We start from the raw sequence: 72,089 nt of genomic DNA, 5'->3' as shown, positions 1-72,089 counted from the left end.
AGCATGGGAAGGGTTAAGGAGTCTTTAGGCGAGTGCTTGAAGCTTTTGATCCTATCAAGATACTTCGTAGAGAGGGTTTGCGGTTGTCAGGGGTGGAATATTTCCATCTTTCCCCGAGCAGATGAGGGAAGCAGCCTGTGCAGTTGTACGACCTGAGCTGAGTCGACAGCCAGTGGTTTACAGAGCCAGCCTCTGACTAGGCTTGTGTGAGTCAGAAACCTGTCCTGTTTCTGCCACATCGTCTTCTTCCTGCTGCCTCTTCGCAGACTAAGGGGCTGGTGGAGTTTGCGGCTGGGACAGTAAGGAAGCGACCCGAATGCCTGCTGGGGGCTCGGGGTTGGGGGTGGGCAGCACGGAGGTGGGGGGCATTGACCCTGATTGGCTTTGAGCACGTTTCTCGTTCCTTCATGCTTCTGCTTCTATGTACTCGGAAGTCTCGGCCGTGAGCCCTGCCCTGGCGACGTTGTGCCCAGGCACGGCATCCCCTGAGTACGACAGCTTACCTCGAAGCAAGGGCAGCCCATATGTGTCCTTTTTCTCCCGGTGCCTGTGCTCCTGTCTCAGGGCAGCCCGACAGCACCACCTGATCCCCCGGCACCACCTCCAGGAGTCTGTTTTCGTCATCTTGCGCTTCCATTGGTGCATGGCCAACACAGTGGCCCGCCCGAGGACGCACCGGCTTGTCACGGTGGAGTGGGCGGGCTCACAAGTGTGGCCCCCGCTGCCTGGTCCAGGGGTCTTTCCTCCACCACCTTGGTGCTCAGAGGGGCATCTTCAAGGGGCCTCTCCCGTATCGGCTGTATAAGTACACCTTGCTTTTTTTTCCTCTAGTTGATCTGATCCCTTTTTGGCATTCTGTTGAGTGCGATTAAATATGACTTAAGTAGAATCATTGCCCAGGGAGTAGGAGACGGCTTGTTCCCTCACGGTTGATGCATCAAGTCCGTAACTGGTGTCCGCTTTGGCTGCATAGACTCTTGAGACGTTAAACATGAACAAAGACCATTGTTTCCTGTGACATGAAGACGCAGCCAGTACTGTGTTCCTATTTGTGGTCAAATGGGGTAAGTCCCGGGCTGAGAGCCAGAAAACCTAGGTTCAAGTTCTAGCTGCTTGACTTTAGGTGGGTCCCGTAACTTGGTTATCCTCAGTTTCCCCCTGTGCACACTGGACGTGCCTAGTGGAGACTCCTGGCAGGCGGCTGTGAGAATTCAGATAAGGTCATTCTTTGAAAGAGCTCTTCACTCTACAAAAGCTCAGACAGATGTCAGGCACGGAAGTTTAAAAAATATTCCACATGGTTTCTCCTCCAGGATCTGCAGCCTGGAAGCTCAGTCCCTTTCATGCTGGCAGTGAGAACTTGTCGCTTGTACACTACACCAGGCCCCCAAATGTGACCTGAAAGTTTGCACACTCTCACCACACCCCCACCTCCATGAGAATCACCAACAAAAGCAAAAAGGCTGATAGAATTGTGTTTCATTTCAAATGGTATAAAGGAAGGAAAAAAATGACTGCCTGCCTTAACACACTATTTTAAGCACGCTTTTCCTTCCTTCCTTCCTTCCTTCCTTCCTTCCTTCCTTCCTTCCTTCCTTCTTCCTTCCATCTTTCATTCTTCCTTCCTTCCTTCCTTCCTTCCTTCCTTCCTTCCTTCCTTCCTTCCTTCCTTCCTTCCTTCCTTCCTTCTTCCTTCCTTCCTTCTTCCTTCTGTCTTCCTTCCTTCCTTCCTTCCTTCCTTCCTTCCTTCCTTCCTTCCTTCCCTTCCTTCCTTCCTTCCTTCCTCCTTCCTTCCTTCCTTCCTTCTTCCTTCCTTCCTTCCTTCCTTCCTTCCTTCCTTCCTTCCTTCCTCCTTCCTTCCTTCCTTCCTTCCTTCCTTCCTTCCTTCCCTTCCTTCCTTCCTTCCTTCCTTCCTTCCCTTTCCTTCCTTTCCTTCCTTCCTTCCTTCCTCCTTCCTTCCTTCCTTCCTTCCTTCCTTCCTTTCCTTCCTCCTTCCTTCCTTCCTTCCTTCCTTCCTTCCTTCCTTCCTTCCTTCCTTCCCTTCCTTCCTTCCTTCCTTCCTTCCTTCCTTCCTTCCTTCCTTCCTCCTTCCTTCCTTCCTTCTTCCTTCCTTCCTTCCTTCCCTTCCTTCCTTCCTTCCTTCCCTTCTTCCTTCCTTCCCTTCCTTCCTTCCTTCCTTCCTTCCTTCCTTCCTTCCTTCTTCCTTCCTTCCTTCCTTCCTTCCTTCCTTCCTTCCTTCCTTCCTTCCTTCCTTCCTTCCTTCCTTCCTCCTTCCTTCCTCCTTCCTCCTTCCTTCCTTCCTTCCTTCCTTCCTTCCTTCCTTCCTTCCCTTCCTTCCTTCCTCCTTCCTTCCTTCCTTCCTTCCTTCCTTCCTTCCCTTCTTCCTTCCTCCTTCCTTCCTCCTTCCTCTTCCTTCCTTCCTTCCTTCCTTCCTTCCTTCCTTCCTTCCTTCCTTCCTTCCTCTTCCTTCCTTCCTTCCTTCCTTCCTTCCTTCCTTCCTTCCTTCCTTCCTTCCTTCCTTCCTTCTTCCTTCTTCCTTTCCTTCCTTCCTTCCTTCCTTCCTTCCTTCCTTCCTTCCTTCTTCTTCCTTCCTTCCTTCCTTCCTTCCTTCCTTCCTTCCTTCCTTCCTTCCTTCCTTCCTTCCTTCCTTCCTTCCTTCCTTCCTTCCTTCCTTCCTTCCTTCCTTCTCCTTCCTTCTTCCTTCCTTCCTTCCTTCCTTCCTTCCTTCCTTCTTCCTTCCTTCCTCCTTCCTTCTTCCTTCCTTCCTTCCTTCCTTCCTTCCTTCCTTCCTTCCTTCCTCCTTCCATCTTTCATTCTTCCTTCCTTCCTTCCTTCCTTCCTTCCTTCCTTCCTTCCTTCTTCTTTCCATCTTTCATTCCTCCTTCCTTCCTTCCTTCCTTCCTTCCTTTTTCCCTTCCTTCCTCCTTCCTTCCTTCCTTCCTCCTTCCTTCCTTCCTTCCTTCCATCTTCCTTCCTTCCTTCCTTCCTTCCTTCCTTCCTTCCTTCCTCCTTCCATCTTTCATTCCTCCTTCCTTCCTTCCTTCCTTCCTTCCTTCCTTCTTCCCTTCCTTCCTCCTTCCTTCCTCCTTCCTTCCTTCCTTCCTTCTTCCTTCCTTCCTTCCTTCCATCTTCCTTCCTTCCTTCCTTCCTTCCTTCCTTCCTTCCTCCTTCCATCTTTCATTCTTCCTTCCTTCCTTCCTTCCTTCCTTCCTTCCTTCCTTCTTCCTTCCATCTTTCATTCCTTCTTCCTTCCTTCCTTCCTTCCATCTTTCATTCCCCCTTCCTTCCTTCCTTCCTCCTTCCATCTTTCATTCCTCCTTCCTTCCTTCCTTCCTTCCTTCCTTCCTTCCTTCCTTCTTCCACCATCCATCCATCCATCCATCCATCCATGCTATTCCTTCCTCCCATCCATCCATCCATCCATCCATCGACTTTCATGGACCACCTGTTAGGCCAAAGTAAGCACACGGGGATATACAATTTATGAGGAGACAGTTTCTGTCTTAGTTGCTTGCTATAGTGAGGGACAAATGAGTAATCAAAAATCTAAAATGCTATACGACCAAGTTCTGTAAGTGATCAAGTCTTCTCTCTGTCTCCCTCCCTCCCATCTCCCTTCTTTCCATCCCTTTATTCTTTGCATAGAACAGTGTACTCCAGGGGAGTCTAGAGTCTCTTTTTTTCATTTTCTAAACAACAACAACAATACCTATATGTGAAGGAGCTTTGAAGCCTGTACGGTTTCTTTTTCTCCACAGAGAGAAGACAGACTTCTTCATTATGTGCAGAATAACACTTTAATGGACTTTTTCTTTATGAAACTCATAAATCCCAGATCATCTTCTGGAATAAAGAATCTGAATGTTTCCCATAATTAAAATGTCTTCACTGAGGGCAGAATTGCAAATCTCAGGTGATTTCCTTCTAGAAACAACTTTTTTCCGCCCTTCTGTGGAAGCCTCAGAAAAGACCCATCTGGACTCCAAGTTGGGAAGACATGGCCCTTTGGAAGCTGGGTTGGCCTTTTCACATGACCATGGGATAGGGCCTATGGAGAATGGCGTCCAATGGAAACCCGAGGAAGCCTTGGTGCATTGGCTCCAAGAGCAGCCGAAGCTTCTGTTATCCCCACGCTTTCACCAAAACCTTGTTAATTATTATAATCTGTATTTAGCATTAAGGGATGGTCCAGGGTTCAAGCTTGAGCAGAGCAGTTCTGGAAACAACAGAAACCCCGGAAAAGCTAGAGTCCGGTCCATGCGGGTGACTGGACGTGGGCCGGAGGAGCAGACAAGAACCAGACGGTGTCATTTGGGGCATCATAGAATACAGGCCTTGGACCACTGTCTTCAAGGTGTTATTGAGCATGTGACTCATGTAGGCTAGAGGGGTCTGGGGCACTTGGGTGTCAGGCAAATTTACCTAGCAATTCCTTATGCTTTTATATGCATGGCATCCCACCCTGGAGTCACTGGCTCAAATTCTTGGCTAAAGGACACACAGAACATTCTTCTTATTACTCTGATTTCCCTCTCCCCAGCCAGGTTGAACCTCCCTGCAGGCACCTGTCGCCTAACACGGTTTCCATAAATACCTCTTGAAGAGCAGCCCAGGGCCTCGAGTCCTGTAACCCCTTTTCCACAAAGCCTTTTGGAGGCACAACAGAACTGTGGCTTAGAAACTTAGGATCATAAAGCCAGAGAATGCTAGATTCAACCCGTCAGGAATAGCTTGCTTGTCGCCAGGTCTAACCCCCTGAGGATCCACTTGTTCCTTGTTTTTCTTTTCTTTTTTTCTATTTTTTTTTAACGTTTTATTTATTTATTTATTTATTTATTTATTTATTTATTTAATTTTATTTATTTATTTATTTATTTATTTATTTATTTATTATTGAGAGACAGAGAGACACAGAACGTGAGCAGGGGAGGGGCAGAGGGAGAGGGAGACACAGAATCCAAAACAGGCTCCAGGCTCCGAGCTGTCAGCACAGAGCCCGACGTGGGGCTCGAACTCACAAACTGCGAGATCATGACCTGAGCCGAAGTCGGTCGCTTAACCGAGAACGACTTTCTGTCTCCTTGTGAACACTGATGTTGCCATCCGGCACCACCCAGCAGAAGGGGTGGGGCTTGGTGCAAAGCCCTATGTCCTCTTGATCCTAAGGCCTCCAACTGGTCCACATCTAGAGATTCCAAAGAGGCAGCGGTGTGGGGGTCCCTGTTGTGATGTCCTGTATGGAGACTAGGACAGGCTGGCCTCATACCTCCAGAAAGGGAGAACTTTTCCTCTTTTCTTTTCTTTTCTTTTCTTTTCTTTTCTTTTCTTTTCTCTTTTTTCTTTTTTCTTTTCTTTTCGTTTCTTTTCTTTTTTAAAAATCCCAGTTCCTTATTCCTGGAGCCTAAATAGTTCATCATTTTCTTGCTGTCTTCTTGCCCTCCTGCAGTGGGTTGAACGATGTTCTTCCCCAACCTCCCCCCCCGCCAAAGACATGACTACAAAGTGGATACCAGGAATTCGGGAAGGTGAATTTATTTGGTAAAAGAGTCTTTTTCAGAATAATTAAGGATCTCAAGATAAGATCATTCTGGATTATCCAAATTGCCACTGACTCCAATGACAAACGAGTATCCTTAAAAGAGACAGGAGAACAGCAGAGGGGAACACGCAGAGGAGAGGGGGCCACGTGAAGACAGAGGCAGAGGTCGGAACAAGGCAGCCACGAGGCGAGGAAGGCTTGGGGCCACCGGAAGCCGGAAGAGGCAAGGAAGGGTCCCTCCCCAGAGCCTTCGGAGGGAGCGCGGCCATGCTGGCCCCTCGATTTGGGACCTGAAGCCTCCAGAACAGCGGGAGAAGACTGAAGCAACTTCTCTGTTGCTTCAAGCCACCAAGTTTGTGGTAATTTGCTACAGCGGTCCTAAGAGACCCAGACACCGACGCACAGACACGCGCACACACGGTTCTGCCCCCCAAAAGAATGGCAGAAAGAAAACTAAGTAGGGAGAAATACCCATATCCTGGTGCTTCAGCTTGTGAAAACCTCGCGTGCGCAGAAAAGCCCCGTCTTCCCTACCTGAGGGAGGGATCCCTGGGAGGGATTGATTCTCTCCAAGTCTCTTTCTTTGCTCCCTCTCCCGGGTCAGAGAAAGGCCGCTGGATTCACTCAGCTGCTTTAAACAGTTGCCCGCTTGTTTTGCTTCCAAACTCACGTGCTCTCTCAATCACAGGGGAGCCTGGCCGAACAAAGCCGGACATGTCCTAGCTCTTGGGTCTGTGCCTGGAATCGACAACCCTCACCAGGCAGGCTGAACAAATCTCCCAGGATGTCCCCGAAGAATTCCCTCGGCTGCCTGGATGTGGCCCTCCCCCTTCCTTCCCTCCCCCGAAGACAGCACGGCGTGTCCGGAGGCTCCATGGTGAGCGAAGAATGTTCTACAAGTGGAATCACACAGGCTGCCTCCATAGCCCCGGTGGCTTCAGGAGGTCAAGGCCAAGGTGCACCCCCGCCCCAGCTCTGGATAACCCAACTTTAAGAAAGGGTAGTCAGGGGTGTGGGGCAGCTTTGTTTACTGCCCCAAAGCGAAGCTTTCCCGAAGCCCAGGTGAGTGGCAATCCAAGATGTCTGAGAGCTCCCTTGTCTCAGTAAGGCCCAAAGGTTCTGCTAACTGGGGGTATGGCCCAGGGTAGCGGGTGTAGCCAGGTCACCGAGCGGGCCAGTCCGGGGGGCCACGCAGGCAGGAAAAATCCATGCTTCCTCACCACCCATTGCCCTTCCCGCCCGGACTTTCCCACATGCCTGTCTGATCCCGATGCTTCTCCGGTCGCTTTTGGGCCATCGTGGGCGGCCTCCCTCCCTTAATCTCGTTGAGTCTAAGATCAAAGCTTCAGTGCCTCCAGTTTCCAGCTTCTCACCCGGCAGCCCGCAGTGAGGAGAATGGCAGTGAGGTCTGCTTCTCTGCTACGTCTGTGTTCGTCTTCCCTTTTACACTCTTGTCTGCTCCCTGGGCTGCCTCGGCCTCCCCTCCGGGCTGAGGGGGAGGGAGGAGAGACAGGGATTGGGAGCCTCGTCGCTGCCGGCCTCTGGCAGGGCCGGGTGCCCCAACGTGAGCTCGGATCTTTGTGAGTTCTTTGACAGTGTCCCTCTGGGGGACCCCCTTTGGGGCCGTCCGTTCAAGGCACGGCTCCCTGGTGCACAGGTGCAGGTGACGACCCTTCTGAAGCTCTACCCTTGGCAGACTCTTCTCTTGTGCTCTCTTACTGTTCCAGGCACCCCATTGGGAGTGCTCCCTTCAAGGCAGCTCAAGCCCCATGACCTTGTGCAGGGCCCGCTCTGGTCTGTGGGAAACGCTCTCTCCCTCTTCCGAGCTCTGGGAAAGCAGGCCGCTCCCCACCCCCACGCCCCCCCCCCCAACCTGCTTCTCCCTCGCTCTCCCATCAAGGTGCCTCTGGTTGGACCGGTTTCCAGAACGCTGCAGGCAGGGGCCCGGCGCCAGTCTCTGTCTGCGTCCTCCAGACTCCGGGGTTACATCACGTTCCTCAAGGGGTTCCCTTACAGACACCTTGTCTGGCTTCAGGAGGGGAAAGAGAATAGGGAACCCCTCCCCTTCCTGCCTTCCCAGCCCCTCCAGACAGGCAGAAACCCTCTCCTCCACTCTTCTCCCTCATCATTGTCCCCCCTCCCCCTGCAGGTGGTGATAGGCTTGAGGTCACAAACTTGGCTTCCCTCAGAAAGTCCCCCAGACATGGCGCAGCCCCTTTCGTTGAGCGTTGAAGGCACTGGCCGGCTTCCAGTCCCCTCCTTGGGCCATCAGCAGGGGATTCGCTGAGTATGCCACCGGGGCGTTCCCCTTGCTTCAGGCTTATCCTCCCGCCTGCCATCTGTTGTTCCAGGGCCCCCTTGAAGCCCTTCCTGTTCGGGGCCCACGCCTCCTCCTTCAGGACGCGGCAAGCTTCCCCGTGGGATAATTCCACCCCTAAGACTTGGACACTTGTGAATGGCGTCACCAGGTTGTGTCTGGCTGTCCAAGGGGTCCCCCTTTGCCCTGGCTCCTGAAGGCTTCTGGGAGAGAGGGCTGAGATGGGCTCAGATCCGTGAAAAGGGGGACAAGGGCGGGGGGCCCGTGGTTACCTCCATTTCAGGGAGGTCTCTCTCCACCAGTGCCCCCTGGGCCTCTCAAGCACATAACAGTGCCTCAGGGCTGCTCTGTGGAGTGCCTCTGTGGCCACACCCCGGGCTAGTCTATACCAGAGAAGGCATATCCCGCTTAATAGCTGTGTTTTGACCCCAGTGCTGATCAAACAATGGCCTGGCGCTCTGATGCTAAGTCTGGTCACGGTGGCGCCACGTTCAAATAATTCTGCTTCGCCAGAGAGAAGCAGCCTTCTCTCCGCCCCCTTCGGAGACAGGGGGAGGTACCCTGGGGAGGGGGTGGGAGACGGAAGCACACAGAGGAGGGAGCCCATCTCTGGTGACGATGGAGCCGGTGTTCCCCTGGGACCCTCGGGTGGTTTGCCTGGAGCGTCGTGTGCACAGGGGCTGTTGGGGAGAAGGGGCAGTGGGGGCGGGGGCGATGCTGGAGAACCGAGCAAGGCACCGATGATGTGAGACCTTGCTGGCCACACCAGGGGTCCTAAAGTTTATCCTGAAGGCAGCGGGGTCTATTACAAAGTTCTAACCAGGGGGTTGGCATCATCAGCTTTGTGTTTTGGAAAGAGCACTCTGGATTGCAGCACAAAGCATAGAGCGGATGAGGTGAGACTATATGGAGGCGGGGAGACCAGGGAGAGGCTGTTGCAGAAGCTCAGAGGCCGATGCTGAGCCTGGACTAAGGCCATGGCAGTGGCATAAAGACAGTGGGGTGAACGAGAGAGAGAGAGAAGGGGGGAGCCGGGTGGAATCAGCAGAGTGGGGACTCTGCAGGGGAGAAAGGGGGTTTAGGCACCCAGGGCAGGAGACACAGGAGGGGCACACGTCGTGTGTGGGGATAGGTGGCCCGGCTCGTCCCCGCCCTGCCAGGGATGGTCCTGGGCCCCCACATCCTTCAGTAGATGTGTCTCGTGTAACTTGCTACCTAAAGCCCTGGTCCTGGTTGCCCTAAAGAACACTGTGCTTGTGGAATAATTCCCAAGACTGGCTCTTCCCTTCTTTCTCCGCCAGGGCCCCCTCGATGCGCTGGCCTCCAGGCCTGACCACCGTAGTGTTCCAAGGGGGACTTCAGATCTTGGCACGCTCCGTGGGTACACCAGTTCCTGTGAACCGAGATGTCCGTGTAGTTTGGAACGAAAGGTAACTTTTTAGGTCTGTGCAGTGGGTTTTTGCCCCTTGGTTTAGTTCTCATTTGGTCTGGCATCTGGTGATATTAAGTCCGGTCAAAGACCTGATTGTATCAGAGTAACAACAGCTTTTTTAACCCCTTCTATCTTTCCTTCCTTCTTTCCTTCCTTCCTTCCTTCTTCTCTCTCTTTCTCTCCCTTTCTCCCTCTGTTTCTCTTTCTTTCTCCCTCTCCCTCTCTCTTTCTTTCCTTCTTCCTTCCTTCCTTCCTCCTTCTTTCTTTCTTTCCTTCTCTTTCCTTTTTCTTTCTTTCTTTCCATTGCTTATGTAGCACACTCAAAGCTTAATGACTTAATAGACTGAAGAAAACATCACCTCTGGCAGAGATTGGCTACATTTCAATCTGGTTTTCTCTTCCCTGCACCCTGGGAGGATGCATTTCCCAGCTGCCCTTGTAGTTAGGCTGGGGCCATATGACTGGGTTTGGGCCAGGGGAATGTGGCTGGAAGAGAGATGTGAGGGGTTGCCAGGCCTGGCGCGAAACCCCGTGTGCAGTGGCCCACGCTCTCCTGTGACAACCTTGGAAGGACTCGTGTTTCAGATGGTGCCAACACGAGATGGAGAGAAATGGGATTCCTGAGTCACCTGTTGGAATCAAGTCACTGTTCTGCTTCAGATGTGACATGAACAAAGAATGAGCCAATGCCGTATCGAGCCACTGAGGTTTGGCGGTTGTTTTTGTGGGGTTATCCTGACTATCCTCGTTGGAATATACGTATTCTATTATATGTAATATACATAATACATGTGCGTATATTGTTTTGTTTCTTCAGCTAGTTCTCTTTATTTTCAATTTAATATTTATTTTTGAGAGAGACAGAGAGAGAGAGTGTGTGTGTGAATGGGGGAGGGGCACAAAGGGAGGGAGACACAGCATCTAAAGCAGGCTCCAGGCTCTGAGCTGTCAGCACACAGCCCAACGTGGGGCTCGAACCCACGAACCATGAGACTGCGACCTGAGCCCGAGTCAGATGCTTAACCAACTGAGCCATCCAGGCGCCCCACTTCAGCTAGTTCTTGAAGTGTGCACCCACGGACAGGTACATGCTTTGGGGAAAGTACTAGACCACACACAAGAAAAATAAAGTAGAAAGAAATCTTCATGCTTCTGGGCAGGATTGATTTTTAAAATTGGAAATATGATGATAACACTTCATGGCACGATGCCCGCGAGCCCCTCCGTCCAGACCAGCGCTTCTCTTGCAGGCTGAGCGGCTTTTTGTTATACCTCACATGTTCATCGCTGTCACCACGGGGACAGCGGGACACATCCCCCCTTCCCGGCTGAGGGGCCAGGGTGTGGGTGGTGAGGGCGCGGAAAGGATCGCTTGAGATGAAAGTGAGCCCTGGAGAAACCAAACCCATCGTGTGGGTACACAAACACTGGGGTTTCACCATTTGATTATTTTTCTCTTTTCGGGCCCCGGGAAGGGGGGGAATGAATTTCCTGCTCACTCGCAGAGGTGGTCTTCATGATGTGGTCTCAGCAGAGTGGCAGAGGGAGAACCGAGTTTCTACGAAGGGTTCCTGCAGCTACAGGAAGGAAAAACGTCAGGGGGTGTAAGATTCTTTAGAAATGACTCAGACACAAAAATAAATTAAAGTTCATTTTTCATGTCCACACGTGTACACATCAACGTGCACACACATCCACATATACACACATGCACACACATGCCCACATGTCCACACACATGCACATGCATCCAGACACACACACGCACACACACGTTCACAGGTACACAATACACATACATGTCCACACGCACACACACACCCACATGTCCACACACATGAGCACACGCACACATAATCCATATGCATGTCCACATACATGCACGCACTTCCAGATACACACACACCCACGTTCACATGTACACAATACACACACCCACATGTCCATGTGTACACACGTGCACACACACACACATGTCCACACGCACACACGTCCACACGTGTACACGTCTATGTGCACATACATCCACATATACACACATGCCCACATGCCCTCACACATGAGCACATGCACACATAATCCAAATGCATGTCCACATACATGCACACACATGTTCACATGTACACAATACACATACGTCCACACACACCCACATGTCCATATGTACACACATGCACACACATGCACGTGTACATGTATACACATGTCTTCATGTGCACATGTCCGCATATACATGTGCACGTGCCCACACACATGTGCACACACATGTGAACACGCACGCACACACATCCACATGTAAATGCATGCACATGTCTACGTGTACACATTGCCAAACACACACATCCACGTGTCCACACATGTCCACGTGTATACACATGTCTATGCGTATGCATGCACACACACAAGTACACACACCCCCAATTATAAGAGGAAGATAGTATCTGAAACTTCTCTAAAATGTTTTACTTTCTCCCCAGGATCTGGAAACCCTGGGTGTTTTGAAAGACCCTCTTTTTCTCATTTTCCGATACCAATTTCATGGTTAAAAACACCCAGCCGCAGCCAAACTACGACCACACCACACCAAACACACCCAGCTACTCGTTTTTAGCTGACCCTTGTATCCACACCTAAGCTGTGGTGCTCCTCATTCATTAAGTACAAAGTCGTTCCCTCTTTTTTTGCCGTTAAAGAAAACCTCTTTGGGCTAAAATCGCAAACTTGAGATTTAATTCTTTGCTAATTATTGCTGAAAAGGCCTCCTGACTCCTCCGGATTTCTGCTGTCTGTGCTAGCCGCAACGTAGTTGGGGCTGGAGCTAACGCATGGTTTAGAGGCCGCCTAGCCACCGTCTGTGTTTGTTCTGTTCTGTTTTGTTTGGGAGAGGACTTAGCCGCGCTGGATTCCAGTCCATCAACCAGGCGGGTGACCTGGAAGCCTTGATTTTGCTGGCCTGTACCGAACCTCCAAGTGATCATCCACTTCCAACATCCAAAGATTCCAGGACCCTGACTGGCCCTCGGCTGACGGGGCTGCCCTAATTTGTGGGCAATCACGGTCCTCCTGCTTTCTTCCGTTGTCCTGTTTGGCCCATGAAGTTTTTGCCGCTTGACCCACTTGGGATCACGGAGAGGTGCAGGGAGAGGGGGCACCTAAGGCCACTGGTTGCACTAAGATACGCTTTGGCAAAAGGTTTGGGGAAGGAAGTTGCGTGCTGGCTGCATTTAGATGACTTAACGGCTTCAAACCCTCGTTTTATTTATTACATTTGCGGATTTAAGTTCCAAAGTTTCATTCAGTCTAATGTCTGGGGAAAATATTTTAAAATCAGTCCTATCACGTAATGTAGTTTGCATTTATTTTCTCTCTGTAGGGCATCATGCTTTCATGGTAGAGGTGGTGACCTTCCACAGCGGGGACGTTACCAGCCAAGGTATCAACACAACTGGAGTGGAATCTCTCTCCAGCTTCAGGTTTGATATAATGAACTACACAGAAGTGAGACATACTTGGTGTGTTTCTGCCTCTAAAATATTTGAATCAGCAAGTGTCCTTGTAAATAAGAAGTTGACTTTTTGAGAGGATTTTGTTACGAACGTGCGTATTGCAAACGCATTTCCTTTATTACGCCTTAACAGAAGACCCAACTAATATTAATGATTTTCCTACTTCATATCCCACGAGTTGTATGGCAACCACGAAACAGGGTCAGGATAAAATGAGAAGTCAAAAAAAAAAAAGAAATTGAATTCTGGAGCTGGGCCGTGCGTGTTCTGGAGGTATTTACACTCTGCGAGGAGTGACGCTCTTCTCTGCGCTGTGTGCATCTATAAATCATATTTCAAATTCCGCACCAAATGAACTTATCAACAGCCTTTGCTCATGGCGTTCATTGCCTCTGACAGATCTATCCCCCAGCTGGTGTTGATTTCTCCCTGCACTGCGGGGAGATCATTAATCTTGTATGTTCTTTCACTCTGTGTGTTTTTTTTCTCTACTGAGATTTTAAAACAGATTGTGCCTGTTTCCACTGACCTTTGAGAGATTTGTCATGTGTCCTTTTTTTAAACAGGCTGTGTAAAAGCCAATTCCTTGAGTGTAGCAGGGGTCACGGGCAGTAATTCTGCCACCAGGGCGGTAGCCTTGATTTTGTCATCCTTCCCTACGGAAGAATCAGGGCGAGGCCACCGCCACAGAAGCATTTATTATTAAGCGTCTGAAGAGATGTTCTGGAACCATCCTGATTAGCGATTCTTCTCCAGGCCTGGTGAAGTCACTTCATCCTGCCTCCTGAGCTGCATTGATAAGGCACGGCAGATGCCGGCAGCCCCAGACTGACTGCCAATGCCAAGGGAGAAGGGGATTCCTGAGGAGCCCCACTGCCCCTGTAGACGTCTGTCCTTGAACCTCGTACTGGGCAGTTCTGTCCGCTGCCCAGAGAGGAAGGATTGTATCTGCGCAAGCCGCGAAGAGAAGGGCAGTAGAATTATCTAGTGAAGACAGGTGTTTAGAGAGATATCAGTGCTTGTGGATGAAAGAGTGGGTAGAGACAACCCACTGCGGGCTCAGGAAGCGCTTCCTTCTCCGTGGCTGGTTGTTTCCTTCTGAATTCTTTAGGACATTATTTAAAGTGCCCGTTTTAGATAAAGTTGCCATTTTCTCCAGTGAAAGGACTTTTGCTTTGGTATCATTCCTTACAAGTGGTAAGGACTCAACATTGATGGAATGTTTACGCTGCTTCTCACCCCACATGGAAACCCTTTGTAGGATTAAAAGCAAGTGAGGACAAGCCTTCAGAGAAAGAGAGGCCACATGCCTGTCAGACTCAGTCCCCTACCAAATCTCTCTTGCCCGTTCCATGTACCCAGGGCCTGTGAGTGGGAGGCGACCGCCGGGCGACCGCTCTGTAAGCGACATTGAACTCTCCCTCTGCCCACATCTGGTGCAGCCACCCAATGAAGACGCTGCTTTTCCACCTTTGCAAATTCAAGTTGAACCCTCCTCCCATCCTCAATCATGATACCTTACTTGGACTCTTTCAATCACAGACATGGCTCTTTGCTTTCTGGTTTCCATCCTTTCTTCTTCTTCTTTTTAATGTTCATTGATTTTTGAGACAGAGAGAGACAGAGCATGAACGGGGGAGGGTCAGAGAGAGAGGGAGACACGGAATCCGAAGCAGGCTCCAGGCTCCGAGCTGTCGGTACAGAGCCGGACATGGGGCTCGAACTCACAGACCGTGAGATCACGACCTGAGCTGAAGTCAGACGCTCTACCGACTGAGCCACCCAGGCGCCCCTTCTTTTTGTAGATTTGATGTGAAGTGCTGTGCGGTCTCTGGCTACAAACTTGGGTTCTCTCGTAGCAAAGTTGGCTCTATCCTGGCTGCACCTTCAGGTCGCCTGAGCGCACATCATCATTCCGGCGATATTTGGTCCCAAGACCTTGCCACCCCACTGCCGTCCCCTCCAGCACGGATTCTACCTGGTTCAGCCCAACCCTTTGAGAAGAGACAAGAGGCCCAACTAAGAAGGCGATTAAAAATAAAATGTTCATGATTAAAAAAGAGTTTGCTAATATGTCGGAAAGAATCCAGTAATATCTACACGATGCTGGTCCGCTGTTGACTTCTCTACCCTTTAAAAACTATTGTTGCTGCTGACAAAGGCAATAATAAAACTAGGTGGCTGCTGGGTTTGACTGTCTTTGTGTTTTAACTGTAGTGGGGGTTTCTGCCCGAGAAAGGCTAAGAGACAGAAGTTTGGTTTTCATCACGCCCTCTGAGCTGCCGACGGAGCATTTGGCCATGTGCAGAGGTGGTGAATTCTCCTCCCGCGTTTACTGACTGTTCCGCTGGAGGGGGTAGGGAGGGCAGCTACGGAGACAAACCAGATACCCAAAGAGCTTGGGCTCAGAGAGCGTGTATTTCGGTGGGAGAAGAAAAGGATAAAGAAATACGCAGGCACGGAAATAAGAAAGTCTCGGATGGCCTACCACACACGGGGGGATCTCTCGGAGCCCTTGACGGGGATACGCTCGGACCCCTTCACCTCTAACTCGCCCCCCTTCTAGAAGCCGTCCTGTAACCAGCCCTCTCCCTGTGAGCTCCTCTCCCCACCGCGCCCGACGGCAACAGTCAGGCCCCACTCCATCTGGCAGCTCCAGATGGCTGAGGCTCCCTGGGCCTCAGTTTCCTCACGTATAGAATGGGTGTTTTAGCCTCAGTCTTCAGGGGCTTTTCTATCTTAACAGTTTTGAGACCAAGCGGGGGGTGGTGGTGGTGAAATTGAGGTGGGGCAGGGGCAAAGGCGAAAGTTTTGTCTTCCCTCGATGCCTAGAAAGATGTGTGTGTTCTTTTGGGGAGACGTTTTAAGTTCCTGGAAGTCAGAGACCGCGTATCCTCTCCCTTACCCTTTTTTTTTAACAGTACTAATATGGGGCTGAGAGCCCAGAAAACACCTAATTAGGAGCTGCTTAACTAGCTAACTAACTAACGAGCTAACGAATGTCTGTATGTTCTTTCCCTCATCGTTGCCACCCTCACAGCCACCAGACAGAGCCGACTGGATGCCAGGACTTGTGCCATACGGTTGCATGCATCACCTCACTGAATCCTTGCTGTAACCTTGTAGAAATTAATAAATGGCAGAACTGGAGTCAAATCCAAGTGTAGACATCCGAGGTACTCTTTGGGTACAGTGTATATATATGTGTGTGTGTGTGTGTGTGTGTGTGTGTGTGTGTTTATTTATTTATTTTGAGAGAGACAATGAGACAGGGAGAGGGAGAGGGAGAGAAAATCCCAAGCAGGCTCCGAATCATGAGATTACGACCTGAGCCAAAATCAAGAGCCAGCCCCTTAACCGACTGAGCCATCCCAGGCGCCCCTGGGTACAGTACCTTGTATTTGATTTGGGGCAAATCTTTAGCAGCAGCTTCTATGTTCAAACAGCGGTCAAAATGAAAATCGTGGAAGCGGCAGGAATACAAATGGTGTTTGCGATCCCCAGCTGCTGCCCTTGTAAGGAGAGGCCTTCGCTCCTGAAGATGGTGATGGACACTCAGGGTCACGCTTCGGCTTTACCTTTGAACTTCTCTGCCCGTCGCTGGACCGCGGCCCTGGCCTCCCCACGGAAGGGCAGATCTCAGGTCTGGGGGCAGACTCTTCCTTGGATGGTCCGCCCCCCGTCACAGCGGCTGCTCCTGTGTCTTTAGAATCCGAACGAGGCCCCGTCCGTCTCAGGGGTGTCTCGAGGTCAGGACTAGTGACACGCCGGGCCAGATCATTCCGTGCTCTGTGGGGCTTTCCCGCGGACTGTAGGATTCCCAGCCTCCCTGGCCTCTCCCCCACCTGCTACCAGCAGCACCTTCAAAGTGGTAGCAGTAGAGAGTGTTTCCAGGCGTCGTAAAATGTCCCGAGGGAGGCGGACTCTCCTCTGACTGAGAACCGCTGCCTGGGTCACAAGTCTCCCCTTCGCATCTCGTCCTACCCGTTTCCATTTTCTCTCTCTTCGCAGCACCACGAGGTAACCAGGGTATGTCTGTTGAATGTGCATCTGTTTGCTGTGTGTGTGTCTCTCTCTCTCTGGCTTGAATGGACAGCCCAGAAGGGCGTGGGCTCTGTCTTGTTCCCTGCCATGACTGTGACACCTATGACACTGTCTGATAACACTGTGACTGCTCAGTAAATATGAGCGAATGAGTGGGTGGGAGGAGGCAGGGCTGGAGAAGGCAGGAGAATAGTGCAAGACCCTGGACAGGAAAGGACAAGGTGTAAAGAGAGCAGGAGGGAGGGACCCAAGAGGCCAGAGGCCGGAGACCCTGCATGAGCAAGGATGCTGGGTGAGGAGGCAGCCGGAGCCCCCGGGCCCTGTGGGGACATGCTCTTTGGCACCCTGGCAGAGCTCTGCGGGGCGGCAGGCAGCAGACCCCTCTCTTTGCCAAAGCCCCGGCAGTATGTCTCTCCCTATGCCGTGTCACGAGGTTTTGCTTTCCGAGAACGAAGGCAAGTTCTGTGTCCTGCCCCGTGGCCGGCACCTGCTGAGGACAGACCCCCCCCAAGAGCGCTTAACCCAAACCGGGTGACCCAGATGAACACGTGGACCCACAAGGAATCTGCATCGCATCAATGCCAGTGACCCTAAGCCCCGCTCGCTTCTCCGCGCGGATTTTCTTTCAGGTTTCCTTGCTCCCCAAGGAGGCGTCGGGGCCCCCAAGAGGCTGGTAGCAGAGGTGAGACTAATTACATGGGTGTAATGAACAGTGCAAAGCCCTGAGGAACAGAAACCACGGGCTCATTCACAGTTATTTTTGAGGACAGAATTATTTTGCTTTTGCTCAACTGGTTCATTTATTTAAATTCAACGAGATGATGATGGGTGTAAAAGTATTTGTTGAAGTGTGGAGTTCCATAAAACCCCGGGGGTGGTGGTGGGGGAGAGGGGGTAAGGTGTCGATACTATTGCTCTAAGAGGTAACCGTCTGCTGTCTTTTAACAAAGTTCTGAACAGGAGCGCAGTCAGTGTTTGCTGGCCGCTGAAGTGAAAGGGCTTTGTGCCCCATGGGGAAGAGATTCTGCACTGGTTACTAATGATTCCTTTCAAGGAAGCGGGGGCCGTCAGCCCGTCCTTCTCCTGTCCCCCAGAGGGGGTGCCCCTGAGCTAGCTCGGGTGCCTTCCCCAGTTCCCCAGGGGGCCAAAGAAGCTTCTGTCTGTGTGGCTTGTCCAAAATAGCCGGCTCAAAGCGGGGATCAACAACAGACTACGGATGCAGGGCATTGGGAAGAGAAGACAGGGGACCACTGAAGCTGTTTCAGGCCTCACAGAGTGCTCACATACACCAGTGGCCTTTGATGACATTTTCCTGTTCCGTCTGAGAAACGGAAGGTCTTTTGAACAAATGCGGATCAAACTTGGCCGTTTAATGTTCAGAAAGGAAAGGAAAACAATGAGATAAAATAGCCTACCGTTACGCAGAGTGCCATCTTCTCTTGGGAAGAATGATTTTTGTAATGGGTGCCCCTTGTAGATGACAAAGCATGACAAAGAAAATGAAAGTTCATTTATCCTTTCTCGTCTTCTCCAGGGGGCTGGGCCACTCCGTTGGGTCTTAACCTCCTTGGCTCTGAGCCATGATTCTGTCTAGGTGATAAGGCCCTTCCTTTTCCACAGAAGCCACGCATCTCAAAAAATGTGTGCCCTGAAAATTCCATCAACTAAGAATTAGGTAGTCGGGGCGCCTGGGTGGCTCAGTCGGTTAAGCGTCCGACTTCAGCCAGGTCACGATCTCGCGGTCCGTGAGTTCGAGCCCCGCGTCGGCCTCTGGGCTGATGGCTCAGAGCCTGGAGCCTGCTTCCGATTCTGTGTCTCCCTCTCTCTCTGCCCCTCCCTCGTTCATGCTCTGTCTCTCTCTGTCTCAAAAATAAATAAACGTTAAAAAAAAAATTAAAAAAAAAAAAGATTAAAAAAAAAAAAAAGAATCAGGTAGTGATTTAAGTCTAGGGTTTATAGCTTTTTATGGAGAGCCTGAAGCCCCAGCTCTGCTACTTACCCACGTACCGGAACTTTCTGAACCTCTATTATTTTAAAACCAGTGTGAATGTCTGTATCATTGTTTGATGGTGGGGGGCTAAATAGTATAATGTGTGAATAATATGGGTCACAGTACACAGGAAGTGCTCCGTAAGTGGTCGTAAAATTATCATCGTGTTTCCACGTTGGATGTGTGTTTTTTCCCATCGAGCACCTGCAGTCAAGTAAGGCCAGCGGGGCAACAATAAATGGTCTGGGAGATAATTGCAGAAACGAAACCACTGAGCTGTTAACTCAGTCTACTCCAGGAAAAGGGCACGTCAGTTCAGAAGATGTTCATCAGATGCCCACCTTCCGCCTTGCGGTAAAAAATATGCTTTGAGTCTCTCCTATGCTCGTTCGACATGATGGGGAACACTTTTCTAAGTGGCGATTTTGTGGGTCCTGAGTCTTCCCGAAACCTTGTTAATGCTGAGTCAGATACAACTAGATATCTACTCTGAATTGTAGGCTACTTTGACAATGGGGTCGCGGCTGTAGGTTGGGGATAATAAGATTATAATTTATTATTCCTCCCTGCTCCCTTGGTCCAAAGATCCAGCCATTTTTCCGAGTCCCCTTTCTCTCAATGACTGCCGTGCCAGGACCTACACTGTGTCAAAGCGACTGACTCCTTCGTGACTCGGGGTCTTGTTAACGGAGGGGGTAGTCATGCAAACATTCCAAATAAAATATCTTTAGACTGTGACGAGTAACTGAATTCTTATTTCTGTATGAGTAGCTCGCTAAATCAACCTCTCAGAGAAGTCCTGGGAAAAAAAATTTTTTTTGGGTTCCAGAATTGAACTCTGCCCTCTTGTTAGGCTGGACTACTGGTTCTGTGCAAGTAAGGAAAGAAAATTCTCAACATAGAAGTACTTTTGTAGCCTGGAGACGGTTTGATAATAAAAAATATTAAGAAGTTTCTCCTGGCTGGGGGCTAATTTACTCACTTGACGATGACTGGTGTGTGGGGCTAATTTACTCACTTGACGATGACTGGGGTGTGGCCCTGTTGCCCTGTGAGATGCCTTACTCGTCTCAGCTCACAGAAATATGTCTTGCACTCAGCTGCCCTCTATTGGCTGGAACACAGATTATTCTCTCCACCAGCGGCTCCCTTGAAGCCTGAAGAATAATGACTTGTGTTCATGAATATTCATCTGGTGCATTTTGTACCTCTGGACCAAAATAAAGATCTGTTTGGATTTCAAATTAACACGTATTTTTAAAGTAGGCTCCACACCCAGCACGGGGCCCAACCTCACAACCCTAAGATCAAGACCTAGGCTGAGATCAAGCGTCAGGCACTTAACCGACTGAGCCACCCAGGCACCCCACACCCTCTACTCTTTACCTTACCTCCTTACCTTGCCTAACTTTATTCCTCAGCACCTTTATCCCCTCTTACCTATATCTGTTTCTTTATTTGCCTTTTGTCTGTCTCCCTGATTAGAAGGTAAGCTTCATGAGATAAGGGACTTTGATTTGTGGCTGTACCCTTGGGCTTAGGAGAATGCCTGGCACGTAGTAGGTGGTTTATAAATATTAGTTGAATACCTGAATGGAAACCAATTGTTGTGTCTTCGAACTGGACTGTGGTGAATGGTCAATGGCACCTGGTCCGGCCGTCTGGAGGTCTTCGATCCAGAAGAATGGTACCAAAAGGACTTTGGTTGGAAGAAGCCCTGTCACCACAACTAGTGTGTTATAATCTGGAGGAGGTCGGCTCTAGGGAGTCATTCCTTCTTATCTCTAGTGTTTGAAGATCTGTTGGGTGGAAAAAGATTGGCCAGTTCAATTTATTTCCAAAGAACGTATCAATTGGTAGAAGGCCCAGGGAAAGAATTTGGCTCAACGAAAATCTCAGAATCTGAAATAGTTTTGGACTATTTTAAGCATCATCCGAGGCGTTTAATCGTAGCCTCGAGAAACTTCTGTCAGGAGATGTTATCAATTGCAATGATTCTCAGGCCTGGGATGTTGTTAAAAACTCATTTTCCTGAGACTTTTCCCAGACAGAGTGAATCCGAGTCTCCAGAAGGACGTCCCAGGAATCTCTGTTCTATAATACGCTCCCTGGTGAGTTGGACGTGACCGTTTGCATCATAGGACTGGGGCAACTGAGACATCAGAGGGGTAGTTGGACTGAATTATCGTAAACTTCTAACCATGAGATTTCACGGCTCCAGAAGATCACAGAAGTTACTTTCTTCTTATTCATGGTGATAATGGTAAGTGAAGTCTCTGCTATGACCATCATCAGAAAAGAAAACCAAATCAAGAATGTCAGTATGGGGGCGTCTGGGTGGCTCAGTCAGTTGAGTGTCCGACTTCAGCTCAGGTCATGATCTCGTGGTTCGTGAGTTCGAGTCCCGTGTTGGGCTCTGTGCTGACCGCTCAGAGCCTGGAGCCTGCTTCAGAGTCTGTGTCTCCCTCCCTCTCTGTCTGCCCCTCCCCTGCTCATTCTTTCTCTCTCTCTCGCTCTCTCAAGTATAAATAAACATTAAAAAATTTTTTAAAAAAGAATGTCATTAGGGAAGCCTAGCAGATATTTCGATCAAATATAGAGTAAAACTCCATACATTCTATCATCCTGCTGAGGGGAGAAATGACTAATCCTCAGATCCCGTGCCCACTGATCCACCCTATAAATTCTCTATCGTGGAATAAATGTTTCTATATATTTCATGCCCAAACCTCAGGGCTCCGAGTCGAAACAGGTAATTGGTCAGCTTCTTTAGGGAGCGTTATCAAATGAAGAAATGTACTTTGAACCCTACTGAGGATTGCTCACTGCACTCTATCCCACCACCCCCTAATGTTCGTGTCGTTTGCTGAAACTTTGTGTCCCTGTTTTGGTCTTGCAGGAGGTTTGGTGATTAATATGGGGACTAGAGAAAGAAGTTAACGGTTAATTGCTCATCTTTCTTGGCTTTTATTTATTTATTTATTTATTTATTTATTTATGTATTTATTTAATCTCTGCACCCAACGTGGGGCTCAGACTCATGACCCCAATGTCGAGAGTCACATGTTCTACCAACTGAGCCAGCCAGGCGCTCCTCTTAGCTTTTTTTTTTTTTTTTTAGTTTTTTTAACATTTATTCATTTTTGAGAGACAGAACGTGAGCAGGGGAGCAGCAGAGAGAGAGGGAGACCCAGAATCCGAAGCAGGCTCCAGGCCCCGAGCTGTCGGCACAGAGCCCGACACGGGGCCCGAACTCACGGACTGAGAGATCATGACCTGAGCCCAAGTCAGACATTTAACCAACTGAGCCACCCAGGCGCCCCTCCTCTTAGCTTTTAATGCAAACGATTTTTAGTTAGAAATTGGGACACTATTGGACAAATCCAAGCCTGCACTGGTCCATCCCCAATGAGCGCCCGATAATTACTAGTTATTGTGACGGTCACTTACTGAGTGCCAGGTCGAGGGTGTAAACATAAAGATCCGTCTGTGGGTGGGCCCTGCTCTCAAGGCGTGTGGAGTCCGGCTGTGATGACTCGATCACAGACATGTGACAAGTGTTATACTAGGGTCCTTTGCACTCGTGCAAAGGGGTGTGTCTGGTATCCCCGTTCAGTCTGAGCAGACACGTGTGAATAAAGCCTATTACCTCCCCTGCTCAGGTCATTGATTTGCCTTGGCTCATAGGCCTGGTTGCTTTTGTGGGTTTTTTTTTTTTTTTTTTTGCATGTTTTTGTTTTGTTTTGTTTTTTAACCAGAAGAAGGAGGAAGGGTATGCTTGGGCCCCAGGACACTGAAGAGAAAAACAAGAGCATGGAGAGGAAATGAATGGCAATCTTCCCCCACCTGATCCGGGAGGCCGGCTCTATGGAGAGTTGGGGGGCACAACAGAAGGTGAAAGGGAGCTCTACAGACTTGGGGTGCACACAGAGTGTCTCATGGCTCAGGTTCTCATAGAATGGAAGGAGAGATTTTTCTCTGCTCCTCCCCCGGCCAGAGAAGCCCAGTGAAGCAGAGGGACCCAGAATGAATGAATTTTCACAGGGGCATCCGCTGGGCAGAAGAGGGGTGCCTTCCTCAAGAAGACTTGGGGTATCATAGCTCCAGGTGAAGACCGAGACCAAAGTTCAACCACAGAGGCCTTGCTGAGGACCTTTGTGGTAGCCTTTGGGGGCCCACAAGAATCACTGGGGGATAATCTGAGGCTGAACTTAGGACTTGGGTCACCTCATTAGCAAGCTAGTAAAGCTCAAGTACTTTTTGGTGATTAGTTTGTATCACAGGCCGGGGAGGCCATGACCATTTCTGTTCTAGGAACAGAGAAAAGTGCCAGGGATCTGTGAGAGAGGCAAGGTGGATGGGGGCAGGGAAATCTGCTCTAAGGAGGATGCTCTGAACTGGGCTTTGCAGGATGAGTAGGGGTTGGTTGGGCTGACTCAGGTCAGTGCACATCTGAGACTGAGAGCATTCTCTTTTGCGCTTTTCCCTAGCACCTTCTCATCTTTTTCTCAGCCTCCAGTGTCACCCAATGCTGTGTCGCGCCTTCCAGATCCACGGTGAGGCACGGTGCAGCTTTGGGGTCTCTCCCCAACCCCAAGGGCAGACCCCAGAAGACCAGTGTAGGTTCTTGAAACCGTGATTCTCCACTTGGCCCTAGATGACGTTTGGGATTGGCCTCAAATGCCAGAACAGGGAGCAGGAATCCTTCTCTGTCCTTGTCTACATTCATATTACATATTTACATAGGCACATATGAGGGACAGTGATTCTTACTAAACGCAACACGAGTTCTACTTGGAGACCCCTGCTCCCTTGACCTGTGTGCCGGCACTGTGGCCAGACAGCTGGGTGTGGGCAAAAGGGTGGCAGAAGACAGGTGGAATCCCAACCAGCAGCAGGGCAGGGCCGATGAATGAGAGGCACAGTAATGAACTGAGCGGCAGCCTATAGGGCAGGGAAACGCTTTAAGGACCACCCCTCCCCCCCCTCCCCCCGGGCCAGGCTTGAGATGGCTCTCCTAGGGAGCCTGGCCAGCGGGGGCGACAGCAGCAGATCACATGGATCTGTCCGTCACCAACAGGAAGGTGACGGAGTTGATTTTTGACCAAGAGTGTCAGGAATCATCTAATAGACTGTCCAGTATGAATCATCAAGGTTGGGAATGTGAGCCCCCCTGTCCCTGTCCCGACCAACACACACACACACACACACACACACACACACTTCGGTTCACCTCCGCCCATGCAGGTGGGCACCGAGCTGTTCCCTAGCAGGACTTTGGGCACAGCCACACTTTCTGGGGACTGAATCTTTGGTAGCTGCAAAATGCAGCCTTCCTTACCCCTGGGGGCTTGGCAAGCATATGCAGAGATTAGAAGATGTGCTCTTTCCTGTCAATCCGAAAAGACTCCGTTTTGCGAAAGCCAAACAACTGTCTTTAGGCGGTCGCTCTGCTGGCCAGGCAGGCGATGGCTTTGCCGCACAATTAAAAAGAACCAGGGGCGCCTGCGGGGCTCAGGCGGTTAAGCGTCTGACTTCGGCTCAGGTCGTGATCTCGCGGTTCATGGGTTGGAGCCCCCGCGTGGGGCTCTGCGCTGACAGCTCAGAGCCTGGAGCCCGCTTCGGATTCTGTGTCTCCCTCTCTCTCTGCCCCTCCTCTGCTCATGCTCTGTCTCTCTCTCTCTCTCTCTCTCTCTCTCTGTCTCAAAAATGAATACACATTAAAAAAAGTAAGAAATAAAGAAAAAAGATAAAACCATTTCCTGTTCAGTTAGCGTTCTTCCTGCTGTTGTCGCACCTGCTCGGGGGACCCTGGGGGCTTTCCATCCTTGGACTCAGGATCCCGCAGAGGGGAGCTAGGGATCGTGTTCGTGTGCCCCACCTTGGGTTCATATACACTTATTTGATGTGTGGAGGAACGCGAGAGGGCCATGTCGACGTGCAAGGTGAACATCAGCTCCTTGAGCTTGCCAAGAATCGGACACTCCGTGAAGATTAATTATGGGCTCTGTCTTTTATGTGTTCTGTCATCTGGCAAACATCTCTCTTGCTCTGAGAAGTTCACGCAAATAATTAAAGCCAACCCGTCCTCTGTTTGGGGGCCCACCCGCCACCTGGACGCCCTTCACTGAGCGAGCCCAGGAAACCGACAAAAGGAGGAAAGGAGGGAGGGACAGGGGACTGGGACTCGGCGTGGGAAAAGCGTGTCCCAGCTGGGGCACGTGTGACTCGCCTGCACACACAGTCTCCTGCTTCTGCCAAAACACCAGCAGAGCCCTGAATGCGTTTTTATCCCTTGGCAGGGTGAATTCAGTGGGAGAAATCCTTCCCACAAACGCTGCTGCCATGAATTCAAATTGATTTCTTTCTGCTGTGCTACTATTTCGTTAACTCAACACAGACTCCAGTCCACCCAGAAGTGAAAGACGAATGTTTGCTGGGCGTGGGTAGTGGGATTTGAACCACTCAAATCCAACCGATATCCATGATATATTTGGGGCTGGCTGATAGGATGGGATAGCATGTGTTTTTGTTTTTTAGTAGGACAGGCATTTTGTCCACATGGGTAATTGTTTTTTTTTATTATTATTTTTTTAATGTTTATTTATTTTGAGACAGAGAGAGAGAGAGAGAAACAGAGCACGAGAGGGGGAGGAGCAGAGAGAGAGGGAGACACAGAATCCGAAGCAGGCTCCGGGCTCTCAGCCATCAGCACAGAGCCCGACGCGGGGCTCGAACCCACAGACCGTGAGATCATGACCCGAGCCAAAGTCGGACGCCTAACCGACTGAGTCACCCAGGCGTCCCATGACATGGGTTACTTTTTAAATGCCTGAAAAAAACTGGAAACACGGTCATTAGATTCCTAGGCTAGCCCACCAAATCTTGTTTAAATGACACAGTGCCACACGGCAGGGCTGGTTCGTTGTCTGCTGGAAACGTATCCCATATTCCTTGTTTTATACCGGTGGCAGCCTCTAATCTGAGAAGGACAGCACGGCCTATTTGTCCCTCCTGGTCTGACACACATTCTGATGACAACGAGTTGAACCGATGACCTAGAGTCCACACGTGTTTCATTCATTCTTCTCGGAACACACAGCTCCGAAGGTACTCAGATGAATAAGCCAGAAATCCTGCCCTGAAGGAGCCCACAGTTGGGCGAAAAAGGTAGATGAGTAAACCCAGCCATTCCAACACAGAGTGCACCTGTTGTGTTCAGGGTCTGCTCGAGCTGCTATGGGAACCCGGTGGGGATCGTGCCTGCGGAGATGCTCCTGGTCAGAGAGACGAAATCAAAGCAGGAAGCAGGGCAAGGACAGCCACATAGCGGCTCTTTAACGGGGGAACCTAATAAAATGATAACTTAAACAGCCTTGAGTTTACAAAACACTTTACGTACATGCCGATCGATTGGATCCTCACAAAAAATACGAAGGCAGAATTTGTATTTATCACCACCCAGTCGGTTTAGCGAACGTTGATTGAATGCCTACCACATGCCAGGCACCTTGTGAGGCTTGGGGGAAAGCAGTGAGCAAAATCAGGTCCCTGTCCATGCGAGTCTACCCTCGGGTAGGAGGCCAGGTTACCCTCCGTGGTGACTTACTCATGATCACAGAGCTGGTTGGTGAGGAAACAGCTAATCCTAAGTCTTCTGTACTGTTGGATTTTCCATCTTGTTACTCAACTGCCAAACCGAGGACACAATCTTCTGATACCTTCCCAAGTATCCCCCAAATAACTCTGTTCTATCTACAGCTTCAACGCTGAGGAACAGATGTTGTCACCAGACACATCGTAATGGGGGCTTTTCAGCAATGCTTAACCCAGGGAAGATTTCAGATTCTACACCACCGGTTTACAGGAATGGAAGACGTGGGAGAAATTAAGCCATCGTGGAGAAAAGGGATTATTTCTTCTTATACCCTACAATTATCAAAGCCCTGAAAGTGACTGATTTAACCAGACTACAGCGTGCCTTATTATAGCCCATTCGACCTACAAATGTTGTCTCATATTTTAAAATGATTTCACAGAATTTTCAGAATATATTAAGTCATTTTTATTCTGGTGGTTGATCTATAGGTGAGGTTGAGAGAGTGGGTTTACTCTGTTTTTATTGGAGCCCCATACGAAGTGGTACCCTGATAAATGTCCATCGAGTGGCTGTCCAGAAAGAAAGTGGGCAAATACATACGCACATACATTTGTTATAAGTTTTATTGACACAAAGGATGGGTACCACACACTTTACAAATAATTACAAAATATAAAGCACTCTTTAAAAAATGTTTAAGTCCAGTATGGTTAACATGCAGTGTTATATTAGTTTCAGGTGTACGATATATGATTGAACAATTCCATACATGACTCAGTGCTCATCATGATAAGTGTACCCCCCCATCCCCCCACCACCTCCCCTCTGGTAACGATTAGTTTGTTCTGTGTAGTTAAGAGTGTGTTTTCAATTTTTTTTCTTTTTTGTTTACTTGTTTATTTCCTAAATTCCACACGTGAGTGAATTCAGGTGGTATTTGTCTTTCTCTGACTTATTTCATCTAGCATTACAGCCTCCAGATCCATCCATGTTGTTGCAAATGGCAAGATGTCCTTCTTTTTAATGGCTGAGTAATATTCCATTATATGTATATATACCGCAGCTTCTTTATCCATTCACCTATATCAATAGACACTTGGCCTGCTTCCAGAATGTGCTTCCTGTCAACAATGCTGCAATAAACATAGGGGTGCAATAAATATATCTTTTCAAATTGGTGTTTTTGTATTTTTTTGGTAAATACCAGCAGTAAAATTACTGGATCGTATGGTAATTCTATTGTTAACATTTTTGAAGGACCTCCATACTGTTCGCCACTGTGGCTGCACAAGTTTGCATTCCTACTAACAGTGCAAGAGGGTTCCTTTTTCTCTGTATCCTCACCAACACCTGTTGGCGTGGCAGGTGTGAGGTGATAACCTCACTATAGTTTGGATTTGCGTCTCCCTGATCATAAGTGATAATGAGCATCTTTTCATGTGTCTGTTGGCCATCTGGATGTCTTTGGAGAAATGTCTGTTCATGTCTTCTGCCTATTTTTAATTGGATTAGTTTTTTGGGGGGGTATTGAGTTATATAAGCTTTTATATATTTTGGATACTCACCCTTTATTGGATACGTCACTTGCAAATATGTTCTCCCATTCAGTAGTTTGTCTTTTAGTTTTGTTGATTGTTTCCTTTGCTGTGCAGAAGCTTTTTATTCTGATGTAGTTCAAATAGTTTGTTTTTGCCTTTGTTTCCTTTGTTTCAGGAGACGTATCTAGAAAAATGTTATTACAGCCAATGTCAGAGACATGACTGTCTGTGCTCTCTTCTATATTTTTATGGTGTCAGGTCTCACATTTAAGTCTCAATCCATTTCGAGTTTATTTTTGTGTATGGTTTAAGACAGTGCATGTGACTTTCCAGTTTTCTGAACACCATTTGTGGAAGAGACTGTCTTTTTCCCATTGTATATTCTTGCCTGCTTTGCCAAAGAATAATTGACCGTATAATTGTGGGTTTATTCCTGGGCTATTTTATTCCGTTGATCTGTGTATCTATTTTTGTCCCAACACCATACTGTTTTGATTACTATAACTTTGTAGTATATCTTGAAATCTAGGATTGGGATATCTCTAGTTTTGTTCTTTGGGTTATTTGAGGCGTTTTGTGGTTCCATACAAATTTTAGGATTGTTTATTCCAGTTCTGTGAAAAACGCTGTTGGCGTTGATAGGGATTGCATTAAATCTGTACATTGCTTTGGGTAGTGTGGATATTTTAACATTGTTTGTTTTTCCAGTCCATGATCATGGAATGTCTTTTTATTTGTTTGCATCGTCTTCCATTTGTTTTCATCAGTGTTTTATAGTTTTCAGAGAACAGGTCTTTCACCTTATTGGTTAAATTTATTCCTGGATATTTTATTGGTTTTGGTGCAATTGTAAACGGGGTTGTTTTCTTAATTTCACTTTCTGTTGCTTTATTATTAGTGTATAGAAATGCAACAGATTTCTGTGCATTGATTTTGTATCCTGTGACTTCACTGAATTCATTTATGAGTTGTAGCATTTTTTTGATGGAGCCTTTTAGGTTTTCTGTATATAGTATCATGTTACCTACAAATAGCAAAAGTTTTACTTCTTCCTTGCTGATTTGGGTGCCTTTTCTTTCTTTTTGTTGTCTGATTGCTGTGGCTAGGACTTCCAGTGAGAGCGGACATCCTTGTCTGGTTCCTGATTGTAGAGGAAAAGCTGTCAGTTTTTCATCATTGAGGATGATGTTGGCTGTGGGCTTTTCATATAAGGCATTTATGACATTGAGTTATGTCTCCTCTAAATCTACTATGTTAAGGTTTTTATCATGAATGGATGTTGTACTTTGTCAAATGCTTTTCTGCATCTATTGAAATGATCATATGGCTTTATCCTTTCTCTTGTTGATAAAATACACAGCGCTCTTTATTGTAAGTTTCATATAGCCAATTGCTACTTGATACAGAATGTCTTTGTTGATTTCTGCCATATTCTTGTATTCAAAGTCAACCTATGGTTACAAGTAGACCATGATTTGAGAAAATTAGCCTGCAAATAAATGTTGGATTACTATCTAGTTCAGCAAAGTCTATTAAAGCATTGACAAATGAACGTAGTTTAAACATGAATGTTGATGGATGTTTTTGTTTATTTTAAATAAGACAAAAGGGGAAAATGAAGACATATATAGGAAACTTATTCATTCATCAATATGTGACTTCTTCACGGAATCAGATCATGGTTTTTGAATACTAGAAGACTATTTCCTCAGTTTTATGTGTTATTCCCAACGTCGCAGCTACTCATAGGACACACAATATGCTTAATCTACATCATTAACATTTTCTCCATCATTTTTTAAAAATGTTTACTTATTTTTGAAAGAGAGAAGAGAGATAGAGTGTGAGTGGGGGAGGGGCAGAGAGAGAGGGAGACACAGAATCCTAAGCAGACTCCAGACTCCGAGCTGTCAGCACAGAGCCCCACGCGGGGCTCGAACTCATGAACTGTGAGATCATGACCTGAGCCAAAGTCGGAAGCTTAACCAACTGAACCACCCAGGTGCCCCACTCCATCATCTTCTTAAGTCTAGACAGACAACAAAAAAAATAACTCAAGCCCTGATGTGTACTGCTTGCCAAATTCTGTGGTGTAAATACTGTAAAACCTTGGTTTGCAAGCATAATTCGTTCCAGAAACATGCTTATAATCCAAAGCACGCGTATATCAAAGCAAATTTCCCCATAGGAAATAATGGGAAACTCAGATGATTCGTTCCACAACCCCAAAATATTCATAAAACGTGATTTCAATACTGTAATATAATACAAAATAATAAAGAAAATACAAAATATAAAGAAAAATAAACAAATTAACCTGTACTTAAAACCTTCATGCCTGGTGTGAGGGAGACAAGAGAGAGGAGGGTTATTGTGTAGGACAACTTTCCCCATCACTAATGGAACCACTGTTATCGATTGGCTCAATGGAATATTGGAATATTGTTCTGCATGGGGGTCGTGGTATGCACTCGCACGGATGTTGACTACAGCACAGTATTAATAAATTCTTGTCATCTACTGTATTTAATATCACTGGCAATAAGGCAGCAGAAGAAAGTGTCTCTATCAGCAGGCAGCCTGACCTAGAACGAAGCAAAGCATTCCTAAGCTTCCTCTTGTCGGGAAAAGCAAAGGACTGTCCAGGGGTGCTTTGAATTGACAAAAAATACACGAGTACCAGCTGTGGGCACCCTCCAACTTTCTGAAGAATCACTGATTTCTGCCAAACACCGCGGCCTGAGACTGAGCATCCGAGCATGGGAGATGATCACCCACAATCCCACAGTGAGAGAGAAGAACCATTGGCTCAGTTGTGATCATGTGCCATTCAATGTCAGGTACTACTCGCATTGCAAGACATGGCTCCTTTATCAAGTTAAAATTTCCTGGAAATGTTTGCTTGTCTTGCGGAACACTCACAGAGCAAGTTCCTCATAAGCCAAGGTTTTACTGTACTCCCACTGTGGCTGATTTCATGCTACGAACATGATGTTGCACAGGGATGTTCGGTAACGTATCATTATGTAGTATGTCCACAATACAGGCACAGGGTAGAAAATAACCTCGAGAGCATAGATAATAGCAAAAGGTAGTAAAATAATAAGGAATGATAATTTTGAGTATTTATTACCTTTATTTTTGATATAATTTAGGTGTAAATTTATAATTTTTTTTTATTTGAGAGAGAAAGAGCACAGGATGGGGCGGGGGGGGGGCGGAGAGAGAGAGAGAGAGAGAGAGAGAGAGAGAATCTTAAGCAGGCTCCACACTGAGTACTGAACCCCACACAGGGCTTGATCCCACGGCCCTGGGATCATGCCACCGACTGAGCCACCCAGGTGTCCCTGTATAATTTACTTTTTTTTTTTTTTTAACGTTTATTTATTTTTGAGACCGAGAGAGACAGAGCATGAACGGGGGAGGGTCAGAGAGAGAGGGAGACACAGAATCCGAAACAGGCTCCAGGCTCTGAGCTGTCAGCACAGAGCCCGACGCGGGGCTCGAACTCACGGACCGCGAGATCATGACCTGAGCCGAAGTCAGACGCCTAACCGACTGAGCCACTCAGACGCCCCTATAATTTACTTTTTAATAATGGCTGTCTTAAACAACTGGCTTGCAAAAACCCTGCAGATGTTAACAGTTGGTTCTTTTTAAAAATTTTCTTTAATGTTTGTGTTTATTTTTGAGACAAAGAGAGACAGAGCGTGAGCAGAGAGAGAGGGAGACACAGGATCCGAAGCAGGCTCCAGGTTCTGAGCTGTCAGCACAGAGCCTGACGCGGGGGCTCAAACTCACGGACTATGAGATCAGGACTTGAGCTGAAGTCAGATGCTTAACCGACTGAGCCACCCAGGCGCCCCAGTTAACGACTGGTTCTTAAGAGCAGGTATGACCTAGCTCCAGCATACCGCCGCCCCGTGTCACACTCCTTTAGGTGGGAAACATTCGTTTCTTCTCATAAACGCTGTGACACCTGGCTGCTAAAGGGGAACGAACATACGAACAGGTGCTTGGTACATGTTGTGTTGAATGAATAAAAACATTTAGAAGAATATCTTTTTGCTATAACTGAAGCATGCTCTTGTTTTTTTCCTACAAGATCATACAATCAAATGTAGAATGACCATACCTGAAATAGCAGATACTTACTGCGATCAGTCCTGTTTCTCTGCGACAGTGCGATCTTCTACCCTTCCTTGGATGGCACCCACGATTGAATCCTGCTTTGTTCAATCTGGAAAATACCCCATAATAAAGCTAATTTAAAAAACCCCAGCAGGTTCCTGGGGCGCCTGGGTGGCTCAGTCGGTTGAGCGTCCGACTTCGGCTCAGGTCATGATCTCACAGTCGGTGGGTTCGAGCCCCGCGTCGGGCTCTGCGCCGACAGCTCAGAGCCTGGAGCCTGCTTCGGATTCTGTGTCTCCCTCTCTCTCTCTGACCTTCCCCCGCTCATGCTCTGTCTCCCTCTGTCTCAAAAACAAATAAACATTAAAAAAAAATAAAATAAACCCAGCAGGTGCCTTAAGCCCCCAGATGGAATGTCTTCTCACATGAGCACTCGCTAATTGGCTAGCAGGGGTCTCAGGGGGTCTCATCTTTGGGGTCTCGTCTCACCAGCTGCCACAGGGTTGCTCCTACCAGGAGACATGCACCTGTATCCCTGCAACTAATGAGGGGTGAGGTCTTCCCGGTTCTTGCTTTGATCCACAAAAGCCAAACATCTTGCCCCTCATGCCCGCTCCTGTCTGAGATGTGCTTCTGTGAGTGATCTGTTTAGAGAGGCAGGGACAGAAGGCAAGCCTCGCGCCGTATTGAAGTCACTGCTTTAGAAGCACAGGAACCAGCCGGCCATCAGCTGACCAGGGACAGGCTGTACGGGACGGCTTCTTTGGCGTTCGTTCGCCTTCATTTATTCTCACCCACACGTCTGATTAATGAGCACCAAATGCCTGCCTGGATTCGGAGCAGTGTGATGTTTCAAAAATTAAAAAAAAAATCTTCCTTGACGGGTTCTTACAGAAGCAGAACGGATTCGTTGTAGAAGACAGCAGCAAAACGCAGGTCAGTGACAACAGAAGAAAAACACCCCTCATTCACCCCATTTTCCAGATTTTTCCTTGCACGTGTAACACGCAGTGGCAAAATTGGGATCATACTTACTAGAAGGCTTTTTCGTTTAAAATTATAGAGTGAGGACAAAGTTTTCATTTGAATACGGCTGTTGCACTGGTCCTGGGAGGGGACTCATTGTAAGTGGAGGGGAATGAAATTCCATCCCGTGGAAATTCAGGGCGAAAATTGCAGCAAACAAAAGATTGGTGCCCGTCCTTCTGTCTGGAACACGCTCCCGCTGGGATAATGGAATCTGAGGTCTTGGAATCTTGTCACCGTTCTTTTGAGGTGTCCTTCGAATTAGAATCTTTAATTTTGGAAGTTGGACTGTTAATAAATACGTATTCCTATACCTAGTTCCTTTAGTTTACTCAATTAGGGGCAAAAAAAATTTTTTTTTAATGTGAATTTAAGTTAAACTGTGTTGAGAGGAAATGCAGAAAAGAGATTTTGTATACACTTTGCCTTCTAAAATAGAGGAAGCAGAATTTTGCCCGGACCTGGACAGGGAGAGCCAAGATTGGACTCTTTCGCCCAAACCACTCTCCGCTCTGATGTTGGAGGCTTAGAGCGACACTCATCTTTTGTTACTGAGCGAGCCCCCGTGATGTTAAGCTTTGGCTCTGAGCCCGACCACAGGTAAACATGATAAAGGGGGGTGGTAGCCTGAGGTAGGGGGGAAGGGGGTAGCCAGAGAGACCGGACGGACGGAACTAGCATCCGGAGGGGGTCTGCACCCCTACCTCTGTCCCTTTTGCTCCTCTCACATTCTCTGGGCGATCACTGCCCACACCCCCCAGGGGCTTGAGCCCTGACCTCTCTCTTCAGAGTTCCAGACTCTCATGGCCAACTTTTATTTATTTATTTAATTTTATTATTATTATTATTTTTTTTTTTTGAGAGAGAGAGAGAGAGAGCATGAGTGGAGGAAGGGTAGAGAGAGGGGGACAGAGGATCCGAAGTGGGCTTTGACCTGACAGGCTGACAGCAGAAAACCCGATGTGGGGCTCGAACTCACACACTGTGAGATCATGACCTGAGCCGAAGTCAGACGCTCAACCGACTGAGTCACCCAGGTGCCCCATGGCCAGCTTTTTATTGGGTGGTTCTACCCATGTCCCGCCTTCCCTCTTCACACTCGGTGTGTCTAAATGTGAGCATCTAAATGTGACACCCCTCCACTCCCATTTCTGCTCCTTTTCCTGTGTTCTTGGGAATAGTGTCCCCACTCCTCAAGCCTGTTGGTCTGTCCCCTGACTACCCTTACAAGTCCTCTCTTGTGGCCCCCCCACTGCCACTGGCCTGATTCAAGCCCTCATTGTTGCTCTCCTGCGTCCCCATACCCCACTTTGCAGTCAATGTCTTGGCCCCCAGGCTTCCCCCTTTCCAACCAGCATGGTCACAGTGATCTCGCTATAGCCTTGGTATTGCGAGTGGGATCCTAGACCAGCAACCCCAGCATCACCTGGAAGCTTGTCAGAAATGCGGACTCCCAGGGTCCATGTTCTCTATCAGCAAGGATCCAGCCTATGGACCGAAGGCACCATTAATTTGGATAATTTAAATTAATTTGAAATTTTAATACAATACCCGAGGGAAAGGACAAATTGTATGCATCCGTACAATGGAAACTAACTTAGGGAACAACATGAATGAATCACAAAGGCATTCGGCTGAGTGAAAGACTCAAGTCTCAGAAGGTTACAGAGAGTTTGATTCCATTTGTATAACATTCAAGAGAAGACACAACTCTTAAGAGCAAAGTTCAGTGATTGCCGAGGGCTTGAAGGAGGGGGAGATTTGACTACCAAGGCACAGCATGTGGGAATTTTTTGAAGTGTCCAATGTGCTCTGTCCCCTGATTGTGATGGTGGGTGCAACTGTCTATACATGTGTTAGCTCTCCTAGAACTGTACTCCATAGAAAGCCGAGTGGACTGTATGTAAATTTTAAAATCATAATTTAACTAGTTGATAAAAAAAATGAACACTGATAGTAGTGAGTTATAAACCACTGAATAAAATCGAAAACCATGAGTTCACATTGACGCAAGGAAGCTGTATCTTTCCCTCAACACGTACTCCTGACCAAGGACGGAAGGTGAACTTTATGGTGGAGAAGGCTGGCTGACATGTTATGTTGCATGAATGAAAACATTTAGGAGAATATCTAAATGCTATCGGAGTGCTTAATGTTAACGCCATCAGTGATGGACGAAGCTGGACCATTGGCTGTCTGACCGAGATGAGATGCAACGTGGAGAATGCCGAGGGGGCCAGGGCCATGTGTGTGTGCAGCGCATGGTTTCATGCTCTGCTGTCGCCATCTTGAAATTCCTAAAATTTTTAAGCAAGGGGTCTGCATTTTCATTGCACTTCGCGCGGAGCCCTGCAAATAACGGAGCTGGTCGCGAACACAGCCTCTCTTTTGTGATATTCCTGCCGAAGACGTCAACCTGAATTTGATCATGATTTGATCAGACAAGACCGAATTGATTGGGCATTCTTACAAGATCAGTTGCCTGTACTCCTCAGAAGTGTTGAGGCATGGGAATCACTGAAAGACTGGGGAACATCTGGAAGGAGACTAAAGAAGTAACTGTGAAGCAGAATGCCGTCCTGGGTCCTCTGGCCGTAAAGGGTGTGGTTGGGATAATTGGTGAAACCTGATTGGGGTCTGAGGTTAAATAGCAGCGATGTACTGTTGTTATTTTGCCCATCCTGATGGCTGTATTACAAGAATGTTCTTGTGGCTGAACTTCCAAACGTACCTATTTAGGGGTGATAGGGCATCTCGTTGGCGACTTACTTTTAAATAGTTCAGGAGAAGTTCTTTGTATTCTTTCTGCAACTTGCCATTACGGTTGAGATTGTTCAAATTAGGAAGAGGGATGGCAGGGTAGAGTGGGGAGGGGAGAGGGGAAGGTCCTCTCTAATAAGTTGACATTTGACCGGAGACCGGAAAGAAATGGGGGACCGAGCCACTTGGGGATCTGGAGAAAGAGCATTCCTGGCAGAAGGAACAGAATGTGCAAAGGCTTTGAGGAGCCGTATGCCTGGAGTGTTTCAGAAATAGCTAGGAGCCAGCGAAGTTGCTGGAGAGGGACAGTGTGACAAAGTGTCAGGTGATGAGACCAGGGAGGTAATAAGAACCGAATCAAAGTCCTGGTAAGGACTTTGGGTTTTGTTTTCTGTGCTGGGACACACTGGGTGGGGGGGGGGGGTGGGATGCATAAACCCACTTATGTTGAAAGGGATCACTCTGGCTGCTGTGTAGAGAGAAGCAAGATTGGAAGCAAGGAAACCAAATGGGACACTCTGGGAATAAGTCCCTTTTGGATGGATAGATGGGCTGCAGGAACCTCCAGAAAGGCTTCAAAGAGCCACCAACTGGGCCACAAGCACAGAGCACTGGGATCATTCAGCCCCACCCAGCAGCAGACGTCTTCTCTCTCTCATGCTCGCCTTCCCTTGGAGGCCTGCCAAGAGGGTCCAGCACAGAAGCTTCTCGCCAAAGGGCAGCTCTGATCATGACTTGCCAGGAAAGTTGAGAAGCCAGCTGGTTGCATTTTTAATCTAATTTTTCTATTATTTGGCACAAGTGCTAAAGTGTCCTTTTATATTAATTATCATAGAACCAAAGACAAGCTCTGGGAGAAATATTGTAACTGTTAGATCTTGTCTCCCTCCCTGGGACTGCATGACAACCAAAGGCACTATTGTCTTGTGTAGCGGGCCCTCTGATGAATGGGTCTTGAGGTTTTATTCGGTTCCAACAATGAAGAAATCTGTGCATTGACTCCTGATTTTGAACCCATAAAGGACCTTGGAAAGGAATGATTCCGGTTCCCTCTTTTCTGGACCCACCAGATGAGTGATAAGTTATAGTTGATTAGTTTTGTTTTGCCCCAAACTTGCCCTCAAAAGTTAAAGTCCTGGTGAAAGAAACCTGGATTTGGGTCCCAGGAACTATGTTCACTGTGATTTGACATCACGTGTTCATCGTGATGAACACAACTCCTTGTGTACGTCCGGGTCTTTCTTCTCCTTCTTGGATCCCCCAGTGGTCTCGAAGACATATCTATTTTTTTTTTTTTTAGCGTTTATTTATTTTTGAGACAGAGAGAGACAGAGCATGAACGGGGGAGGGTCAGAGAGAGAGGGAGACACAGAATCTGAAACAGGCTCCAGGCTCTGAGCTGTCAGCACAGAGCCTGACGCGGGGCTCGAACTCACGGACCGTGAGATCATGACCTGAGCCGAAGTCGGACGCTTAACCGACCAAGCCACCCAGGCGCCCCTCGAAGACATATCTAAAAGACAATTCTATGTCTCTTTTTTGTTTGTATGACATTTTAATCTGCCAAGTGAGTCTTTCCAAATGTAATTATACACTTTATAGTGTTAGATTTATAAATTTTATTTATTTACTTATTTTTAAGGGGGGGGGGGAAGAACCACTGGGGGAGGGGCGGAGAGAAAGGGGGACAGAGGACCCAAAGTGGGTTCTGTGCAGACAGCCTGATGTGGGGCTCGAACCCCCGAACCGTGAGATCATAACCTGAGCCGAAGGCAGCCGCCTAACCGCCTGAGCCACCCAGGCTCCCCTATTGTGTTAGATTTAAAGCACCCATTTTCAAATCCAAGAACAGGGGCACACTTGAAGAGCAACATTTAAAAATATTTCTCCCCTGTCTTTGATAAACGCATGATACCTATTTTAAAAGCGCATGTCATATGCGATGCTAAGCCTCAGAGAGTTAATCCCCAGTTTACAAAGCAGCGAGCTGCATGATTAGTGGGTGATCTGTTCCAGGATGGAGAAAAAGCCGGTGACCTTGGCCATGAGGCAACCAGTTCGAGTGGAGTGATTTCTAGGTCAGGGCTCAGGATGACGCTCTGCCAAACAGAGCCCTAGCCACGGATTTTGTTGGCTTGATAATGACTGAACTGACTTTCCCTTGGCCAACGGCGCCTGTTCTATTCGCTGAGTACGGTTAGTTTCAAATTGTGTTTGAGGAGGTTTATAACATTCCACGGGGAGAGACGAAAATACGGTCTCCTCCCTCCATGCCTTTCAGGATCATCATTCTGCGGGCAGATCAAGCCTCTGATTCCCAGAATGTGACCAAACCAGCTCAGCCTTCGAATGAAAGCATTGCCACGAACTTAACCTTTCAAACAATTTGCAGAAGACGTTAGGCGTGCTCCGAGGCCTCCGTCTGTCAGATTTGTAGTAGCCCTTTCAAAACCATTGGCATTTTCCCTGACCACCACCCAACTTCCGGTCTTATTTCCTGACAATCATTCACAAGGCCACTGGCTTGGGCCCACTTCAGGTACATGTGTCCCCCCCCGCCTTAACAGACTGGAAGAGGAAACTGAGAACATCTGGGTCTCGAGCATATGAGCCACGTGACCCTAAGCTTCTCTGCACGTTGATAGTCTCATCCGCGGGCTTAATTCTCGTTCGCGGGTCCACTGCCTATTACGGGCTGGATTGCGTCTTTCCCGCAAATACCTGTATTGAAGTTCTAACCTCGCGGTGTCTCAGGAAGCAACTGTGTGCCGAGGCAAGGTCTTTAAAGGGGTAATGAAGTTAAAAGGAAGTTTTTAAGAGGGGCTCTAATCCAACGTACCTGGAATCCTTCTAAGAAGAGGCAACGTGGTTACAGATACGCAGGGAGGGAAGACCGTGTGAGGCCCCCGGGAGAAGAAGACCATCTATACGCCAAGGAGAGAGAGGCCTCAGAGAAAACCACTCCTGCTGGCACCTTGACCTTGGACCTCGAGCCTCCGGAGCCGTGCGGAAATATATTTCCATTATCTGAGCCACGAAGTCTGTGGTACTTTGTTACGGCAGCCCTGGTGATTTAATATGGATTTTGGTATTGGGGGCTGGGTGCCTCTATGAAAAATGCCCCCCCCAGAATGTGGGAGTGGCTTTGGAACTGGCTAATGAGGAGAGGCTTGGGAGAGTTTTGAAGCACATGCTAGAAAAACCTAGATTGCCTCGAAGAGACTGTTGGTAGAAATACGGATGTTCAAGGTGATTGTTGAGGGCTCAGAAGGAAATGAGGAATATGTTATTGGACACTGAGAAGGCCATCTTTGCCACGGAATGAACTTGGCTCACTTGGGTTCTGGGGTTTTGTGGAAGGTAGCAATTGTGTCTAATACATTTGTATATGTAAGCTGAGGAGATCTCTTTCTTTCTTTCTTTCTTTCTTTTTTTTTGTTTTTACGTTTATTTATTTATTTTGGGAGGCATGGAAAGAGAGGGAGAGAGAATCCCAAGCAGGTTTTGCACCAGTCAGCTGACACGGGGCTGGAACTCACACCTTTGACACCATGACCTGAGCCAAAACCAAGAGTCGGGGCGTTACTGACTGAGCCACACCGATGCCCCCTGGCTAGGGAGATTTCTAAACAGGGTGTGGAGGGTGGGGCCTCAGTTCTCTTGACTGCTTATAGTAAAATGTGAGAAGAGAGGGAAATTAAAAAAAATTTTTTTGTAATGTCTATTTTTGAGAGTCAGAGACAGAGCACAGGTGGGGGTGGGGGCACAGAGAGAGAGGGAGACACAGAATCCAAAGCAGGTCCCAGGCTCTGAGTTGTCCGCACAGAGCCCGACGCAGGGCTCAAACCCACTAACCGTGAGATCATGACCTGAGCCAAAGTCAGACGCTTAACCAACTAAGCCACGCAGGTGCCCCAAGAGAGGGAAATTTAAAAAGGAATTATATAGCAAAGAGGAACCGGGACTTGAAGATTTGGAAGGCTCTCATGCATTGCCTTCTACCCTATAGGGTGGCTATGGGGACGAATGTAGTAAGTACATTATAAATTGCAAACTATTATACAAAGACCCGATGCTATGATTTTATTATTATTATTATTATTATTATTGCCTTATGTATTTTTATAGCTTCCTCACAAGGTGGAGGGGGAGGAAAATGTCAGCACTGTTATTATTATTATTATTTTTTTCATTTGGGATATTTGAAGTCTGGAGAGATAAAGTGATTTCTACAATAATGTCATCAGGTCACAGAACCTGGATTAGGCTTGAATCTTCAAAGGCTCTGTCCAGCACTCTTTCTAATATCACCAAAGACTTGCGGACTTCCTGCAAATCAGATCAACAAGCGTTTGATGACATTCTGACCAGCCCACAGCTAGAACCCGTGAGGAATACAAAATAAGCAGGAGGCTTGTCTCCACATCACCCAGGAAGCAAAAAATAAATCTATATCTCAGCTAACAGACGACATAGGAATCTTAGCGTGATAAGTTCCCAGCTTTCCACACTGGCTAATTGGTTAACCTATAGAGAAAGGTTGGCTATCTCCACAACATTTGTTGGAAAACTAATAAACACACATTAGATTTAGAATTATAAAAGCTTTTATTGTTTTTTGTTAGTTTGCCAGAGATGCAATTTTTTCCCTTGTACCTTCTCTAATTGCCTTGGAAGGAAAAGGTTTTCAAATCGGAGGCCGACATCATGGTCTGTAGTTCCTGCCAAGCCGAAGAGGTTATGATGGAGAACATTTGTGAATTTGGTCACTGATTTAATTAAAGATGGGCCCTAAGGTTACAGCGTTCCCGGGAAGAGTAAATGTACCGTTTTGCAGCTCTCGTTTTTTGCGATTGTGAAGCGGTCTGGAAGCTTGAGTGGTGGTGCCCAGTGCGACCCCGCGAGGAGCTCCGAGTGTGGGGGGGTTCCCTTTCAGCTCCTTATTCAACTCGCTGTTGCTTTTGTAGCAATACCGTGTCTTCTGGAATAGAGGCGTTAAAATGCTTTATTTTTAGTTTTTTATTATTTTTTTCAAAGAAATTAAATCCAAGCTAGGTAACATATAGGGTAATAGTGATTTCAGGAGTAGAATTTAGTGATTCATCACTTACATAGGACACCCGGTGCTCATCCCAACAAGTGGCCGCCTTAATGCCCGTCACCCATCTCGCCCACCCCCCACCCACCCTCCCTCCAGCAACCCTCAGTTTGTTCTTTGTATTTAAGAGTCTCTTATGGTTTGCCTTCCCCTCTGTTTTATCTTATTTTCCCTTCCCTTCCCCTATGTTCATCTGTTTTGTTTCTTGAATTCCACATATGAGTGCAATCATATGATGTTTGTCTTTCTCTGACGGATTTATTTCGCTCAGCATAATACACTCTAGTTCCACCCACGCCATTGCAAATGGCAAGATTTCACTCTTTTTTAAAAAAAAAATTTTTTTTTAACGTTTATTTATTTTTGAGACAGAGAGAGACAGAGCATGAACGGGGGAGGGTCAGAGAGAGGGAGACCCAGAATCTGAAGTAGGCTCCAGGCTCTGAGCTGTCAGCACAGAGCCCGACGCGGGGCTCGAACTCACGGACCGGGAGATCGTGACCTGAGCCGAAGTCGGCCGCTTAACCGACTGAGCCACCCAGGCGCCCCCAACTCTTTTTTAAAAATGTTTATTTTTGAGAGAGAGAGAGTGAGAGAGAGAGACAGAGCATGAGTGGGGGACGGGCAGAGAGAGAGGGAGATACAGAATCTGAAGCAAGTTCCAGGCTCCTAGCTGTCAGCACAGAGCTCCATGTGGAGCTCGAACTCATGGACCATGAGATCATGACCTGAGCCGAAGCCAGACGCTTAACCAACTGAGACACCCAGGTATCCCTAGATTTCATTCTTTTTGGTTGCTGAGTAATATTCCAGTGTGTGTGTGTGTGTGTGTGTGTGTGTGTGTGTGTGTATGTATCACATCTTTATCCGTTCATCAGTCGATGGACATTTGGGCTCTTGCCATACTTTGGCTGTTGTCGATAGTGCTGCTATAAACATTGGGGTGCATGTGCCCCTTAGAATCAGCATTCCTATCCATTGGATAAATACCTAGTAGTGCAATTTCTGGGTCGTAGGGTAGTTCTATTTTGAAGTTTTTGAGGAACTTCCATACTGTTTTCCAGTGGCTGCACCGGTTTGCTTTCCCACCAGCCGTGCAAAAGGGTTTTAGAGGTATTAAAATTCTGCCTTCTACTTCCACACAGAGGTAAAAGCTTTTGCAAGATAATATCAATGATAATAATAATAATAATAATAGTAATAATAACAATAATTAGGAAGGGAAGACAAAGGAGGGGAGACTTGAAGGACACCCAGCAACCCTTCTCATCCTGTTGATAATTCACCGGCTGCACAAACACTTCCGTGACGATATCTGTGTGGCTTATGCCAACCAACTAATCTGAATGGAAACTAATGCTTTTTTTTTTTTTTTTTTTTTTTTTTTTTTTTTTTTAATTTTTTTTTTTCAACGTTTTTTATTTATTTTTGGGACAGAGAGAGACAGAGCATGAACGGGGGAGGGGCAGAGAGAGAGGGAGACACAGAATCGGAAACAGGCTCCAGGCTCCGAGCCATCAGCCCAGAGCCTGACGCGGGGCTCGAACTCACAGACCGCGAGATCGTGACCTGGCTGAAGTCGGACGCTTAACCGACTGCGCCACCCAGGCGCCCCGAAACTAATGCTTTTTATAAACCCTTTTGCTTTATAATAAATCTGCTTTCAAGCAGGAGGTCCTCAGATCTGCTGACCCCCTAATACAGTTCTGAGAGGTGGTATGGAGATAGAATCCGAATCCTATCAGTGACTTAAAGCAGACCCGTGGTGAATTATTTTGGGAAGTGCAGAATCTTTTTTTTGAAGACTCTCCCACTTACTTTTGACTTTTTTTTTTTTAACGTTTATTTATTTCTGAGACAGAGAGAGACAGAGCATGAATGGCGGAGGGGCAGAGAGAGAGGGAGACACAGAATTGGAAGCAGGCCCCAGGCTTTGAGCCATGAGCCCAGAGCCCGACGCGGGGCTCAAACTCACGGACCGCGAGATGGTGACCTGAGCTGAAGTCGGACGCTTAACCGACTGAGCCACCCAAGCGCCCCAACTTTTGACTTTTAAGTTTGGATTTACATCTATTTGCCCCAAAGTAAGACACCTAAATCAACATGACCTCGAAGCCATTTGTGAGCACTGGATGAGTTTCCCCCAGAGAGCAAATCTGTTGTGATCACACGGCCCATCTCCATTCATGATGCTCCCGCGGTCCGGGACAGGGGCACGCACGTGTACGTGTGTGTCTTTGAATGTGATGTGTGTGTGTTTCTCTGTTATCCGTTTCCGTTCCTCCCCTAGGCAGCCATGCTGAGATCTCCTCCCTACTCCTACAGATAAAAAGCAAAGCCCTCAGGGGCGCCTGGGTGGCTCAGTCAGTTGGGCGTCCGACTTTGGCTCAGGTCACGATCTCGCGTGAGTTCGAGCCCCGCGTCGGGCTCTGGGCTGATGGCTCAGAGCCTGGAGCCTGTTTCAGATTCTGTCTCCCTCTCTCTCTGACCCTCCCCCATTCATGCTCTGTCTCTCTCTGTCTCAAAAATAAATAAACGTTAAAAAAAAAAAATTAAAAAAAAAAAAAAAAAAGCAAAGCCCTCGGCTAATACTGTGTGTGTGCTCTGTGTGTGTGTGTGTGTGTGTGTGTGTGTCTGATGTGTGTGTAGGTGTTGGACCCTTCCAGTGTCTTCAGGAGCCCGTGGTTTCCCTTGGTTCCTTCCTCCCACCCAGGCGGCCAGAAGAGACGAGAGAGCACAGGACGGCTCTGGCACCCAGTTATCACCTCTCAGTTTCCCTTCCCCTTTCTTCAGACTCAAGACTGGAGACACCGGGCAGGCGGTTGCCGAGCGAACCCCGGGTCTCCATGGTACGCGACCGCCACCTACAGCTCATAGGCTGAAACAGACGCTGGACGCGGCAAAACCGAGAACAAAGAAAACCAAAAAGTAACCCCCAGCCCTGTCCTAAAGCAAGATGATTTGATCTGACGGTTTTTTTTTTTCCGACAGTTTAATGCGCTTTCACATTAGATCCCCTTCCTCAAGATGACGCACTTCTGAATGCGGGCCATCGTCCAATAAAATTATTAAAGTGGAAAAACTCAAGTTTGGCAGTTCTCAAAATAAGAAAGAAGGGGAGACAGAGAGAGACAGAGACAGAGAGAGATACAGAGACACACACACACACCCACCCACAGAGGGAGATGACAAGCCTCGAAAACGAAACCTCTATGTTTGTATCCATCATCATCGTCGGACAGACAGGAAATTGAAGCTCCGAGAGGTAGTGGGTTTCTCATGGTTCGAGAGCTAGTCAGCGATGCTGGCAGGATTGGAATGCAGGGTTTGTCTGGGTTTTTTGGTTCCAAGATGAACTAGTCACATCAAATCAACGTAAAACTTAAAATTTCTTCTCAGTAAAGGGTGGGTGGCCTTTCAACGGCTACCCCGTCCCCCATGACCCCCACAGTCCCAGAAGGGAGATGCCAATGTGCTATTCGGTTCAAAGACCACCGGTGTGGGGGACCTGGGTGGCTCAGTCAAGCATCTGACTTCGGCTCAGGTCATGATCACGTGGTTCATGCGTTCGAGCCCCGCGACCGGCTCTCTGTGCTGACCGCTTGGGAGCCTGGAGCCTCTTTCGGATTCCATGTCTCCCTCTCTTCCTGCCCGTCTCCCACTCGGGCTCTGTGTCTCTCTGTCTCCCAAAAATAAACAAACATATGACCACAGAAGAGGCCCCACTAACACCATGTTCTCACGTATCACTTCTCAAACTGGCGGGCAGGAGGGACCTGTCCTTCAGAAGCAGAAATGCGACCCAGTTGGAGCAGGGCCCACAGAAAGGGGGGGCGGGGTCTCCTCGGGCAGGGGTCTGTGATGTGTCTTGTGCCATGGGCCCCTCTGGTGATGCATGTGGACCCATTCTTAGAATAACACTTTCTGTTGTCTTTTTTTTTTAATTTATTTTTGGGACAGAGAGAGACAGAGCATGAACGGGGGAGGGTCAGAGAGAGAGGGAGACACAGAATCGGAAACAGGCTCCAGGCTCCGAGCCATCAGCCCAGAGCCTGACGCAGGGCTCGAACTCACGGACCGCGAGATCGTGACCTGGCTGAAGTCGGACGCTTAACCGACTGCGCCACCCAGGCGCCCCAACACTTTCAACTACATAAAAAAGAAATCCACTGGCTTATAAATGAAACCAATTATGAGCAAATAAGTTATTAAATTCTTTCAAAGTGTGGGAGAGCCTATTGTATGTGCGTCCTGGTCTGCTAGGGCCCCCAGGACAAAAGACCACAGGCTGGCTTAACTAACACATTTATTTCTCAAAGTCTGGAGGCTCGAAGTCCAGGAGCAAGGCGGCAGAAGATTCAGTTCTTGGCGAGGGCCTCCAGGCTGCAGATGGCTGCCTTTGCTGTATCCTCACATGGTGGAGAGAGAGCTCGGGTGTCTCTTCGTCTTCTCTTTTTCTTTTTTTAAGATGTTTATTTATCTATTTTGAGAAAGAGAGAGAGAATGAGTGGGGGAGAGGGGCAGAGGGAGAGAGAGAGAGAGAGAGAGAATCCCAAGCAGGCTCCGCCCTGTCAGCACAGAGCCCAGGGTGAGGCTCGATCCCACCAACCGTGAGATCATGACCTGAGCGGAAATCAAGAGTCAGATGTTTAACCAAAGGAACCATCCAGGCGCCCTGTCTCTTCCTCTTCTTATACGCATCGGTCTTATCGCGGAGCTCCAACCTTATGACCTCACCTAAACCCAACTACATCCCCAAGGCCCCACCTTCTAATACCATCACGTTAGGGATTAGAGCTTCAACATAGAAATGGGGCAGGGACAGAAACTGTCCATAACAGTGTGCTTCTTTATCGAGGCATTACACAGCAAGCTCCAGTGGCTGTCCTAATCACCACTCCACTCGTCAAGAGGTAATGAGCATGATCGCTACTTTGTCATGTGGTATCAACACGTCGGTGCTCTCCATTGGTGACGGAGTCACAGGCACTTAGTAAAGATAAGTATGCATTTTTTTTCCCCATCCGTGGTCAAAGGCCCTTCGATTTCATCCACGGACCTCAGTTTCTACGCATCGACCTTAGCGTATCTCAGCAAATTCACGGGCTTGTATTCACTGGATTGTGAGGGGTTGAGAAACACCCTGTAACTCACTGCATTAAATAGCCCTTTACAAGCGTGCCTGGTTGGGCAATTGTGATGGTGTAGACAGGGAGAATGCCTGAGCCACCACGAGACACTGCTGCCCTGAATATTCATCTTTCCCCGGCCCCATTATTTTTCTGAAATGGAGGACCTGGGGCTGTTGTAGAGTCTGTCCTAAGTCCAGTGCTCTTTTCTCACTGTCTGGTCTTGGGTGACCTGGGGAAAGAGAATATTAACAGGTCGAGTTGACCTTCTGGCCCCGCATCGCTGACCCTGGTAGGGAGTTCTTCTTTCTTTCATTTCCTCCCTGGAAATATTAGGGTATCCACCAGATTGGTGTTCCTTGGGGGAAATGGCTTGTGTTTCTAGTGGTTAAGTCCCAAAGAACCCTTTTGTAAGTAAAGTAAAAATTACAATTAAAAAGGAGGGAGAGGTGGAATCAGTCAGAAGGTTGTCAAATCTCAATAGAAATATCTTAGGAAGCTAGAGGCAAATTTTAGTCAATATCTAAAAGAATTAAAGATGGACCAAAAGATCCTTTCTCCCCCTCAGGGAAAACTATTGGTCAGTTCTGAAGTAAATATCTGAACGCCATTCCTTTGGTCTCTATCGTGTAATCACAACACCCAGGGAGATGGTTTAGTTGCACTTTCTAATCATAAAGAAAAATACTCCATGTTGCTTCTTCTTCCTCCCAGTGAATGGCATTATTGGTATTTGTTCCACACAGAGGAGTGTAGGCTCCTGTAAGGCCTCCAGTCCATGCAGAGTTGAGGGCTCTGTGCTCAGATGTCCACACTGTGGCTTTTCTGCAACAGGTCGGGGGAGGACTCCGCCGGGGGGGGGGTGGTGGTTGCAGGCCAATTCAGAAAGCTGGGTTCCCCCTGGTCAACACTCCAAAGCCAAGCCTGGTGGCCGTGGGGTGGGAAGGACCAGGTAGAACATGGAACAAGCAGATGGTGGAAGGAAGACGGAAGGGAGGGGTGGCTTATGGAATTCATTTGGAATTTAGTAAAAACAGGCATCCTGACGATTCTTTATGAAAAGGGAAATTCTCACTATGACCCAGACGCACCCACTCATCTCCCCAATTCCATCTTTGTTACCAAAAAAAGCCAACAGGGGTTTTAAGAACAAATGGGCCACGGGCAATGAACACCCTGGACGTGGGCTCAACTCTTTCCAGCATTAGACTCCTGTCACTAGACAGACTCTGAAATTCCCCGAGGGAAATAAGAGCACTGCCTGATGCCAAGACCCCTAGACCCCTTGCTTTTTAAGCATCTTTATTTTTATTTAAAAAAATTTTTTTTGAATGTCTATTTATTTTTGAGAGAGAGAGAGACGGAGACAGAGCATGAGCGGGGGGAGGGGAAGAGAGAGAGGGAGACACAGAATCCGAAGCAGGCTCCAGGCTCCGAGCCATCAGCACAGAGCCCGACGCGGGGCTCGAACTCACGAGCCGTGAGATCACGACCTGAGCCGAAGCCGGAGGCTCAATCGACTGAACCACCCAGGCGCCCCAAGTGTCTTTATTTTTAGATGGTGGACACAAAAGCAGTTTGAACCGAGTACATGAAGAGTAGATCCGAGGCTATAAAACTTTTTATAATTTCAACATTTAATTTTGACAAATACCCTTTTTGTGTGTGGACACAGGTATTTTTATGCTCATCTAAACGTAGCACCTCTTATTATGTAATTCATATTGTTTCAGCATTACATTATGTGCATTGTCTCATGATGGCCTGCTGTCTTTGTAAGTCTCCATTCGTTGTGTATGGACATACTATACCATTTTTTAAAAATTTTTGTTAATGTTTATTTTTATTTTTGAGACAGAGAGACACAGAGCATGAACGAGGGAGGGGCAGAGAGAGAGGGAGACACAGAATCGGAAGCAGGCTCCAGGCTCTGAGCCGTCAGCCCAGAGCCCGACGCGGGGCTCGAACTCACGGACCGCGAGATCGTGACCTGAGCCGAAGTCGGACGCTTAACCGACTGAGCCACCCAGGCGCCCCAGTATACCATTATTTTTTAATCATGCTGTTATTGCATATGTATCTCTTTTCCATTTTTTTTTTTGTGCGATTTTGAAATGTTTCCTTCGTAGGGTTTTATTTCTTCATTTGAATTAAGGATAAAGTTTTGGGATAAATCCTTAAGAATTGCACAACCAGCTCATGGAATTTGAATATTTCGCCTAAAATCAACGTGCATTACCATTTTGCTTTGCGAAAGAGTTGTACAATTTGATGATGTCGCCAGCAATGAAAGATGTTCTAACTTTGTCACAAATTCACCAGCACAATGTTCTAACAAAAAAAGAAAGAAAGAAAGAAAGAAAGAAAGAAAGAAAGAAAGAAAGAGAAAGACAAAAGAAACACAAAACCAAAACAGTAATTCTTTGCTATTTCAGAGGGTATGAAATAGCTCTTCTTTTAATTTACATCTGCTTCCGGATGAGATTGGACATTTTCTCAAATATCTATTTCTTATTTGTGTTTTCTCTTTTGGGGAATTATCTGCCCCTACCTCCCCATTTTTTTCTAGTGGGTACTTCACCTTTTCCCACTACATTGGAAGGACTTCTTTTTTATTTTATTTAGTTATTATGTATTTTTTTTTAGGGGGGACGGTGAGGCAGAGGGAGGGAAAGAAAGAGAATCTTAGGCAGGCTCCATGCTGAGCCAGCATGGGGCTTAGTCCCATGACCCTGGGATCATGACCTGAGCCGAAATCAAGCCTCAGATGCTCAACTGACTGAGCCACTCAGGTGCCCCTGGAAAGACTTAAGATATTAAGTCACTGCCTGTGACTCCTGTCGTGTGATTCCGTTTGGGTGACATTTCCAGGCTGGGCCAGGCCCGGACACACAGAAAGCAGGCCGATTTCGGGGTTGTGACGAGGGGGCACTGGGCGGGACTGCTCCTGGGCGCAGGTGTCTCTTTGGGGTGATAAGTGTCCTGGACACAGAAGGTGGTGACTATTGCACAGCTCTGTGAATACACTAAAAACGCCTGAACTGTATACCTTCAAAGGGTGGATTTTATGGCATGTGAATTATACCTTAAAAAAAAAAAAAAAGAATGGTGTCTTTTGAAATGCATTTCCTAACCCTGACCCCGCCAAAGGAATAAGTCTCTCCAGCCCACGTTAGAAGGGACCTATGTTTTGCTCCTTCTCTCTCTAGCCTCACTAGGCAGGGACCTGATGATGCCCGTTAATGTCCAGCCGCGGAAGGTGCAGACTGAATTTGACCCTTGAATCTTGGCACTCTCTCTCTTTCTCTCTCTCAGTTGCCAAACGGATGGCCTTGGACCAAGTGACCTAAGCCCCTCTGAGCCTCCGTTTCCTCATTTGTCAAGGAAGGATGACAAGCATATTTATGTCATATGTTAGTAAGAGGATTAATGTGCTCGGAGTAGAGCCTGGCATGGGATCGATGCCATATAGGTGTGAGCAACTATTCTCATTCACTCATTTGACACCAAAAACGCGTTGTCTGTTCCTGTGCCCCCTTGTCTGTAGGGATGGAAAGGTAAGGAGGACTCCGTCCCCGCCCTCGAGGTACCTGCTGTGGCACTGGGGCAAAACAGATCTTCCTTGCTCCCGAGGGCGGCCCGGAGACCAGACTTGAGGCCTCCTTTACCCGGAGGACTTGGGATGGACTCACGTGGATCATCTGGGTATTCGTTGGTATGTCGTGTGCACGAGGGGTAACCCTCTCCTTGGTAAAAGCGAGGCGTGTCAATAGGATTCTGTGGCCTCTAGCCTACCAACCCCACAAACAACGATTTTGCGGATGAGAGGCCAAGGAAGAACAACTAAGGACGATGCTTTTATTTCCTGGGGAGATCGCCAGGTCTGAAGGCCCTGAAGGGGCAACAGCCTGAATCCAAGGTTCCAGCGTCACGGGGAGTCTCTGTGTCCCCGGAAGCCTCGAGAAGCAAGGAACCCAAGTGAGCAACCCCGTGGGAGCCCTCCTGGCTCGGTCCGGGTCCCGCTGACCACTGGCTTCGCATAGTAACATAAAATTTGCTGGAGGGATTTCCTCGAGGGGACGCAGCCTGCAGCAGACTACCAGAGTCCTGATGCGGGTTCTAGTGGGTTCTAGTAGGTTCTAGTGGGGTTCTAGAGGGACCAGAACCCTGCTTTCTGGTCCTCACTGCATCACTCAGGAATTCGGAATGGTGACTCACCCTGGGACTTTCTTGGGCCCTGAGACCATCCCTTTCTTCCGTGAAGAAAACAAGTTTGCATAGGCTCAGGGCTCTGCAAATTGGTCTTTTCACAAACCCTGGGGGGCCAGGCAAGAAAGGCATAAGTCAACAAGCCACTTCACTTTACGGGGGCTTGTGTGGAAGCTTCCTTTTTTTTTTTTTTTATTTGAGAGAGAGAGAGAGAGCTCAACCCACTGAGCCACCCAGGCGCCCTGGAAGCTTCCTTTTGAAGAAAGGGGTCCAGGCCTTAAAAGCAGGAGAAGCCACAGGAGTAGACCTCTCTGAGGTTCCAATCTGTGGCTGTGAGAAAAGGGAAGGTGGCACAGTGCTTTTCATTCTGAGGGGTGTGTGTAGACAAGAGACTTGTCACTCACTGTGTGTCCCCAGGACTCCCAGGTGCTCTGACCATTCCTACCAGTGCCTTTCCCCAGTGGCCCTTCAGAGAGCCTGGCCTGAGTCCAGCTGTGGGAGGTGCTGGGCCTGACGGGGAAGCCCAGCCCTGGCCCGCGGCCCGGGGCCCTCCCGGAGGCCACAGGGGAGCTGGTGACCCTGTCAGTTGCAAGTGGGGATTTTCTGAGGTGGTGCTGCTTTTAGAACATTGACATTTTAAGACCAGGAAGGCTGCTTCTAGCTCATGGGAGTGGCTTTCTTGGCACTGTTTCCTGCGGAGTCCTCTTTAAAGGACTGAAATCTGCAAACCCCTACAGGCTGGAATTTGCCAGATCAATTACCATTGTCTGAAGCCCCTGAGTTTGTGGGGGTTACAACAACAATGGAAAGTTGGGCTTTTTATTGGACTTTTTGTCACCTCCATCTTTCCTGCAATTTTATTTTTTTACGTAAAAAAATTTTTTGATGTTTATTTCTGAGAGAGAGACAGAGAGCGTGAGCAAGGGAGGGGCAGAGAGAGGGGGAGATACAGAATCCGAAGCAGGGTCCAGGCTCCAAGCTGTCAGCACAGAGCCTGATGTGGGGTTCGAACCTACGAACCGTGAGATCATGACCTGAGTAGAAGTCAGACACTTAACTGATTGAGCCACCCAGGTGCCTCTTTCCCTATAATTTTAAACATCTGGCCAACTACATCAGTTCTTAATTCTGCTTACAGTTGCAATGCCCCCGGAACAGAGGCTAGAAAAATGCTGATGCCCAAGTGCCACCCCAGGGAGTCTGATTTTATTGGTCCAGCTTTTAGGGTCCTTCACTCCTGGCATTCTGCCATCCAGATGGGTTTGAGAACCAACAGACTAAAGGAAATATACTGAGAAAATGAGTGGGAAAGACACACACACACACACACACACACACACACACACATCAGACTTAATGTCTTGAAATGCATCTGTTCAAAACTACCATTCGATAATTTCATCTCTCACTGTATAAAAGGTCACGGGCAGAATATTTGCTTCAAAGGAAAATGACTTCTGAATCATGAGAATGATCAACTTAAAGGGATTAGCTAAAGTAAAAGTCACCATCTAATTTGTAAGTGAGGTTTGTACTTCCACTCCCCCCCCCTGCCCCCCCCACCCAGTTCCATCTTGCCCTTAAAATCACATAATAGATGGTCACAAATGCGATGTTTTCTTCCAGGGGCCCTGCTCTCATTGTTGATTGACTTTTTTTTTTATCATGGAAATTTGGAGTATTTGTGAGTTTTGCATGTATGTTTACACCATCATTTTTTTTTAAGAAGAGAAAGAGTGCAAGAGTGGAGGTGAAGGGCACAGGGAGGGAGAGAGAGAATCTCAAGCAGGCTCCACACTAAGCACAGAGCCCAACGTGGGACTCGATCCCATGACCCTGGGATCATGACCTGAGCCGAAAATCAAGAATGAGATGCTCAACTGATTGAACCACCCAGATGCCCATACACTATTCATTTTTTAAAAATTGAAGTATAGTCCACATATAATACTATACTAGTTTCAAGTGTATAACATAGTAATTCAACGATTATATGTATGTTACAAAATGCTCACCACAGTAAGTGTAGTCACTGTGTGGATACACACACACACACACACACACACACACATCACATCACATCTTTGTCCATTGACCCTCGATGGACACGCAAAGGATACTTGGGTTGCTTCCGTATCTTGACTATTGGTTGACTCTTGATTAAGGATTAAGCAGCATATAAATTAATCAGAGACACGAGTAGTGGTCTATCAGAAAAGCAGATGTTCATTAGCTAAATATCCTTACTTCATATAGTAAACTACCATTCAAGTCCAGTACACGGACAGAATGTGTTGTACACACAGAGTATATGAGAGGTACCCGAACATCCACTGAATGAAGCGTTGGGACATAAAAATACAACCCCACTGTGTTATAAATTTAACCTGAGGCTAGACAATGCCAACTATGAAAATTCCCTCAAAAGATGATTCCAAAAATCGAGGTGGGGTAATGTTTGTAAAAGAGCTCATTGGAAATCACCATTATAAGCACTACATTCCACACGTTGACTATCTGCCAGACCCGTGAATGTGCAGCAAACAGATCCCATCTGTTTACGAGGCAGTGGCTCATCCCTCCTTCACGGCCACACTGCCAGGAAGCGGTGACACCAGGAACGTACCCAGGTTCGCCTCCCCCACACTTCCATCCCAGAAACTCTGCTGTGCCCGAGTGCCCTCCAACTGGATGGTATTGTTATAAGACTGACAATGTCCTTCTAGAATTTAGAAAGTTACTCTCAGGCTTATTTGGGAGACCTTGATAACTTTAAGAAGTTGCCCAAGGAAGTATGCGCTGACAGTTTCTTTCTCACTTACGAAAATCTTTGGACATCAATAGGGACAGTCCATCTTTCTGTTAACCTTGGAGCTATTATGATAAGAAAATGTTTTTGTGTTTGAGGATGAAGGTCATTAAAAGCAAGAGCTCAGTTTTCAACTCTTTCTACAGAGTGATCTCTAGGATATGTTAAGTAAAAAAAACACAAGGTTTTAGAGAAGATAGAATGCTAAAAAATATGTGAGAAAGAAAGGGAACACATGCGCGCACACACACACACACACACACACACACACAGAGTCCTATTTGCTTAATTTTTTATATGGTAGGATAAAGCCAAAACTAATAAAAATGGTTTCTTGTTGGAAGGAGGGGCAGGTTGGAGAGGTAGGGACAGAAGCCAGGCTCTCTGAATTTACCTGGTTTTGATGATTGGACTTTGGACCTATGTAAATGTTTTATATAATTACAAAATACAATTAAATAAAATAGACAGGGGCGTCTGGGTGGCTCAGTCGGTTGAGCGTCCGGCTTTGGCTCGGGTCATGATTTCGCAGTCTGTGAGTTCGAGCCCCGCGTGGGGCTATGGGCTGACGGCTCAGAGCCTGGAGCCCGCTTCGGATTCTGTGTCTCCCTCTCTCTCTGCCCCTCCCCCGTTCACGCTCTGTCTCTTTCTGTCTCAGAAATAAATAAACGTTAAAAAAATTTTGAAAAAAAATAAATAAAATAGACAGCAATCCTTAAAAACGAAAGCAAAGCAAAGCAAGTTAACAGGACCATGTATTGAGTAGGTGGCTTATCCACACCAAGGGGACCTATTTCATGTGACTCTAAAGCACAGTGACTTAATTGTCACCCCTAGTGGGTTATATCTTAAGGTACTAGACAACTGCAAATATATTTCACATTGTATTAGTAATAACAGTTACTAATCATAATCATAGGCTTATTTGGTAATAAATTGGTAATGTTTACCTGAAATGTGTGTGTGTATGTATGTATGTGTGTGTGTGCACATATATGAAGATGGCTAATTAACAATAAAATCATTAAGAACGAAGCCTTTCAGTCTAAAAAAGATGCAAATCTAAAATAAAAAAATAAGTACAAACCCTTGGCTTCTAAATTTTAGTTGAAAATACAGATATGAACTCCTATATACTTCCTCCTAAAAAAGTATTTTCTGGGGCTCCTGGGTGGCTCAGTCGGTTGAGCCTCTGGCTTCAGCTCAGGTCATGATCTCGAGGTCCGTGAGTTCGAGCCCCGCGTCGGGCTCTGGGCTGATGGCTCAGGGCCTGGAGCCTGCTTCTGATTCTGTGTCTCCCTCTCTCTCTGCCCCTCCCCCACTCATGCTCTGTCTCTCTCTGTCTCAGAAATAAATAAACATTAAAAAAAATTTTTTTTAAAAGTATTTCCTACCACTGCCCACAGAAAAGTCTAGAAATAATCTAGAAGTGAGCATCCCTAGCACTCAAATATTTGTGTCTAAGTACCAATTTCCAATAAAAGGAATGAGTGTTCCTTGGAGAAAGGCCAGATTATAAGTTTGGGACAAGAATGTACAAGATGAACCTAGAACACACTGATGAACCAGAAAGCAAGGAGATCATAAAAACTTTTGGAATTATGCCAAAAGAATTCAGAGCCAACTTGAAGGGGCTCTCACTGTGCAAAATGGTACATTTTGAGCTCAAAAAGAAAATTAACGACAATGACATTAAAATGATGTTACCTATATGTTAAACTCTATGAGTTAATTATAATAGTAAAATAATAATCCTTATGGGTAGTTTTTGTTGTTTTTGAGGTTGCTCAGGAGCCAACTCATTATTTTGAAAGCCAATTAATAAAGGACATGAATAAAACATTGATTCTGTCTTGCTTGAATGAACTGTACTTCAGCATAAGTAGCTGATGTCAGAAAGTTCTTTATATTGATAATTTATAATGATACGTTTTATCATTTCAGATATTAAATGCAGAAAAATGAAGAGAATTCAAGATTACATTTCTCGACCCTGAACAGAATAACGTCTCTAAACAATGGTCATCGATGTCTATTAAATCCATGAAATGAAAGGCCGGTAGATACCTTTCCATGAATGGATCAGGCTGCTATCCTTGAGCCTGTGGTCAGTCATAACATTACAAAAGAGAGACATGGCCATTAAGGGCCACCAGGTGTATTCTTGCTAAAATAACTATACTTGAATCTGGTCATGGATTTAGGTCTGTCTCCCAGTTTACAGGAAGTACGGCGGGATAGAGAAACATGTATAGGATCATGAAGAAGAAATCAGCAAAATACAGAAGAAGCTGAACGATGTCCGGGCTTGTTCAACAAATAAATCACAAGGGAAAAAAAAGACATAAGGAAATTATTATTGGTTGAATTATGCCCCAACCCCTCTTCCCATCCATGTGTTGAAATCCTAACTCCTTTTACTTCAGAATATGACCTTATTTGGAAACAGGGTCTTTATAATAAAGTTAAAATGAAGTCATTAGGGTCGGGTCCTATTTCCACTATGACCAGTGTCCTTATAAAGGGGGGAAATTTGGATCCAGACATGCGCAAGAGAGAATGCATTAGGAAGATAAAGGTAAAGGTCAGGGATGGAGCGGGGGATGCTTCTACACGCCGAAGAACACAAAAGATTGCCACAAAGCGGCAGAAGCTAGGAGAGAGGCATGGGACACATTCTTCGTCACGGCTCTCCCAAGCAACCGACTCTGCCTGCAAACACCTTTATCTCAGACTTGCAGCCTCCAGGACTGTGAGACAATGAATTTCTGTTGTTGAAGCCACTTACATTGTGGTACCTTCTCGCCGCAGCTGTCGCAAACTAAAATAGAAACCCAATGATTCAAAGAGACTCAAGACACATGTTAACAAAAACGACTGTGTGACTCCTGCCTGGACCCTGCTTCAAGCCAACCAACTGCATAAAAATATTCAGTTGGAAATTTGATGATGCTGAGATAGCATAGGGTCTTTGGGGGCATGGTAATGCTATTTTGGAGATATTTTAAAAGAGTCTTTATTATTTAGAAATACATATCAAAGTACCTGTATATGGAAACAGTAAGACGTCTGGGATTTGCATCAAGATGAGCCATAGGGATGCGAGAATGAGTAGAAGTGTAGATAAAGCCAGGTTAACCAGTCGATGGTCAGTCTTGAAGCAGGGCAGGAGGGACAGGCAAGGATGTGTTAGCAAAGTGGCTGGGGAAGCAGGAAACCCTGATTCGAAGCATTTGCCAGTTTCTGGGATATTCCCATCATGGTGGATTCCAAGCTACCGATGGTTTCATGGACAACTGGCAAAATTTCCGAACACTCAGACCGTGGGAGCTGGTCGTAGGAACCGGCTCCAGCCTATCACTGCACCACGGCTGTATTTTATTTATTTAATGTGAAATTTCCCACCTTTTTTTTCTTGAAACAGGACCACAACCTGGCTAACGTTTCTACTCTTCATTTCATCCTGGAGTTTGGTGTTAGAAAACAGGCTCTGGTCTTGGAAGTCCCCAAACGAGTCTCAACTCTACAACTTACTAGCTGTGTGATATCAGGTAGGTCACTTAACTTCTCTGGGCCTGGTTCCTCAGAGAAAAATACTCTCTCATAAAGTTATTGTGAGGACTACCCGAAGTAGGACAAATGGCTTTTGGAAATGTCAAGTATTGGGTCACCCGGGGTGGGGGGCTCAATCGGTTAAGCGTCCGACTCTTGATTTTGGCTCAGGTCGCAATCTCACGGTTCATGGGATCGAGCCCCGAGTTGGGCCCTGCGCTGACAGGGTGAAGCCTGCTTGGGATTCTCTTTCTCCCTTTCTCTCTCTGCCCCACCCCACTTGTGCGCATGCTCTCTGTCTCTCTGGAAACAAACAAACAAACAAACAAACAAACGTGTTTTTAATGTCAAGTATTGTTATTATGGTAATTATTGTTGTTGATTATCAGACACAGACTAAAAGGAAGTAAATGAGATGAAGCCTTGAGAGTAGACAGCAATTAGAATTTTCTACAATCCCTTGAAAGTCATAAAACCATTATGGAGTCATTAGCAAGAACTTTCTAAAGGGATCTCCCGACCGTCTTTCTAAATCCCTAATGAAGGCTTTGGCTATGTGGCAAGGACGTTTGGGACTGTGGGGCACATGGCGGTGACAGCAGGGAGCCTTGAATAAGTGGAGTGTGAAAGGCCAAAAGATGGGGGCAACCTGGATGGAAAAGTACCGTCCGGGACCACAGAGTGGGGCAGGCAAAGAGGGCAGTATGGACGACTCCCGTCTACAATGCAACAGACCGAACACACACTCCAGTGCCTTTGAGTGCAATCAGGTTAGAATAAGAAGCGTGAGCATCCCTGCTGGGCAAAGGAGTCACTCTGAAGTCAGGTTGGGGGTGGGGGGTGGGGGTGGACGATGGACGGGGAATGGAAGGAGGGGACCGCAAGCCAGTCATGTTGCCTGGGTGCTGCATGTCTAAGAAAGTTCTTTTCTCAGGGCACCTGGGTGGCTCAGTTGGTTGAGAGACTGCTGATCTCAGCTCAGGTCATGAGCCCAGCCAGGGTGGTGGGATCGAGCCCTGTGTCAGGCTCCACACTGAGCACGGAGTCTGCTTAAGATTCTCTCTCTCTCTCTGCCCCTCTCCCCACTCATGCTCTCTCTCTCTCTTAAAAAAAAAAAAAAATTCTAAAAGAGAAGAAGAAAGTCCTTTCTTCCTTTCCTCAGCTTGAAATCCCATCCTGTTCCCCGAGGAGAACCCCCATTCCGTGGCCCTGGAGATAGCTCTGACGTACCATCCCCATCGGTACGGGTGTGCAGAGGGGTCATTGGGTGTGAAGCAGAGGGTGTGCCTGTGGATGGACACCACGGGGAACAGTCTGGAATTGGCATTCCTCCTCTCAAGACCCCTACCCAAAGGAAGGACCCTGTGAGTGGAAAGACGGCTCCCAGACCCCCAAAGTGGATGCTGGACAGAGAACTTTCTAGGGTGAGGAGCCACGAACCCCTGGAGCCCGGCCTCTCTCCTAAGATGCACCTTCTCTGCAGAGAGCAGGGCCGGAGAGCGGCGCCGGAAGGACCTCTGTGCGAGGCGCCACCTGCCACCACCACAGGGGGCGCTGTTTGCCGCGTGACTTCTAGCCCAAGGCGGGCGGATGGGAGTGAACGAATCAATCCCCAGCCTTGGGTGGCACTTAAACCCTCCCCTCACCTTAATAAGCGGCTTCTAAAGAAAGAAAAGGCTTCCGGGACAAACAAAAAACCCCAAACACCCACCTATAATGGCACAGTGCCAGGTGAGGGGCCTGATGGTTTGGGGCCCAGGCCCCGTTGCCGCCCCTTTCAGATCGCAACTTTGGGTAAGGCTGGCGAAGGGCCACCCGGAGGCTGTGGATTCCTTAGCAAAGGAGGCTCCGTTCATTCATTTGTTCATTCATTCATTCATTCATTCAAAGAAAGACTTCACACACACCCGAGCTCACGAACACTGACACAGACACCAGCGATTCCGGGACACAGACCACGGCGCCCAACTGTAAGGGGCAGCATAGCATAGTGTCTAGAACCAGGCCGCTGTGTGGCCTTGGACGTGTGAGTTGATGTCTCTGTGCATAGGTGTTTTTTTTTTTTTTTTTTTTTTTTTTTTTTTACCGATGAAATGAGGAATTTGATAGAATCTCCCTCCTGGAGATGGGAGGGCCAAATGAATAAATACATGAAAAAAAAAACCCACTTAAAACAGTATCAGGCACTTAACATGCTCTCAGTAAATGTTAACGCTGTTATTATGATTGACACCTTAACAACAATTCTTTCAGATTCCCGGGGATCAGAGTAAAGTTGCAAAAGTACTCCATCTGTAAGGGCACCTGGGTGGCTCAGTCGGTTAAGTGTCTGACTCTGGATTTCAGCTCAGGTCATGATCTCACGGTTCGTGAGTTCGAGCCCTGGGTCTGGCTCTGGGCTGACATTGCCTGGAATTCTCCCTAGAGCTCGCTGCCCCTCCCCTGCTCACGCTCAAAATAAACTTAAAAAAAATACTCCATCGATATCAGTGGGGTTCTTTTGTTTGTGTGTTTTTCCCCCCAAAATCCACATGTCCCATTGCAGAGGCGGGCATGCGGCCCCAGAGGTGACATCAGGACGGCCCCCCCGCTGTAGCTGGGAGAGGACCAGGTTTCAGGTTGGGCATTTTCCATTCAAACAGCTCACTTTCCCAGCTTGCACTCACATGCCTGACACTTCTGTGGACACACAGAGTGGCCGCAGTGAGACAATGCTAGCCACGCTGCTCAGTCCATTTTTCAGGCTCGGCTTGTCCAGCACAGCCCCGCTTATCTCTCCGCTCAGCCCGGGACAGGTGTGTGTCCTCACTCATCGGGCACCCGTGCCCTTGTCCCGGTTTCCCGACAAAGAGACAGAGTGGCTCGGCCCGTCTTATCTTCTGCTCACAATACCCACGATTTTCCGCGCATCTGTCTTCCTAAAATCTCCGAAGCTCCCAACCGTGAGGATTTCAGCCGAGAAGGGGAGAGATCTCACTCCGTAACTGTGCCTCGTTCCAAGCTCTGTAGCAGAGGTGTGTGCAGAGTTTGAACGAAGAGAACCTCACGGACTGGGGGAGCAGGTAAGTGTCGCTGAGCTAGAAGCCTCTGGATTTCGCCAGATGCATGGGGCGGGGGAGGTGTGAAGGGCTGGGCTGTCCAGAATGAAATTATATCTTCCCTTTAAGCCCTGTTCCTCCCTTTGTGGCGAAATCACCGTCTAAGTTTGCTTCAGGAAGATCCAAACCCATTGTCTTTGGTTGGAAGCTCTTCGTAAACTAGCCCCTTCCTTCCTGCCTTGGCTCCCGTTCTCTCTGCGTTTGCCCATTTTATCTGATTTAATGGGAGATTTTACTTGTTTCAATCACCTCCTCTTTACTCCACTGGTGGAAGAGGGATTCCCACCCTCCGGTTACAGTGAGGGCAAAACATACACCACCAGACACGGGGTACGTGAGATCCATAGCAGTTTATAAATCGCCTATACTCACAGCCTGGGTGAGGACATTGCACTCCACGCGGGACCACTGGTGGTTGCCCTTGGGAAGAGAATGAACAGCCAGGGGGTCTGGGGACAGGCTTTTTTTTTTTTTTTAATATTTATTTCTTTATTTTGGAGAGAGAGTGTGCAAGCACACACACATGTGTGTGCACATACACACATGTGTGTGCACATGCACACACACACACACACACACACACACGTGCAAGTGGGGGAGGGGCAGAGAGCGAGGGAGAGAGATCCCCAAGCAGGCTCCGGGCTGTCAGTTCAGAGCCCGATGCGGGGCTCGAACCCACCACGGTGAAATCATGACCTGAGCCGAGATCAAGAGTCCGACACTTAAACTGAGTGAGCCACCCAGGCGCCCCCTACAGACTTTATAGTAGCGACAGGACAGAGTGCCCCCTGGTTGCCATGGGGGAATGTGATTGGCTTGTTCGCATAATTCCACAGGCCGGTAGGGCACTGAGGACCCCTACTCAAAGAAATGTACTGTTCCCCTTGAAAAGGAGGTTGTTGAGCTCGAGGAACTTCTATCCAGGAGCAGAGCGGAGAAGGAAACTTGCACCTAGAGCATTCGAGGTCCTCCCAAATTTTACCAGATGTCAAGGCAGCCCATAATAATTTCAGGCCTTACACCTGTTAAAAGCAAGACACCAGGCCCCAATGGGGTCACTTATCTGAGTCAGCCCCGCATCAGCAAACTGAGACTTAGTCATAGTTCCGGCTTTCCCAGAAATAGACTCTTAAACCGGTCAATCAGGAATCACCTGATCAGCACGACTTCGGTCACCTGCCTGGTAGACCCCTGCCGTCCCCTAAAGAAAGGTAATCTTGCAATAACCAGCCATTTTTTTTTTTTTTTTTTTTTTTTGCGTGATATAACTCCCTTCTGCCTATGAAAGTCATTTCTTCGTACGGCTTCTCAGAGCTCCCTTCTACCTGCTCGATGGGGTGCTCCTCCGTTTGTGTCGCTGAACAAAGCCAGTGAGGTGTCCAGTTAGTTGAAGTTTGTTTTTATAACCCACCACACACACCGTCACCCGCTCAGTTGCACAACCCGGGGAGTGGGTCTCGTACGTGACCCCTCCTCTTTCTCCCGCACGCAATCAGCCATTAAATCCTGTTACTTCTAGCTTTCCTGTATGGAAGCCGCCCACTTGTCACCGTCCCCACAGGCACCATGTGGCTTTCAGGCTCTTCTGTCATCTGTCATATGCCTTTCTTTACCCGTGCTTTCTTCTAGGACTTCATGCAAATTCTTTTTGCATCTAGATCTCGCGTTCATGTGTACCTTTCCTTGCGTAGGGTGCAAGAAATAGGTCTGCGTTCACTCTGAGGCTTCCTCCCTGTGATAGCGGCTGACCCTCAGGGACTTCTTCCTTGCCTGGCACCCAGCCTGCTGAGCACCACTGACTGTCCTGGCTTCCACCTCTCTGTGGCACACCTTGCACAATCTGACAGCCCCTGGTCTTATTCTAATCCCGTCTCCCCTCTCCAGCTGGAGAGCTCTGGAGGAAGGAAATGGGACGAAATCAGTGCCTATTTGCTTCAGGAAAATCCAAACCCAGTGTCTTCCGTTTAAATTGGTCCCTTCCTTCCTGCTTTGGCTCCCATTCTCTCTCCTATTGTGCATTGTATCTGAGTCAACACTATAAGCTATTTCCGGTTCCTAGACGGGCACCTCCCACCGCCGGGTCTTTGCACGTGCTGGCCCCTTTGCCGGGCTACTGTTCTCCTAACACGAACTCATCTTCCAGGTCTCAAGGGAGACCTCACTTCTTCCACCCACGCCCTTGGTCCCGGCCAAGCTTGGTTTGGCCACCTGCCGTGCCCCCTTGGGTTAATCCTGTGGTAGGACTTCGGTGCCTTAGGATTTGCTGCTCTCCCCACTAGTCTGTCAGATACTCGAGGACAGGGACTGGATCTTGTCCCCACCTTGGTCCCATCATCTCGTACAGTGCAAGGCACGTGGGCAGCAGTCAGTAAATATCTCCGTCGGCTAAGCGAGGGGCGTGGCACTTAGGAATATAGCATCAGTTGCTATCGCCCATTGGGGGTGTATCATGAGCTGCTTTTGTGTTTCCTTAGAACAACTCTGTGAGACGATTGCTATTATCACCCTCATTTTACAGCTGATGGTAAGATGACAGGCCCCACGTCTCACCACCAGCAAAGAGGAGAGCCAGTTCTTAAATCCAGGATATCCTGATTTCAGACCCTTGCTCATAACCGCAACTCAGTCCTGCTTCTACGCAAACCCAGAGCCGAATTTAGAAAGGACGGGGACACAGGAAGCGGCGTCTCAGTGGCCACTCAGTGCACTTCCTGCCTAAGGTGTGTGCAGGAAGGGAGGGCCTGGGCTGTGGAAAAGGCAGCCTGAAGGGAGGTCCGGCCAACTGGAAACCACAGGAGATAATGAGGAAAGTAACTAAGCTGTCACCTGTGCCCTTAGAAAGATGGACGCAGAGAAGGGCCCAGTCCAGGGCTGCCTCTGGAGGAAGAGTGAGACGAAGCTGTAATGGGGAGAGTCCCGCTTGAGGTGGACCTCGTGCCAGAGGACATTCCAGAAGTTTCTCGAGGAGACTTTTGGATTTACACCTTAGCGAGCTTCAGGCTTTAATTGTGAAGTTTTGAAGCACGGCCCAAGAAAAAAGCTCTTACTCGAAGCCCATGTTTTAGGAAACACAGATGTAGTACTGATGCTTGGAACCACTTAAGGAGTAATTTTGCGCAGGTTTCCCAAGCGATTTATTGGACAGGTCTGGAGATTTGCAAAATAGATTTTAGTCTGTTCCTATTTTGGTGCTTAATCCCCTTTTATGCCAAATACCTCACATTTCAATTCGGAATTTCAGAACCTATTTAAAGAAATCACGAGAGCTTAATGGAAAATCAAAAGCAAATTAAATAAACGGGTTAACTGTTCAGCTGCTAGGTTTTACTTCAGCCATTACAGGGTTAGGAAAAACCACAGCGCAATTTATAGCCGACTCGTCTGCTCAGGGAGAGACCTCTCTATCACCATACCCTCCTGGGCGTACTTAACCCATCTCAAAGGACACATGGAGAAAACATCTGTTCTGTGACAAATACCTACACAGGAACAATTCAAATCACAAGCCCAAATCAATACCAAACATACATCCTGCTGCATTTTAAATAGAAATAGGAGATCTAGCGATGTCGAATTCATTGCAACTCATTAAAGTTTATTTACCAAGCATAAAGCTCAGAAGGGAGTTCAGTTCCCTGAAATGGAGAGGATGGCCTGTAATGCTGAGCAGAAAAGGAGGAGAGGCCTGAGAGGAAAGAAATGTGTTTCCCTGAACGCATCCTTCCCCTTGGGGTCTCCAAGGCTCTCACACGTCTTCAGGACCTTTTATTTCCTCTGCCTCCCCACACCCCTCCACTTTACCAGCCACACTGTGATCCACCCCATACAAAAATTTCTGGACAAGGTTCCTGAAAAGGCAAGGCGCCGCCATTTCTTAAAGTGGTTCCCTCGCCCTTGTTTTCACTTATTCATCATCCTTGCCTTTGCTTCCATACGGTAGTCTCAGTCGGTAGGGTATTAGAGTTTTCTGCAGTAACAAACACCCCCAGCTTTTAATGGCTGAATGAAAACAAACATTAACTTCTCATCGAGGGATGGTGGTTCAGCTGAGGCTCAGCGTGTCTCGCTTGAACTTGGCTGGGCTCCACTGGACTTGACTGGCAGGGAAAGAAGACAGACCGAAATACACCTAGTCAATAGGAATCATGGTAATGCTTAGAATTTACCATGCAACCACGACATGTGTGGGTACTTTATGTATATTCACGTAGTGAGCATGCATGTCAGGCTTGGCGAACAATGCAATGATGTTTATGTCTGTACTTAATTTCTATTTCAGGATCCGGTTCAGCGCTCCCATTCCAAAGAGTTGCAGAAACCTAATCTCCGTCACTTTGGGGGTGACGCAGGTGGCGTGGTGGGGGGTGGGTTATCACCTATCGGCACTGGCACGCTCTCGAGTGTCTTCATTCCTACGTGGCCTCCAGTCAGTGACATGCATGGCATTATCACTTCATCAGTCTTACTCCAAGAGGCCTTTTACGGTGTGGCTCCCTGCAGCCACTCCTCTGCCTTTTGGGGGAACATGGAAAATAGTCCCTTGGTTCCTTGATAGCCACCTACCAATCTCGGCTTTCCTACTTCCCATTATGCTGAGCTCAGAGGACTTTGAGGTCTCATGGATCTCAAATGGTTTACACATGTTCTTGGGTCTTTAAGGCTAGTTGGGGTTTCCTTCGGTCATCCTCCTTCCCTGGGCATGGCCTGGGGTGAGGTTGGGGTCAAGCAGGAGGAGGCAGGACTCCTTCTGGAACCATGTCGCAATGTCCAACTCCCTGGGCTTCTACCAGTTTCTTTCTTCTCACAACCTGCAGGCTTTTGTCTAGGTCCAGTTGGGCTGACCCAACTTTAGAGAGTCTTCCCAAATGTAGCGTGTAGGGCATCGTTTTATGCTCTGATTCCCTCACCTTTGTCACAGGTAGAGAAATTGATTTTGAGGAAAATGAGGTCGCTTCCCAAAGTTAGCTAAGGAGGGTCCGTGGGATTCAAAGGCTGCCACTCCCTCCCCCAGGCTAAACTGGTTCTACAAAGACATTTTTTAAGCATAAAAAAAAAAAAGAGCAAAATGGGGACCTTTTGGCGTCTCAGTTCCAGTATAAAGATTGCAATGACATGGGCAGGACCAAATCAAACAGCATTTCTAACTCAGGATCTTCTATTGGGTGGCGGGAGATGCCTCAGTTGTTGGGGTAAAGTTCCAAAGTTTCAAAATGGAGCCGTTTCAGCATCTGTTTCTAAGTCTACAGAACTCAGTCCAGAAGGAGAGTGTAAGAGGTAAAGATCACCTCTGCCTAGAAGTGATACTCAAGTGTCCAGGATAGTGGAGGGCCACACTAACTCAATAACTGCTCGGGTTTGGGGTTTGGAAAACAGGCTTTTGAGAGACCACTGCTTACGCATGCACGATTTCCTCTCACTTTTGGAAAGGACCCGGTGAATGTAAACATTCCACCTTCTCTGATCTCTGCTACAAGTGCTGCTTCCTCCATTACAAGAGATTTTATTCCATTTCTGTGCACCAGAAAATAAATTTTTGTGACTTGTAATGAAAGCCATGTACACACACACACACACACACACACACACATTATCTACACAATTGACTGACTTGGGCAAGACACCCCATTCTCTTTATTCTCTGTTAAAACCACATAATTTCCTTCTCTTTCACTCCTGGTTTCTCTCTTAGCTGTCATGCATTGTGGTGGTATACCCAAATAATATTCTTTTTTTTAAGTTTATTTATTTATTTTTGAGAGAGAGAGAGAAAGAGAGGGAGAGAGAAAGAATCCCAAGCAAGTCCCGTGCTATCAGTACAGAGATGGATATGGAGCTTGAACTCATGAACCTTGAGATCATGACCTGTGCCCCAAGCTGAAATCAAGAGTCGGGATGCTTAACTGACTGAGCCACCCAGGCGCCCCTACCCAAATAATATTCTTGCAAGAAAACGTCACCAAGGAAAGAGAAAAATCAGACCAACATTCTAGTGGTATAACTGTTCAACGTTTTGAATATCTACCCATTTTTTTAAAATTTTTTTTAACGTTTATTTATTTTTGAGACAGAGAGAGACAGAGCATGAACGGGGGAGGGTCAGAGAGAGAGGGAGACACAGAATCTGAAACAGGCTCCAGGCTCTGAGCAGTCAGCACAGAGCCCGATGCGGGGCTCGAACTCACAGACCGCGAGATCGTGACCTGAGCCGAAGTCGGACGCTTAACCGACTGAGCCACCCAGGCGCCCCTATCTACCCATTTTGAAAGATGTTGGAAGTTAGGACACCCCTGTTTGCTTGTTACTTAGCTTTTCTGAACCTCATCAAATGGGAATAATAGGAACATTGACTGGAGATAAAAGGGGGGGATCCAAGCTGCCTATACGGCATACCCCGTGTGTGTTAAAATATATACATAAACAACTTACTTGAAAAAAAAATCCACCAACGTGTTGATGGTGGTTCTCTCTGGGTTGTGAGACTATGGGCACATTTGAATTTCTCCATTCCAACACTCACCTTAATCTCATCTCTTTTTCACTAAACTTGCTTTGAAAGGCTTTTTCTGATTCCAAAATCACATGCATTCTCAAGGGACAGAGACTGCCTTCTTTAACAATGTATTTGGTAATGGAATTGTAGTTGATATACCAATTCTTAAAGTGTGCAGTAGACTGAAAGAAATCACAAAAAAGGTTTATGGCTCACTTAAAAATTTTTTAAAAATATTTTATTGATTTTGGAGAGAGCACAAGTGGGAGAGGGGCAGAGAAAGGGGGACAGAGGATCCAAAGTGGGCTCTGTGCTGACAGGCTGACAGCAGTGAGCCTGATGTGGGGCTCGGACTCACAAACCGAGAGATCATGACCTGAGCCAGAGTCGACCCTCATCGACTGAGCCACCCAGGCGTCCCTTCAGCACCCTTTTGGGCCCTGGAAATTCTTTGGAATAAGTGGATAAGGTGACTGATTTGAAGGAACAGCATTCATTTTGTAGCATAATTTCTGGAACATCGCAAAGTAAGCCACCGTGCTTTGGCAGTTGTCCACAGATTGGAGGAAAACCTAGCTGATACCGTTGTTAAATTTTTTTCTTTTTTTTAACTCCAGATCAGTGTACTAGGTGAATGTAACAATTTGACCAGTCACCTGGAAAGTTCCCGCACATGAAAAGTAAATACGTGTCTTAAAAGAAAAAAAAAAAAAAAACAAAAAAAAAAACCCCGGTTCATTGAATGCTTTATTATAAAACAACTCTGCTTACGTTAATAAAAAGAGGAACTAGATCGGATGTGAAAGTAAACCGTGGAAAAAAAATGTGATTCTGAAGAATTTTCTCTGCTCTCAAATATAGAATATGAAAATCAAAGATTATTGGTTTTCATACACAGAAGCTCGTTTTTATTAACAAAACTAATAAATAATAGATATAAATCGATTATTAATAAATTCATAAAACTAATAAATAATGCGAATAAATTATTAATAAAACTAATAAATAATATTAATTAATTGTAAATAAATAAATTATTAAGACATTAATAAAACTAATACAATTCATCAATACAGAGCTGTCAAACTGGGAGTGAAGATTCGCTCTTCAGAGGGTCTTACTTCATACGGTGGGCCAAAAAGTTAAAGAACTTGACCCGTGTGAAGGACCTTCCCTGCTGGGGAGCTACAACACCGGCAGAAACTACTGGACGAGGTGGATTATCCGATGTTGGCCCTTCAGGGAGGGAGAGGGGGCCGCGGCTCGTCCTGCTGACACGCCTGGACACGCTGACCCTTTCTTTTTTCCAGTTCTGTGTTTCTGTGATGTCAGTGCTGCTTCCTCTCCCAAAACCCCCCGGCAGTGGCCGAATGTCAGAAGCCACAGCTCACAAAACCCGTGACGGTCTTGGCGACTTCTTCTTTTGGTTTCCCTGCCAGGAGGCTGAAGGAGGAGGAACAGCGGCTAGAGGCGTGGTTTGGGGCTGTGGTGGGGGGGGGGGTGGGTGGGCTGGTGAATTGGTACCGAGATGGCACCCCTGGGTGCCGGCCTCTGGAGGCCTCCCTGTGCTGAAGAGGGTTGTGCCCGGGGAAGGACAGACGCCTGATCTGTGCGGGCGGGACTTCATCAAAGACCAGGTTCCACGTCCAAAGCTTTCACACGGATCATAGGGCCCTCAGGTCCAGGTGGAACGCAAGGGTTATTGAACCCCGCTTTGCATCAGCATTCCCAGTGTGCCGCGGGGGACGGCACCAGCCCCCTCACAGCCTTTTGCAGGTGAAACAAGAAAATATATGTGAAGGTCCCAGCATGGTGTCCAGCACAGCGAAAATACCTATTGATGATAGCACTTTTTTTTTAAATATGAAATTTATTGTCCAATTGGTGTCCATACAACACCCAGCGCTCATCCCAACAGGTGCCCTCCTCCATGCCCATCACCCCCTTTCCCCTCCCTCCCACCCCCCATCCACCCTCAGTTTGTTCTCAGTTTTTAAGAGTCTCTTATGGTTTGGCTCCCTCCCTCTCTAACTTTTTTTCCCCTTCCCCTCCCCCTCCCCCATGGTCTTCTGTTAAGTTTCTCAGGATCCACCTAAGAGTGAAAACACATGGTATCTGTCTTTCTCTGGTTGACTTATTTCACTTAGCATAACCCTCTCCAGTTCCATCCACATTGCTTCCAAAGGCCAGATTTACCAAGGGATACAGGAGTGCTGATGCATAAGGGCACCTGTACCCCAATGTTTATAGCAGCACTGTCAACAATAGCCAACTTATGGAAAGAGCTTTTTTGTTTGTTTGTTTGTTTGTTTGTTTAAAGACAACACCAAGAGAATCCCATTATTCGAAAACAGTTGGATGATTTTTTTTTTTTCTCTTTGAAACTCAGTTTGGTGTTTATACAGACACTGCTGGCCTTGGGCAATACCACCAGCTACAAGTTGAGGTCTTGGTTAAAAAAAAAAAATCCTCAGATGCCCCCAGGGAGGGAAGTCTGGTTAAAAAAAAAAAAAAAAGTCTCTTACCAAGAATTGTTTATCAATAGGCAACATTATCTGGCCTTGGGCCACACTGCAGAAGTGTGGTAGGTGATTTGGGTGGGTTTCCCCTCCCCGCAGCGGTTTTCTGCCCCCAGGCACACACTTGACCCCACGGGCTTGTAACCTGCTCCAGGGTGAAGATGATGTCTTATCCGTTGTTGGGGGCTCCATAGGGGTAGGCGTCACGGAGTGTAAACTCCATGTACTCAGTTAATGAACGTTTGCTGAGTGAGTACATCCAGAGTCAACCGACATTCTCACATCAGCCAGGGCTTCACGGATTTTCAAATCATGGGCTAAAACTTAATCCAGTATACGATCACACCTTATGGTATAGGGGATGTTCTATCTCATGAGACTGTCCCAATGGCCAAGTTGGAGAACCAAGACTTCGTGTTGAATGAGCTGAACAGTGAACGTTGGCCAGCTCATCGGCCACGAGCCTCTGGGTGAAATTTCATTAAGCTTTGATAGACCTCTCATGAAATTTACTGAGAACTTCTATTTCCTCTGTCAAAGCATAAAACTACATTCAGGGGAACTTCCTCATCAGTGTGTTAAGACTAAACCCAGACTCTTGTGGGTTCCACATGGGAACCCATGAGAATGTCACCCAGCCTTTTTTAAGTTTTCACCGGGTTTCCTGTCCCCCAGCCAGCTGTACCTGTTCCCATTACCCGGAGACCAGGCTTGATCTAGACAGCCGCCAGTGTCACTGGTTCCCCTGCAGGTACCCGGAGGCTGGATTTCTTCTTAGCTCTGCACTTGCTTTCCTCTCTGTCCTTGACCCTGTCACTACACTGACATACCAAGTTCACCAATCCACCTGCCAATCACTCGCCGATCACCCTCTGGGTTCAGAGCCTAGATTTTCTATCACAACGAACAGAACTTGAACTTGGGTCCTTGGGGTGCCTGAGTGGCTCAGGAAATTAAGTGTCTGACTCGATTTCGGCTCAGGTTGTGATCTCATGGTTTGTGAGTTCCAGCCTTGAGTCAGGCTCTGCACTGAATGCTCAGAGCCTGCTTGGGATTCTCTGTCTCTCTCTTTCTCTGCCCCTTCCCCACTGGCTCCCCCCCCCTTCTCTTAAAAATAAATAAACTTGAAAAAAAAAAAGAACTTGAACTTGGGTCCTAATTCTCCTTTCCTTTCTTTAGTCTATGAACTTTCTATAGCAATTTTTATTTACAGCTCTGCCTGTAAACTCAAGATGCCTCCCAGAATTTCAGGTCACGAGTGGAGATAGTGGGCAGCATGTAAGTGGGGGTGGGGATGACAAGACCTTCAGTGAACTTTACATTCCTTTCCCACTTTGAGGGACACATGGGTGCAGAGCAATAGTTCTCTGCCATGAGACCAATAGCGGTGCGAGATGCTACATGGCCACTGGAGCCCAGCCTCAGGTTCCAATGGGGGTGGGTGATGGGGAGCTGGAGGGCACATCAGCCTCGCATGCCTGGGTAAAGCGGGTATCTGTGTCACGGTTCTAGCCAGTGTTCTCAATCTTGTTTGCTTCTATCCAAGAAGACGGCCAAAAATCTGGATTTGTATGGAAGATACCAGAATTTTTCAATACTGGCTGGTTGGGTTTAAAAAAAGCTCTGTGCCAACCAATTAAGACCACCCGTGGGCTGTGTTCCGGGGTGCCAGCTACTGGGTTGAAGGACTCTGGCTCAATTCTCTGACCCATTGGGGCATTATTGGCGCCTTCCTTTCACAGGTGGAAGGCCGCACGTCTGCACAAGTGAGTGGAAAAGCCAGGATCTGAACCCACATCTGCCAGCTGTGGGTCTTGCTGCCACAGTGGCCGACTGTTGTCCTGGCTGGTGAGTTTCTCAGCCCACACCCCGATGGGCTTATTGGAATAACAGAACCTTCATTCTACTCTCGTGGACGCTGTGTCTACTAGCGCCCAGAGGTCTGTCTGGGCTGAGACATCAGCGTTCTCCAGGGAAGTGCATCCCGGCACGGCCGGAGACTTGGTGGCCATGCACAACGGCCTCAGAGCATCTCCTGTCTCCACTCAAAGGGAAGCAGAGGCCCCGGATCAAATCCACTGGCTGTGAGCAGTCAGGGGCAGGTGGACCGCACGCTGAAGGTGGTCTGGGGCATATTCGGCCACGGGTGGAGGAAGCCGACATTTTCTTCCTCTGGCCTCCCCTTCTACCTGGGATGTAACCCCTTCCTCAGTTTCTCCCTCAGGTAAGCCTGCAGTAAAGCCCCTCTACCACACCGACTCCATCATCTGCACTTGGACCCTGGGGCGGGGGTGGGGTCTGAGTGCGAGCACCATCTTCCCCATAATCTTCCAGTGTGATTTTTGGACCTCTCCCTTCACCTCGTTGGGCCTCAGATTCCGCATCCACGAAAGATGCGGCTTGAACCAAGTGGGTCGGTTGAGACTGAATGCACGTGACAGAAAACCCAACTCAAGCAGGCAAAGGCTAACACTTGAAACGCAACCGTTTCACGTAATTCGGTCCAAATAGCAGGTGCCTAAACGGTATCTCCATACATTGTTCTCTTACCTCTCTCGGCTCTGCTCTCCTCCATTTTGGCTTCATTTCAAGGTGGCGAGAGGCTTGCCACTCACCCCAGGTCTACAGCTCCCTGGGTTCAAGCCCAGAGGAAAAGAGGAAGGTGGCCTTTGAACAGAGGCAGCTAAAGGCTTGTGGCGTATCACTGACTCACTAGCTTGTGTTGGGTGCCCTGCACCTGCCCCTATGGCCAGACTTGCACCACCTGAAACATCTGTGGGCTGGCGTGTGGGAGAAGCATTTCCCCAAGGACAATCAGGGCACGGCCACCCAAAGCAGGACAAAAGGGTACTGGGTGTTAAGCTCCATTGGTGATTGAATATGGTTTTTTTTTTTTAAATACGTATAACATTGTCAGTCTACCCAAAGTCAGAACTATACAGAAAGGTATATTCAGAGAAGCCTCACCCCTTTCCTCCCACACTCCTTTGTAGGAAACCAGCAACATATATATTTTTTTTATTTGTTCATCCTGTGTTTCTTTTTGTAAAGAGAAACATGGATGCAAATCTCATCCCCCTTCTTTCTTACACAGAAGATAGCAGACTACATACGCTCTTTTGCACGTTGCTTTTTCGCTCAACAGTCACTCCATATCGTATCCCAAGCCGTATCCCAAAAGGGCCATAGAGTTCCTCTGTGTACTTATTTATATCTCAGCACCTCATTATATGTACAAGCATATTTTTTCCAACCGATCTCCTGTGCTTGGGCATTTAGGTGGTTTCCAATGTTGGGCAATT

The sequence above is a fragment of the Panthera tigris genome, chromosome B2 (assembly GCF_018350195.1).
Source record: "Panthera tigris isolate Pti1 chromosome B2, P.tigris_Pti1_mat1.1, whole genome shotgun sequence".
NCBI classification, from domain to species: domain Eukaryota; kingdom Metazoa; phylum Chordata; class Mammalia; order Carnivora; family Felidae; genus Panthera; species Panthera tigris.
This window is presented reverse-complemented; position numbering follows the sequence as displayed.